Source organism: Falco peregrinus, chromosome 1, assembly GCF_023634155.1.
Source record: "Falco peregrinus isolate bFalPer1 chromosome 1, bFalPer1.pri, whole genome shotgun sequence".
Taxonomy (NCBI): Eukaryota; Metazoa; Chordata; class Aves; order Falconiformes; family Falconidae; genus Falco; species Falco peregrinus.
The window spans coordinates 57,702,075-57,774,163 of record NC_073721.1 but is presented as its reverse complement, the minus strand read 5'-3'; the positions used below and the strand labels follow the sequence as shown (position 1 = coordinate 57,774,163).

Below are 72,089 nucleotides of genomic sequence, written 5' to 3'. Positions count from 1 at the left end.
AGACTTATCTGCTGTTAGAGATGTTCGGGTTTTGGTCCAAATAGGGAAATGCTGATTGTGTGCATTCTTTTGCTTTTTTCATAGTGTTGTTCCATGTTTAGCCATTTGTTCCTTACAAAAATAATGTATGGGTGTCTATGAAGCTGGAGGTGTTTACGTTCTTGTGGCTGAATGTAGCAGTGGAGCTATCTTGCTGTATTTAAATCAAGAGCAGCATAACGTAACTTCACTTAAAATCTGGTCTTGGTAGGCAGATCCTACCCTGATAAGCATTTAAAACAAACCAAAAAAAAATTCAAATCTGTGACAAGGTATAGGTGGAGCACCTGAACTGGTGTAAGGCAGCAATTCTCTCGCTGATATCCACACATTGCAGAACTGTTGCCATCACGACCTTGAAATAGTGAGCCATTAATGTTAACTACTAGCAGCTTGTGAACCTCACAGTCAAGGTAGAAAATAATTTCCCACTGCCACCTTTTTTTAATTTTCTTTTATGTTTTAAAGTTTCTGATTTGATACTTTCTGATGTATTTGAAACCTGTGTCATATCCTATGTAGTTTGTGACAAATGTGTGGCAGATGGGACTTTTCTGCTTGGAGAGGTAGTGAGATGGAGAGTGGAGAATGGTTTTATGGCACAAGTGTAGAAGTATAAAAAGGGATTAAGAGGCTTGTGTACCTTGCTGCCAGTTCAGTGGCATGAGAATTCCTGTAATGACAAATTCCTTCTGGCTCTGAAGGAATGAACGTGCCAGCCTGCTGAGTTTCCAACCAGAGCAACACTAGCAACGGATGTTGTTCCCAAATGGTGAGGTGGTTGTAAGCTTCATCAGTAGTAGAAGCTGTGGAGAAAGTCACAAATCATCTGCTGTTCTGCAAGTCAAGTGCTTGGCTCTTTTGTCACTAGTGTTGATTTAAGGGTGCATTGCTTATAAATAGCACTTGACCTTTGTAATTCTTCATACTGCTAAGTTCTGGGTGCCATCAGAGAACCACTGTGCTGTGAAGGCCCTGTAAACATACGGCGATGTTTGTGTTTATCCATTTTGCCTTCCCTTAGAGGACGTTACTTTGTCATTTGAATCCTTAGTGGCAGGATTTGGGGCTTTATCCTGATCAGGCATCTAAGGGCCAGCTCTCGGCTGCAGCTGCAGCATAAGTATTCAGGTGGTTTGAGCACCAAATGAAACTTCCACTTGGCTGTCATTTTGGCTTTTCCCTTCCTCTTAATTTTTATATTTTAATTAAGAGTTTTAAGTATTTGGCTTCCTTACAGGAAAATACCCCAGTGCTATCCTTGTCCTGTTATGATAAGGCCCTAATCTGGAGGGCAGAAAGCTGAGACCACCAGGAAGATGTTGAGAGGAAGGGGAAGAATGTTAGAGCCATGAGTTGGGTGTTCTGAGATCTGAGGAGATGGAAAAGGTGCCTCCCAGGTAGCTAAAGGGAAGCACAGGAGAGCAGCTGGGAGCCAGAAGTGTGGTGTGGGCATATGGAAGTGCTACGCTGTGGTGTGTTAGGCAAATTATTTTTAGGAACTTTCACATTTGTTGTCATTTCCCAGGCTCCTGAGGTGCAGGAATGCTGGAGGCAAGAAGCTGCCAGCATCAACTACGTGGAAAACGAACACTTCTATCTCCATTTCACTTTCCTCACTTCTGTGTTGTGGTGGCAGGGCAGTACAGACCCGGACCCGGACCCTGACCCTGACCCTGCAAGTACGCAGGCAGCTTGTGTGGCCAGTGCCGGTGTGGTTCTGGCACAGAGGATCAAGCTCTTTATGCTTCAGAGCTGTCAGGCTGACACTCTTCAGCACTCAATGAAGCTCTAAATTACAGCTAAAGGAAGACAGAAGTTTTGCTTCAGAGCTTGATAATGTCGTTCTGATCCATCCTTTTGCTTGTTCAGTGGCTACAGAAGGGAACCACTGCCTTGGTAGGAGCATCCATTGAGTTCTTCATGTGTGATATTAGAGGATCATTGTGTCTGTTTACGCATGAGATCATTACAGTAGGTGTTTTGAAGATGTTCACGTGTGGTACATAAAACCTTTGCCAGTAAAACAGTAAATCCACACAGTGGGGTCTAAAGCGCACAGATCCAGTGCGATCCTCCAAAGAGCTTTGAAAGTGTCTCCCCAAGGGTACAGACCTGGCTGTTGGTGATTCTGTTGAACTGCCTTTTATAGCAGGTTGCTTGGAGAAGTTGCTATGTCAGAAGTCATCTTCTGGGGGCCGAATGCTGCAAATGGTAGAATGTTTAAGGAAGCAAATGAGTAACCTTCAGACTTGATTTTACTCTTTTAACAGATTGTACACAAATGGGAGGCCTGAGCAGGCTGCTTTTAGCAGGGGAACATGACCTGACTGCACAGGAGGCAAGGAACTCTCTTCTCTCGCTGACCATGAGCCCTCAGTTTCAAATGTGAAGAGGAATATTTGACCCGTGGGAAATGCAACTTCAGATACGTAACCCAGGTGGGACTGCCATGTGAGCCCTGTGATAGGAGCCGTGTATCCCAGCCGTGAACGTAGAGGTTGGGCCCAGTTTTTAGCTTGGTTCAATATGAACTCTGCTGACTGATTCTGTGATCGAGAGCAGGCAAGTCTGCCCCCTGAGAGGATGTTGTCGTGGGTGGAAGGGTTGAAATGCAGTGACTGCGTCAACAAACAGGTGGTTTGAAAAGTCTTTTGGGCAAGGATCTGGTACGCTGGTGTAATGCCTTTTCCCTTTACAAAGGTGTCCAGTAAACACAAGTGTTCCTGCATGTGTCCAGTAGCGCAGAGACCTCTGTACTTTCTTTGGACTGATTGTTGTGTAAGATCTGGGGGTTTTGGGACAGTTCTGAAAATTGTTCAAAAGGTGTCTTGGATGTTGGGTGAAATGGGTCATCACTTCCATAAACCTCTAGCCTGTAAAGAAGAGCCATGGATGTAAGGAGATTTTCTTTTTTTCTCTTTTTATTGTTACTGGGAGGAAAAGCAGTGATTAACTATTGACCTGTGATACCCCCAGGTGCAGACTGTGCAGTGCATTTGAGGTGGATCACTCCTGTACTGCCAAGACTGAGCCCAGGCTCCTCGATGCTTTGCACACTGGCACTGGAAGTCCTTGTGCAGCTGTGGGTACTGGCTTTCTGTGCTGCAGTGTGAAAAACACAAAACACTGGGGTTAAGGTTTGCAGAGAAGTGGGAAAAAGTTGATTATTTTGTGCTAGGAAGAGAATGTCCTGTAGTTTTCAAACTTTGAATGTCTCCACTTGGAATTTAAAAGCTGCTTTTAACTCTGCTGCTATGTTTCAGTGGGCGGGAAGGTGTCCGGTTGTCACAGATGATGCATCCCATCAAGAAGGATCTTTCCCTTCTGAGTTGAGCTTTCTTTGCTTGATGTGGAAAGTGCCTTAAGCTGTACAATTTCAGATGGCAATGAAGGAGTTACATCTACGTGGGGATTTAGAGACTAATCCAAAAGTATGTTGCCCTATCGTTTCAGTATATGATTTTTTAAAATCAGGATTTGCTGGGTTTTGAGCAGCAGACCCATTTTGCATGTGCCTACATAAACCCCATTTTCTCAGACAGACACATGCATTATGGTTTGTGATGCAATATTTACTTGATTCGTAAGCCATACTGTGCAATGCTCTTCTGGGCTTGTCGTAGTCCTTTGAAACACAGCCCTGTGCATCAAGGGGGCAAGCTGTGTCATCTGCTTTCCCCCACAACATAGAGCAATGTAACTGTCGTAAGTGCAGGCTGAACAAAACTAGTTGAGGGCTGCTGTTCAAATCATGGCGGGCCAGGAATCAGCCCATGCTTACTAATAAGTTTAATTGTCCTACGCCACCTGAGGGGCAGGACAGTGTCAGGCCATTTTCCCAGGGAATAAAACAGGGGACATGTCTGCTTCTCTCAGAGGGTCCCCTGTGTACAAAGCATCCTTCAGCACAATGTGGGTGCTTGGTGTTCTCAAAAGGACCCAAAGGGATGAAGTTCACTCCTCCTGCCTGCGTGACAGCAGGAATTATGTCTGCAGCTGTGCTTCTGTGCACTTCGAAACTGCCTCCGTTTCTTTGCTTAGCCAACCAGAGAAAAAAGCCAAAAACCCCTAAGATGAGTTGGCAACAGTGTCTTGCTGTCCTCTCTGAAGGAAGTAATTTACCATCATCTCGCAGCTTGTCAAACGTGCACCAAGTGTGAAGAAGAACATGACGTGCACTGTCCTAAGCTCTCAGCAGGTCAGATTTTGCTGTCCTCTGGAAACTGTCTAGCTCTTCAGTTTTTCTCCACAAAGGACACATTGTTTGGAGTAGTGATGAGGTGGCCCCCCAGATGTCCCAGCTTTGTTTCTAAGTGCTATTGAAGTATTTTGCCTCCTGAAGAGACTGTGTTCCTCATGAGGAACAGTTACTTCAAAATAAAGTGACCCCCTTTCCGTCTAAAGGGATGGAGCTTGAGACTGTGGAGGTGGAGGTGCTTGGTGAGGGAGGCAGTCAGGCAGGGCCAGTCTGGGGTGTGCAGCTGCGCAGGGCAGTGACGGCACCCGTGTGCCTGGCAAATGCTTCTCTCGCAGTGTCGCAGGGAGAAGGTGTGAGGGTGCTGGGAGAGAGCCGGCGCCCCTGGGAATGACAGCAGCTAAAGGTGAGGGCTGGCTGCGCGCCCCTGGGAATGACAGCAGCTAAAGGTGAGGGCTGGCTGCGTGGGCAGCAAAGGGTGAGCCAGCCACTCCCTTTGCAAATGCAGTGGAGAGGGAGGGAGCCCCTCCATCAGCGCAGCAATGTCTGCTGGGGCAGGGCCGGAGGCACCGGCGCCCAGGGCAGGGCTGGCAGGGGGTCTGAGAGAGCCACTCCGCCACCCCCTTGCTTACTGACCCTGTGGAGAAATCACTTTGGGGGCAGCGATTAAAAAGTGCCTGCAAAGTTTTTAGGTCCAATTGGAACACTGAGAAGGGGTTCGGGGCCTTTCTCAGAGCGCCGCACGTTGCATAGTCATGTGTCATACACAGGTTTGGTGACTGGTTTCTCGCTTCTAATGCAAACGCGTATGCATCCTCAGTAGCACTGCTGAAGTGTTTTACAGACTACACATGCTCCCCAAGTGGGATTTTGGCCTCTTTGGGGCAGAACTATTTCAGTTAGAGGTCACCATCTCCCACTGCCACAATTATCTTTGTCCTATTTTAAACTCATTTTCTGTTGATGTCAGTGGATCCCAAGACCTGATCAGCTTGTGTTCTCTTGCAGCCAGAACTTTCCTCATTGGAAGTCTTCTTTTTGCACAACTTAGATAACGGTGCTCTTTTCACTACCTGCTCTTTGTTTCTCACCCCTGCCAAGGCTGCCTCCCTTGATGAGAAGTCCCTTCATTTGTAAATACTTTAGAGAGTGGGTCAGCTCTGTGGAGGTGTCACCTCGACAGAGGGGAAGGTGGAGCGTCAGATCTTTGCATGTGGCAGGGGCTGCATTAACCCTCATCTCCCGCTGCGTGAATGACCGCAGGCAGAGGCACTGTGCAAGGAACATCAAACCTTTAATGAATTAAGAAAGACAGATCTGGTAGAGGGCCGGGGCTGCAGTGGGCAGGTGCAGGTCACACGTCAGAGGGATCTGTGCTCCACACCTTCTCTATCAATATATCAACGGCAACTGGGGCAGCGTGGAGCACCTTGTCTCCTGGTGTTCCTCAGGGTTCTGGCTCGCTTGGTGGGCACATAGTCGCTATTGGATGCCCTCTGCTTGCTGCTGCCCCCCTGCTCCTCACTACAGCCCACTGCTGTGGCATCCCTATGTGGCTTCCCCTCCCAGAGGGTTCTGGAGCTTTTTGCCACCGGGCACACCACCATCTTCTTCCTCTTCTTGGGTGGCATGCTGCCCCATGGGGACATCTCTGGCATCCCGAGGGTGTCAGCCAATGTGGGGCGCTTGGCCTGTTTACCAGCAGCCTTGCCTGATCTGGGCACCACCCGGCAGGAGGAGATGCCCGGTGGTGGTGGCAAGCGGGTCAAAATGACCCCGGGCTGCCTCTGCAGCACCTCCTCCACCAGCTGGGCCATGCGGGGCGGATGGTGCTGGGGTGCAGTCGGGGGGCTGGCCCGGGGACTGTTCAGCAGGATCTGCTGAGGACTCTCTGGGAGACCCTTGTGGGGACCCTCTGAGCATCCCTTCAAGGGGCTCTCCTCTGAAGTGTCCATAGGACCCTCCTGAGAGGGCTCCATGGGGCTCTCTGGCAGCCGGGTGGGGAAGACCGCTGCCAGACCACCCTGCTTGCCTTTGGCGTCCAGCAAGGGGGATGTTGCCACCCTCTGCCAGGAGGGGTTGGTGTCCTCCTGCATTGCGGCCACCACTTGGTCCTTGGGACAGTTGCCCTCCATCATGCACTCCAAGAAGTCAGGGATCCTGTTGAGGGTGGTGGTCAAGACAGGGACATCAGGGACACCATGGTCGGTGTCCTCGCTGTCCCCCAGCCCTGCCACCAGCGATTGCTCCTTGGAGCAGCCACCCTTTGCCACGTGCTCTGAGAACTCCGGGAACTTGTTGAGGAGGATGGTCAAGCAGGAGCCGCTGAGAACTTCAGGGAGCTCCAGGATGCTGTCGAGCCAGGCGAGCGGGTCACTGCTGTCCATGGTGGACGAATGCTCATCCTGAAACTGCAGATTGTCCTCTGCCAACTCAGGAAAGGCCTCGTTGAAGGCATCTGGCCCCAGCTCGGGCAGGTCAAGGACATTCTCTGGGCTTGGCGGGGTGGTCACCACTTCTGAAAAAGCAAACGAAGCCAAGCCACCCCCAGGGTGATGCAAGCCTTCCTTGGTGCAGGTCACCCCCTATGGGCTCTGCCACCCTGCAGACCTCACCTTGGTGCTTAGTCCTGCTTCTGCAGAGAGCATATCCAGGGCAGGCTGGCAGGGGGTGGCAGCAGGGACGCCATCCTCACTGGCCACCATGTCGTTGTTAAAGGCCTCCAGCAGCTTCTGGGCGCTGCCAGGATGGGTGCAGAGCACAGGGGAGACCTGCACGCGATGCTGAGCCGCAGGGTGTTGCGGTGGCAGGGGCCCAGCATGGTCAGGGACGTTCAGCACAGTGCAGCCTGTAGGGTAGAGGGGCTGCCCCTGGCCCATGTCCCATGGGCCCAGCCCCACTGGCTGGTGGGGCACAAGTGTCCCCATCACCACTTGCTGTCCCCGGCCATAGGCAGGGGGACAAGGAGCAGGCAGAGGGGGCAGCTGCACACTGCTGGGGAGCTGCAGCACGTGTGGCAGCTGCATGACCTGCCCCGAGTGCCCCAGGGGCCCCTGCACCCCCTGCCAGGTTGCCAGGGCGGGCTGGTGGGTGACAGTGTGGAGCTGGAAAGGCCGAACGGTGATCAGCAGCCCCGGGACAGAGGGCAGCACACCAGCAGTGACCGGTGGCGGCATGGTCAGGGTGCTGAAGCTCATGCCGGGCACCTCTGGTCCTGTCGGCAGCTGGAGGGGGAACCTCTCTGTGGGCAGAAGCGAAGGGGGGTGATGGGGTGAGATGCTGGCCGGCACAGCTGGTTGGGGGTTACCCGAAGGGCAGGAGCACCACGAGGAGCGTGCTGCTCTGTGCCGCGGCAGTTGGCCAGTGTGGCATTTGTTGGGGCAAACAGTGTTCTAGGGTTCCATCTCCATGGTGATCATTATGCCAGCACCTGCGTCAGCCGGCATTGTGACAGTTTGACTTTTAATGACAGAACAACTTCCCAACTCAATGGTTTCCCATCCTGCTGATGCTTTCCTGCCCTCAGTGCTGATTTCCCACCCCCACCATAGTTTCCCATCACAACTGGTTTTTGGTTTGGGAGTTGAGTTTCATGTCAAAGGGGAGTTTTCACCTAAATTTCTGTTGATGTCAGTGTATCCCAAGACCTGGTCAGCTTGCATTCTCTTGCAGCCAGAACTTTCCTCATTTGAAGGCTTCTTTCTGCCTTCTTTCAGCCAGGGCAGGGCTGGGAGGGAGTCTGAGAGAGCCACTCCTCTACTGCCTTGCTTAGGGACCCTGTGGGGAAATTGCTTTGGGGTGGGGGCAATTCGAGAAAAGTGGGACCTCAGAGAAGCATAGTATTACAGGAAACTTTTTAGGGTAAGAGACAGCTATCGCTTTCAGGATGGCTGGCATTCACCATCCTAAATGTGTGTTGCCACGGCTCCCTAAGCAGCGCAGCCTGCAACCTCAGCACGTGCTGACAGGAGTAACGGGGGCTGGAGCGGAGTGGAGAGCCGGCGGCCAGGCTCTGTTATGCTCCTTCAGGAAGGGGAACTTGACGGTACCGCAGAGCTGATGAGATGTCCACTGCCATGATTTTCCCTTTTATAACAAATTCTACCAGGGACGAGCAATGACAGAAAAGGCAGGAATATGGTTACGCCAGTACTTCACAGTCCCTTGAACTTGTAGTTCCAGCGTACTGGATGGGTTGTGCCCAGATTCTTTCTTTTCCAGTGTGTCTGGTGGAAGAGGGACAGCTCCTGCAACCCTCCAGACTCCTTGGAATTTAACTTCTCATGCTGGCCCTTGGCACTTTGACTCTGGGACTTCCAGTCCCAACTTGATTAGTGTTGCCCAAATGGTTTTCATTGCATCTGTAATGCTTTCTGGCCCTTCTACCCCGCTGAGGATGCCATCAATGTATCGATACACTGTGAGGCCAGGTGGAATGGTGCTAAGGCTGTGGCCAGAGCATTGTGAGCGATAGTGGGGCAGTGTTTGTATCCTTGCGAAAAACTGTTTGAAAACATACTGAGTCCCGCTCCAGGCAAAGGCAAGCTGGGCTTTTTCTTGTGCGTGGAGCAGAATCACGAGGAATACATCTCTAACATGTAAAGCATCTAAAGCTAACCTAACATCTATGCTAACCCTAATGTCCCACAAAAATCACTGGGTTACTGACAATGAAAGGAGAGAAAACAGCACTGTGAGAACGAAAATATCCCACTAAGTCAATTTTTTTGTCTACCTATACAGCAGAAGTGTTCTTTCGTGTTAAAGTCAGAGTATGTTCTGATTTGCACTGCCCCACTAAATGGTTTTATGCTGGAAAGGTTTACTAAGAAATAATTGTTAGTGTTCTTCCTGGTTATGCACCCACATCTTATAATGAAAAAATTAGATGATAACGTCTTTGCTGTGCTACACTGTTCTATAACTGAGAGTTAGGTTGTGTTTCATTTTAAGCATTCTTAAAAAAATACGGATAGTTACATCTTTTACTAACAGCACTGCGGCAAATGTGAATTCACAGGTGGGCTTTTAAGCCTCACCTCAGCATGTTTGGTGTAGGAACAAACATTACAAGTACTCTAGTATTTTTGCCAATGCTTTCCTGCACAAATTGTATTAAAAGCATAGATTCTTCTGGTCTTCCATGCAGAAAGTATGGTGAGAATGAATCTGATATTAAAATGACTTCTTCAGATGTCAAAGGTTTATTTAGAAATGTCCACTACCTGTATTTTTTCTTATTTCCTTGCAGCGGGTCGTAACAACCTGCAGAGAAGATATGCGAAGTATGTTATCTCTATTATTGCCATTCCTGGGTTATGATAGAATTTGGCACAGAATTTTAGATCAGTTGCAAAAAGTAGTGCTGGGCCACGCATATTCAGATTGATCCATGATCCCAGGTAGCTGTATGGGATTTGGTAATTTTCTTTAATAAGTAAAGGAAAACTGCGTGTATTATAGAAATGAGAATTTAGTGAGACAAAGGGCAGGTCCAGTTCCTTTTCGACTACTACACAGAGATATTCTAACACATCAAATGAAAAGAATTTCTAAAGAAGTAGACCTTTCTGAGCTGGAGAAGGGGTAGATGAAATAGAAAAGATAGAACTAAAATCTGCAGCAAAATATTGCCTCTAAAGGAAGATGTGTTGGGGTTTTTTTCTTTCACGGAAACAAACGAACAATTACTCTGCGATTCTCCAGACTGGAAATTTGCAAAAAGCTGTGTAGTGTGGTTTTCAGCAGTATAAAAAGCAAAAGCTCTTCAGGGTTTCAAGTACATCTTTGCAACAGCTGTTAAAAAAGTGCAAGCATGCAGATTGTTCCATTGTATGAAAACACCTTCATTTACTACTTATTTGTCATACAGGGAATAAACTAGCAGTGACGACTGTTGGAAAGTTTTAGGTGAATAAAAAAATCCTCCAAACCAGGAAAAATACTGTGCTATCAGGTAGCTGCAGCTTTGTTGTGTGAGCTTAATATTCACGTAGAGACTTTTTCTAAATGTGTCACTTAAGGCAGGGATGGCTTCTCATTCTAAAAAGCCATTTGCCTAGAGCAGTCGCTCATGTGCCACATACAGGATTTTTATGCTAACACTATTAAAAAATTTCCCTAGAAAATTTTCCACCTCCTTTGAGTAAATACAACCGATGTCCCTAACTGTCTCAGTTTCATATTCCACCATAGGTTGCTGTATTTCAAAGACAAAGTTAACCAACGGCTGGTTACTAACCGAGGGCTCAAACCAATTTTTGCAGCAGTCAGGTAGAGAGTGGCCATTTAGTCTGGACCCACTGAAGTGCCAATGTAAATATAAACAAAATAAGGTCTATCAAACTTTAGATTCTCTAGCAAAACAACGGAAAGAATATGAAGAACTACGTCTTGTCTACTGTCTGTTTCCCATATGTGTTGTGATCGGCTCCCTGGAAAACAAGAGGCTGGACTGGTCCTGGCTGTGCCCATGAACTTGCCAGCTGAGTGCTAGGTGGTAGCAAGGAGAGCACTAGAGAAAAGCACAGACCCATTGACCCAGCACCACCGTTCTCATGTTCTTCATGCATGTGAGGCCTGTTAGCCATTGTACTTGTATTTATTCTAACACGGGACATCAGTCAACAGTCACAACACCGGTGGATTACCAGCACTTCCGTCATATGCTTCACATATAGTGTTAAAGGAGAAATTTACACAGACGTGGGTACCACTAGGTTTGCTTTAATCGCCCCTCAGAGCTGGGCCACCGCCCCAGCGAGTGGCAGAGAGCAAAGGGATACAGCACGGCTTATATACACTTATCAAATCATTAGTCAACGTCCGAAGTTTTTAGAAGTTTCCTTTGGTCTTGTCCATTCTGCAAATCCATCACCTGACCCTGTCCCTGTTGATTCATCTATTTGCTTCCAGTCTCTGCCTCGGTTCCAAGCTCCTCCTCAGATCGTGATCTTCTTTCTGCCTGCTTTAACTCACACACTCCTTCAAGCACACTTACAATTCCTATTCACATATACTGATTTTTGTTTCTTGAAACACCTGCGTTTCTGCGAGCACCTGTGTGCACAAGTTGATCATCTGTTGTTTCTCTGTTCTCCCAGTGATTAACTGGACTGGGTGTTAAACCAGCCTTGGATTAGGGCTACACTAGGGACAAGGCCTGGTTCTGCCACTTAGCTGCTTTAGCACTTTAAATTTCTGAATTCAAATTTTCTTTAACAAGCAATACCAGAACAATGGAGAACAATTAACAATGGTTTGGTCACTGCTGTGACAAAATAATGACAATTATTATTTCTGGTGTAGGTTGCTGTATGTCATATTTATGAAACTAGGATTTTCTGGAAGAAAAATGTTCTATTTCACACCCACAGATGAGCTCACTGAGATGAGTATCCACGTTTTAACAAGCCTTTACATCAAAGGCTGTAAACGAGTGTCAGTCTGCACAACCAGCTGGGAATCTTGTGTTGTTCCAGGCACATATTTTTGTCCCGTTCAATACCTTGTCTGTGTTTGCCTTTTGTCTGTCCTGTGCTTTCCTGCTAAAGATTTATAGGCTTCAGTCTTCTGATACTGCTCCAGCTCCTGCATCTAATGCTCCTTATCTCTATCTGCTCCATCAAGGTGTTGCTGAAACAAAGAAGTCCAAGAGTACCAGGGAGTTGCCTCCCCTTCAGGAGGAAAGGAAGCAAAACAACTTGCCAGATGAAGTGCTGGTCCATTTCACCTATGCAAACAGGAAAGGAGTGAAGAAACAATGAGATTGTATGTGAGATGCAAAGACGCAGGATTTCTGGATAATATTACTGTATTCTGGTGTGTGTCGTGTCCGTGTCTCCCCACCCCCCCTCCTTTCCCTTTTTTTTTTTTAATTCAAATCACTATTCTGTTAACTCTTTTTTTTTTAGGTCAAGCTTTAACGTTCAGATCTGTAACAGCAGGGTTCCAATACGCCCTTGTTTTTTTGCCCCACAGAAAAAAATGCACTACCATTCTACAACCACACACTTTTCCCATCTGAGAGGCGAACAAAACATCATGGCTATTGGAAAAGAGTAGCATAAAGATAAAAGAGCCTAGGTGATATCAATTTAAGCTATCTACGTTTAGGTTAAAAGAAAACTTCAGGCGAGGAAGAAAAAAAATATTTCACACGTGCATAATAGAATGAGCTTAACTGGAGAACTCTTTAGGGGGACCAATGAACTGAAAACCATTTAAGGAGTGGTCACAACACTTGCTAAAGGGATCTTTTCCAGAAAAAAAAAAAAAAGTTGTTAAGCAAGTTTTTCATCCAATGAGTTTAAAATTCAATGGAAATAAGTATTCAATCTGAGCGAACATAAGTCACTGGGCATGCCTTTTTATTTTCATTACATCATCACAAGAATACATGCAATAGTTATAAATTTCGTGCATTTGCAAACCTGTTTTGATGCTGCTGAGGACACAGTTAACATTCTAGATTGGGGTGCAAATTTAGTGATGCTGGGTTTGCATTTCTTTTGGACACTGTATTCTGCCAGAAGACATTAGTTCTTCTCTTCTGTCTCCAGCAATGTGCTGCTGACAGCGTACAGTAACCGACTCAAAAACAGCAGAAGTTTTTCCTCAGCTTGTGTCTTGGATGGATTGTTTTGAATCAGTAAGGAGGAGTTCTACTCTACTACCTGTAAGTAGATGTCCTAGGTTTTCTAGCACAGATCTATACAGTTCTTTAAATATTTCTTTATATATATATATTTCTTATAAAACTTAAACAAGAAGAATGATTTTTAGGGTGTTTGCTGTATAACTATAGTAATGGTCTTTTTCTAGGGGAGACTCGCTATTTGGTCAGCTCAACCAGTCCTTATTTCAGTCAATTCCGGTCAGCTCAGCGGTCCTTATGCTCACCAAACACAACAAGAAGTAGCAGGACTGCAAGGCTGGAACAGGGGAAGCGCGAGACTTTCCCTTCAACTGTTGTATCGGACAACTAGTTTGCTGTTGCTGCAGCTCAGACACTTTTCCGCTGGGTTGTGGGACACTCACCCACACACAGTAGTATACTATGACTCCACCACTTGCTTCGAGAACGACTTCATAGTCGTTAGCTAACCAAAACCAGGCTTACGCAGCATTTTGGCTGCCGACAAGTGCAAAAGGCAGCAGTTCCGCATCTCGCCCCAGAAAGTGGGCAGCACAGCTCTTGTGGTGCGCTCCACATGGCTACCAGGGCAAAGTGAGAAGCACCACCACGAGAAGAAGCACCAGCTGCCCGTTCAGAGCTGCGGCGGACGGGGGCTGGGCTTCCGTTCCACGCCGGGCCAGGGCTCGGTGCCGCCGCAGGCTCCCCTCAGCCTGCCGGCCCCGGGGCTCTGCGGGGGCTGCCCGCGGGGTGCGGGCTGTGCCCACAACGGCTGCGTGGGGGGGGCTCGGTCCCGAGGCGAAGCTGCTGGCCGAGAGCAGCTGCCGCTCGGTGTCACAGCCCCCCGGCCCGCCGCTGACTCTGCCCTGCAAAGCACTGCACTTGCTTACAGACGCCCTGCCGAGAGCAACCGAGCTGCCCCTCCGACCGGCTGGCCCAGCGGAAAGCAAATCCTCGCCGGAGGGTACCCGCTGCCGGGGGGCGGGGGGCGGGGGGCGGGGGGGGGGGAGGAAGGGAGGCAGGCAGTAGAAAGACCCCACTCCCTTGTCCCACCTTTCAGCTCTGCCGCGTACCCTGCACCCCTTCACTCTGGTAACGGCTCACTTTCCCGTCACAGGGAGCGGCTATGAACTCAAGAGCTCGTAATGGCTTAGTGGTGCAAGGGGAAACCTAGCGTGAGCTTCTCCTAAGCCACATATTTACACCGCTCGTTTTTCCCTACTCAAAAAGGGCAGTCTTGCAAAGTCTCTTCTCTTTTGTAAAAAAATAATTTAAAGGTGCTGTTACTAACAGCTGCTTCCAAATGCAAACAGAGCAAAAGCACCCCTATTTCCCACAGCAAAACGGAATGCATCATACGCAAAGGATTTAACAATTTGAGCCACGTGGGTGCTTTTGCATACAGAGGCAATAAGTATGAGTGCCCGGGCTGCGAGTGGGCAAAGGGCAGAGCGCAGGGAACCCCGCAGCCGCAGCGAGCACTCCCGGGGCCCGGTGGTGTAAACTGGGCTGAGACCCCGCCCAGTGCTCGCCCGGCCAGTGCTCAGCACAGGGCTGGTGGGGACCTCCTGCCACCTGGCGACCAAGAGTAGGTACTGCACGCGCCCGGGACCTAGACCCCTGGGACCAGGACCCCCCGCGGCTCGGGACCGCGACCGGGACCCCCGTGGTTCGGAACCGGGACCGGGACCCCGGGGATTGGAACCCCCGAGGTTCGGGACCGCGAACGGGACCCCTGGGACCGGGACACCCTGCGGCTCAGGACCGGGACCCCCACGGCTGGGGACCGGGACCTCCGCGGCTCGCGACCGGGACCGGGACCCCGAGGACTGGAACTCCCGAGGCTCCGGACCGCGAACGTGACCCCGGGGACCGTGACAGCCTGCGGCTCGGGACGGGGCCGGGACCCCCACGGCTCGGGATGGGGAACCCCGCGGCTCGGGACCGGGACCGGGATTCTCGCAGCTCAGGACTGGGACCTGGACCGCTGGGACCCGTGACCCCCGTGGCTTGGGACCGAACCGGGACCCTGGGGACTGGGACCCCCGTGGCTCGAACCCGGACCGGGACCCCGGGGACCGGGACCCCCGCGGATCGGAACCGGGATCCCAGGACCAGGACCCCCCGCGGCTCAGAACCGGGACCTCCACGGCTTGGGACCGCGAACGGGACCCCGTGCACTGGGACACCCTGCGGCTCGGAACCGGGACCAGGACCCCCGCGGCTCGGGACCGGGAACCCCGCGGCTGGGACCGGGACTGGGACCACCGCGGCTCGGACTGGGTCTGGGGCCAAGAACCCGGGACCGTACCCCTGGCCTCAGACCAGGAACCGGGACCGGGATCCCCGCGGCTGGGGACCAAGACCGGGACCGGGATTCTCGCAGCTCAGGACTGGGACCTGGACCGCTGGGACCCGTGAATCCCCCAGCTCTGGATCGGGACCCGCGCGGCTCGGGACTGCGACCGGGGCCCCGAGGACCGGGACCCTCGCTTCTCGGGACCATGACTGGGATCCTCGGAACTGAGACCCCTGCAGCTCGGACCAGGGACCGGGACCGGGACTCCCAATACCGGGACCCCCGCGGCTCGATACCGGGACTGGAACCCCCGCGGTTCAGACCGAGACCGGGACCGGGACCGGGATTCTCGCAGCTCAGGACTGGGACCTGGACCACCGGGACCCATGAACCCTTTGGCTCGGGACCACGACCGGGACCCCTGTGACCGGGACCCCCGCAGCTCGGACACGGACCGGGACGCCGGGGACCAGGACCCCAGCGGCTCGTGACCGCGACCGGGACCCCTGTGACCAGGACCCGGCTGGCTCGGGACCGCGACCAGGATCCTCGTTACAGAGACTCCCGCGGCTCGGAGCAGGAACTGGGACCCGGACCCCCGGGACTGGGACCCCCATGGCTCAGGACCGAAGCGGGACCCTGGGGACCGGGACCCCCGTGGCTCGGGACCTGGACCCCCTCGGCTCGGGTCTGGGACCTCCGCACCGCGGGGACCAGGACCCCCACGGCTCGGGACCGCAACCGGGATCCTCGGAACCGAGACCCCTGCGGCTCGTACCAGGGACCTCCGGACCCGGACCCCCGGGACCCGGACCCCCACGGCTCGGACTGAGACCGGGACTGGGACCGGGATTCTCGCAGCTCAGGACTAGGACTCGGACAGCTGTAGCCTGGGACCCCCGCGGCTCGGGACCGGGAACCGGGACCCCCGTGGCTTGGACCGCGTCTAGGGCCATAACCCCGTGACCGGACCCCTGCGCCTTGTACCAGGAATCGGGACCGGGACAACCCGCGGCTCGGGTCCGGGACCTGGACGCCCACGACTCGGGACCTGGACCCCTGCGGCTCGGGACCGCGACCGGGATCCTCGGAACCGAGACCCCTGCGGCTCGACCCAGGGACCGGGACCCAGACCCCCGGTTCTGGGACCCTCGAGGCTCGGACCGGGACCGGGACTGGGACCGGGATTCTCGCAGCTCAGGACTGGGACCTGGACCACTGGGACCCGTGACACCTGCGGCTCGGGACCGGGACCCCGCCGGCTCGGGACCGAGACCGGGCCTGGGACCAGGATTCTCGCAACGCAGGACTGAGACCCAGACAACTGTGGCCCGTGACCCCTGCGGCTCGGGACTGGGAACTGGGACCCCCGCGGCTCAGACCAGGTCTGGGGCCAAGACCACGGGACCGGACCCCTGCGCCTTGGACCAGGAACCGGGACCGGGACCCCCGCAGATCGGGACCGAGACCGGGACCCGGAACCCCGGGACTGGGACCCCGCGGCTCGGACCGAGACCGGGCCTGGGACCGGGATTCTCGCAGCTCAGGACTGGGACTGGGACCACCGGGACCCGTGACCCCCGGGGCTCGAGACCGAACCGGGACCCCCGCAGCTCGGACCGCCCTGCGGCTCGGACCCGGACGGGGACCCCAGGGACCGGGACCCCCGTGGCACGGGACGGGGACCTCCGCACCCCGGGGACCGGGACCCCCGCGACTCGGAACCGGGATCCCGGGACCAGGACACCCTGAGGTTCGGGACAGGGACCCACGTGGCTCAGGACCAGGACGCCGGGGACCGGGATCCCCGCGGCTCGTGACTGGGACCGGGACCCCGAGGACTGGAACCCCCGAGGCTCCGGACCGCGAACGGGACCCCTGTGACCGGGACCCCCGCGTCTCAGGACCGAGACCTCCGGTCCCCGGCGACAGGGACCACGCGGCTTGGGACCGGGACCTGCACGGCTCAGGACCGCGACCGGGATCATCGGAACCGAGACCCCCTGCGGCTCGTACCAGGGACCTCCGGACCCGGACCCCTGGGACCTGGACCCCTGCGGCTCGGACCGAGACCGAGACCGCGACCAGGATCCTCGGAACCGAGACCCCTGCGGCTCGTACCAGGGACCCGGACCGGGACCCCCGGGACTGGGACCCCCGCGGCTCGGACCGGGACCGGGATTCTTGCAGCTCAGGACTGGGACCCGGACAACTGTAGCCCGGGACCCCTGCAGCTCGGTACCGGGAACCGGGACCCCTGCGGCTCGGACCACGTCTAAGGCCATAACCCCGGGACCGGACCCCTGCGCCTTGGACCAGGAACCAGGACCGGGACCCCCGCAACTGGGGACCGAGACCGGGACCCGGACCCCCGGGACTTGGATCCCCGTGGCTCGGACCGAGACTGGGACCGGGACTGGGATTCTCGCAGCTCAGGACTGGGACCTGGACCACCGCGAGCCGGGACCCCCGCAGCTCCAGACCGAACTGGGACCCCGGGGACAGGGACCCCCGCTGCTCGGGACCTGGACCAGGACCCCCGCGACTGGGACCCCCGCAGCGCGGGACCGCGAACGAGACCCCTGTGACCATTACGCCCGCGTCTCGGGACCGGGACCTCCGGACCCCGGCGACATGGACCCTGCGACTCGGGACCGGGACCTGCACGGCTCGGGACTGGGACCGGGACCCCAAGGACTGGAACCCCCAAGGCTCTGGACCGCGAATGGGACCCCAGGGACTGGGACACCCTGTGGCTGTGGACGGAGCCGGGAGCCCCGCGGCTCGGGACGGGGAACCCCGTGGCTCGGGACCAAGACTGGGACCCCCGCGGCTCGGGACGGGGAACCCCGTGGCTCGGGACCAAGACTGGGACCCCCACGGCTCGGGACGGGACTGGGGCCAAGACCACGGGACCGGACCCCCGCGGCTCAGACTAGGGACCGGGACCGGGACCCCCGCGGCTGGGGACCGAGACCAGGACCCGGACCGCCGGCACCGGGACCCCCGCAGCTCGGGACCGAAGCGGGACCCCGGGGACCGGGACAACCCGTGGCTCGGGTCTGGGACCTGGACCCCTGCTGCTCGGGACTGGGACCCCTGCGGCTCGGGACCGCGACCGGGATCCTCGGAACTGAGACCCTTGCGGCTCGAACCAGCGACGGGGACACAGACCCCCGGTACTGGGACCCTCGAGGCTCGGACTGGGACCGGGACTGGGATTCTCGCAGCTCAGGACTGGGACCTGGACCACCGGGACCCGTGACCCCCGGGGCTCGAGACTGAACCGGGATCCTGGGGACTGGGACCCCTGCGGCTTGGACCCAGACGGGGACCCCAGGGACCGGGACCCCCGCGGCGCGGGACGGGGACCTCTGCACCCCGGGGACCGGGACCCCCGCGACTCAGAACCGGGATCCCGGGACCAGGACCCCCTGCGGTTCGGGACAGGGACCCACGTGGCTCGGGACCAGGACGCCGGGGACCGGGACCCCTGCGGCTCCGGACCTGGACCCCTGCGGCTCGGGACCGCGACCAGGATCCTCGGAACCGAGACCCCTGTGGCTCAAACCAGGGACCAGGACCCCGACCCCCGGTACTGGGACCCTCGAGGCTCGGACCGGGACCAGGATTCTCGCAGCTCAGGACTGGGACCCGGACAACTGTGGCCCGTGACCCCTGCGGCTCGGGATGGGAACTGGGACCTCCACGGCTCGGGACAGGGACCCCCACGGCTCGGACCAGGTCTGGGGCCAAGACCACGGGACCAGACCCCTGCGCCTTGGACCAGGAACCAGGACCGGGACCCCCGCGGCTCGGGACCGAGATTGGGACCCGGAACCCCGGGACTGGGACCCCGCGGCTCGGAACCGGGAACTGGGACCTCCACAGCTCGGAACCGGGACCCCCGCGGCTCGGGACCGAACCGGGACCTTGGGGACTGGGACCCCCGCGGTTTGGGACCGGGACCCCCGCGGCTCGGGACCGAACCGGGACCCCGGGGCGGGGACACCCCGCGGCTCGGGACCGGGACCCCAGGGCTCAGGACTGGGACTCTCACGGCTCGGGACCGGGACCCCCGTGGCTCGGGACAGGGAAGCGGGACCCCGGGGACCGGGACACCCCTTGGCTCGGGACCGGGACTGGGACCCCAGCGGCTCGGGACCGGGACCCCCGAAGCTTGGGACCGCGACCGGGATCCTCGGCACCAAGACCCCCGCGGCTCAGACCAGGACTGGGGACAAGACCATGGGACCGGGACCCCCGCAGCTGGGGATCGAGACCGGGACCCGGACCGCCGGGACCGGGACCCCCGTGGCTCGGGACCAAAGCGAGACCCTGGAGACCGGGACAACCCGTGGCTCGGGTCCGGGACCTGGACCCCCGCGGCTCAGGACCTGGACCCCTGCGGCTCGGGACCGCGACTGGGATCCTCGGAACCGAGACCCCTGCGGCTCGAACCAGGGACCGGGACCCAGACCCCCGGGACCGGGATCCCCGCCGCTCGGACCGGGACCGGGACTGGGACCGGGATTCTCGCAGCTCAGGACTGGGACCTGGACCACCGGGACCCGTAACCCCCGGGGCTCAAGACCGAACTGGGACCCTGGGGACTGGGACCCCTGCGGCTCAGACCTGGACGGGGACACCAGGGACCGGGACCCCCGCGGCGCGGGACGGGGACCTCCGCACCCTGGGGACCGGGACCCCCGTGACTCGGAACCGGGATCCCGGGACCAGGACACCCTGTGGTTCGGGACAGGGACCCACGTGGCTCGGGACTGGGACGCCGGGGACCGGGACCCCCACGGCTCGTGACCAGGACCGGGACCCCGAGGACTGGAACCCCCAAGGCTCCGTACCGCGAACGGGACCCCGGGGACCGGGACACCCTGCGGCTGGGGACGGGACCTGGACCCCCGCTGACCGGGAACTGGGACCTCCGCGGCTCGGGACCGGGACCCCAGGGTCGGGGACCCCCGCGGCTCGGGATTTGGACCCCCGCGGCTCGGACCAGGTCTGGGGCCAAGACCACGGGACCGGACCCCTGCGCCTTGGACCAGGACCCGGGGCCGGGACCCCCGCGGCTCGGGACCGCGACTGGGACCCGGACCCCCGGGACTGGGACCCCGCAGCTTGGGACCGAACCGGGACCCCGGGGCGGGGACACCCCTCGGCTCGGGATCAGGACCGGGGCCCCCGCGGCTCAGGACCAGGACTCTCGTGGCTCGGGACCCGGACCCCCACGGCTCGGGACCAAAGCGGGACCCCGGGGACCGGGACACCCCTCGGCTCAGGACCGGGACCGGGACCCCCGTGGCTCGGACCGAGACCGGGCCTGGGACCGGGATTTTCGCAACTCAGGACTGGGACCTGGACCACTGGGACCCGTTTCACCTGCGGCTCGGGAACGGGACCCCGGGGGCTCAGGACTGAACGGGGAGCCCAGGGACCGGGACACCTGTGGCTCGGACCGAGACCGGGCCTGGGACCGGGATTCTCGCAGTTCAGGACTGGGACCTGGACCACTGGGACCCGTGACCCCCACGGCTCGGGACTGGGAACTGGGACCTCCGCGGCTCGGATCCGGGACCCCCGCGGCTCAGGACCGAACCGGGACCTTGGGGACTGGGACCCCCGCGGTTCGGGACCGGGACTCCGGTGACCGGGACCCCCGCGGCTCGGGACCGGGACCCCCGCGGCTTGGGACGGGACTGGGACCGGGACCCCCGTGGCTCGGGACCGCGACTGGGATCCTTGGCACCGAGACCCCCGTGGCTCGGGACGGGACTGGGGACAAGACCCTGGGACTGGGACCCCCGTGGCTGGGGATCGAGACCGGGACCCAGACCACCGGGACCGGGACCCCCGCGGATCGGGACCGAAGCGGGACCCCGGGGACCGGGACAACCCGTGGCTCGGGTCCGGGACCTGGACCCCCGCTGCTTGGGACCTGGACCCCTGCGGCTCGGGACCGCAACCGGGATCCTCGGAACCGAGACCGCCGCGGCTCGAACCAGGGACCGGGACCCAGACCCCCGGGACCGGGATCCCCGCCGCTCGGACCGGGACTGGGATCAGGATTCTCACAGCTCAGGACTGGGACCTGGACCACCGGGACCCGTGACCCCCGGGGCTCGAGACCGAACCGGGACCCTGGGGACTGGGACCCCTGCGGCTCGGACCCAGACGGGGACCCCAGGGACTGGGACCCCCGCGGCATGGGACGGGGACCTCCGCACCCCGGGGACCGGGACCCCCGCGACTTGGAACCGGGATCCCGGGACCAGGACCCCCTGCGGTTCGGGACAGGGACCCACGTGGCTCAGGACCGGGACGCCGGGGACCGGGATCCCCGCAGCTCGGGACTGCGACGAGGACCCCGAGGATTGGAACCCCCGCGGCTCCGGACCGCGAACGGGACCCCTGTGACAGGGACCCCCGCGTCTCAGGACCGGGACCTCCGGACCCCGGTGACAGGGACCACGTGGCTCGGGACCGGGACCTGCGCGGCTCGGGACTGCGACCGGGATCATCGGAACCGAGACCCCTGCGGCTCGTACCAGGGACCTCCGGACCCGGACGCCCGGGACTTGGACCCCCGCGGCTCGGACCGAGACCGGGACCGCGACCGGGATCCTCGGAACCGAGACCCCTGCGGCTCATACCAGGGACCTGGACCGGGACCCCCGGGACTGGGACCCCCGCGGCTCGGACCGGGACCAGGATTCTCGCAGCTCAGGACTGGGACCCGGACAACTGTAGACTGGGACCCCCGCGGCTCGGGACCAGGAACTGGGACCTCCGCGGCTCGGGACCGGGACCCCGGGGACCGGGACCCCTGCAGCTCAGGACTTGGACCCCCGCGGCTTGGACCGGGACTGGGGCCAAGACCACAGGACCGGACCCCTGCGCCTTGGACTGGGAACCGGGACCGGGACCCCCGCGGCTGGGGTCCAAGACCGGGACCTGGACCCCCGGGACCGGGACCCCCGCGGCTCGGACAGAGACCGGGACTGGGACCGGGATTCTCGCAGCTCAGGACTGGGACCTGGACCACTGGGACCCGTGACCCCCGCGGCTCGGGAGCGAACCGGGTCCCAGACCCCCACAGCTCGGACCGGGACCCCGGGGACACGGACCCTTGCGGTTCGAGACTGGGACCGGCACCCCCGGGACCGGGACCCCCGCGGCTAGAGACCGGCACCGGGACCCTTGGCATCGGGACCCCCGCAGCTCGGGCCGGGACCAGGTCTAAGACCTCCGGGGCCGGGACCCCCGCAGCTTGGGACCGGGACCGGGATCCCTGGGCCGGGACCCCCGTGGCTTGGATCAGGGACCGAGACTGGGACCCCCGTGGCTCGAACGGGGACCAGGACTGGGACGGCCGGATCCGGGACCCCCGCAGCTTGGATCAGGGACCAGGACTGGGATCCCCTGTGGCTCAGGACCCTCTGCGTCTCGCAGCGAGACCAAGAGCTGGAGCCCTGGGACCGTGACCCCTGCGGCTGACGGCTTGAATCGGGACCGAAACCCCTGTGGCCGGGACCCCTGCGGCTTGTGACCTGGACCGGGACCCCCGGAACCATGACCCACGCGGCTCGGGACCGGGTCTGGGACCGGCATTCCCGCGGCTCAGGCTGGTTCTGAAACCAGGACCACCGGGACCACCGCGGCTTGGGACAGGGACTGGGACCCCCGCGGCTCGGATCGGGACGGGGACCGGGACAGCCGGGTCTGGCGCCCCCGCGGCTCGGGACCTGGACCGAGATGTCTGGGCCCGGGACCCCTGCGGCTCGGACTGGGACGGGGACCGGGACAGCCGGAACAGGCGCCCCTGTAGCTCAGGCCGGGCCTGAAACCAGGACCACCGGGACTGGGATGACTGGGACCAGGACCCCTGCGGCTGGGGACCGGGACCCCTGCAGCTCGGACAGGGACAGGGACCGGGACCCCCAGGACCAGCGCCCCCACAGCTCGGGACCGCAACCGGGATGAGGATCTCTGAGGTCGGGACCAGGACCGGGACCCCCGCAGCTCAGGACTGGAACTGGGACCGGGACACCCATGGCTCGGGATTTGGACGACCGGGACCGGGACCCCCGCGGCTCGGACCAGGAACCGGGACCGGGACCCCCGTGGCTGGGGACCGAGACCGGGACCCGGACCCCTGGGACTTGGACCCCTGTGCTCGGACCGGGACTCACCGGACTAGGGCTCGAGACCTAGACTGGGACCGGGAACCCCGGGATAGTGACCCTTGCGGCTCGGACCGGGCCGGGCCCGGGAACCACGGGGCTCGGACCGGGACCGGGACCCCGGGACTGGGACCCCCGCGGCTTTGATAAATGAATTGTAAAGGCAAACCAGCTCATTTTGGCATGACTTGTGGAAATGCATCCGTATCCTGTGCTGACGTGCTATTTTGTTTTGCTGCAAACCACACAAGTCTGCATCTAGAGAGGACAACGTATTAGTCATCACCAGTGTCCTTACACAGCCTCTTTACAGCCTCACTGCCTGGCCTGCAGGCGTGCTCTTGCCTTTTCCAGGCATCTGAGTGATGAGTTTTGCCTCAATATTGCCTCCACAATATTTTATTTTTCCTCAGTATTTTCAGATGACTCCTAATACAGTTTCACATATGAAGCACTTTACTCACTTGCGTAGATCATTCAAAACAAAAAAACCCACCCACCCACCATGAATAGTGTATCTACGTATTTTGCCACAATGCAGGTATGGTTTTTAATTATAATTTCCAATTCAGTACCAGGGTTAGTTTAAATAATTTAATTCTTCTTCTAAATGCTTTACCAAAACACGTAACAAATTCTCCCTCTATGAATGCTCTGCCAGTGCATGCTATAAGCTTGGCAACTTGATCGCTTGCTCAAAGTGATGATATATTGAGCTGCTTTTGCTTCACAAAAGTATTTTGCTGAGTTGTCAACCCATGTTTCAGTCTTAATATTTTAACTTTTCTCACTTGTCCGACCAAAGAATCATATTTATCTTTATGTTGAGTTTTGTAGTGTTGACGCAAATTGTATTCCTTGAACGCAGACACTGAATTCTGGTATATCAGACAAACAGCTCTTTCTTTGTACTCCATGAAAAAATAATCAGAAGTCCACTTTTCTTGGAATACCCCGCACTCAGAGTCAATTTTTCTTTTTTTTGACGTGATTGACATGATGGTGTGCGCGCTTCCCACTGGTGCTGGCTTGCTTGTCCTGCCCGGGAGCTGGAGGGAGGGAGGGAGGGAGAGACGGGGGAGCCGCCCCCCTCCTCAGCCCGGCCGCTCAGTCCGGACAGGGTGGCCAGAAGGGACTGAAGGCACTTTGCCGCGCCGGGGCTCTGGCGACTCGCCCGAGTTGGCTGGACCTCGCAGTGCAGAGGCTGCCGGCTGAGCTTGCCCGGCAGAGGAGATGCCCACGCCTCTCACCCACTGCGCACCGCAGAGGAGGAGGAGGAGGAAGGGGAGGAGGGGGGGGAAAGGAAAAAGCTCCTTTCTTGAAAGTGGAATGGCAGAAGGTGCCATCGTGTTTTAACATATGTGGACGAAATTATTCTTTAGAGAGCCTCAGTTTACTTTTAACGACTCAAGAACCCAAAGCCAGAGTATGCGGTGCATTTGTAGTTTATCAGTTGAGTTTTTACTCCCAGATTCGTTTGGAGCACAAGGCTAAAGTGCATCTGATACCATCAGTACATGCCATTTAGCCCATAGCAGTCATCCAGAAAGCATCAAGTAACCTCTCTGTTATTTTCTGGCCGTAAAAGTGCTCATCCACAATGCAAAGCCAAACAGCTTAGCTTGAAACAAGAAAAAGCCGAGAGAGGGTTTACACAGCTGTCACCTAAAGGTTCCCAGCTGAGAGGCACGTCTACAAGTGCTTTCATTTCTCAAGTCTCAACTAAACTCCTGGCTCACTCTGGCATGATCTGAAGAGCCCGAGACTGAGCGCTCAGCCATGGTGCTGGAGCAACGCCCACTGGTTTCCCGCTGCTGCCCCGACAGCCACTGCAGCATGAGCAAGGCAAGGTGATGCTGAGTGTCTGTGAGGAGCTCTCTCGCTAACATAGTCCCAAGGTCTTCTCAAGGTGGCTGTGCAGACAGAGAGTAATAACTCTCGGCTGGCATACAATGCCCGTCTGCCTCTGCAGTCAGCTAAATAGTTAATTGCATCCTTGGCGTTGTTTTACACAATTCACTATTGTGCCTGGAGGCTCCTGCATCTCTGCTGTACATCTCCACTGAGGACCCAGAGATGGAGACCTGAACTTCTGCTTTGCCTAACAGCTAAATTATACTTTGTATAGAAAACTGATCACGTGGTACCTTTGGTGTCAAGTTGTATAGATCTGTGACCCAATGAATTCAGAGTTGCTCTCCAAAAGCTCTGAAGTCTACCAGTCTTACGGTTACGGAGTCCCTACAGGGATGCACACGCTCCAGCTGGGTTCTCCGCTCTCTCCTGAACTATGAGCAAGGAGGAGGAGGAACTGAGCGTAGGGCTTTTCATTTCTTCCCCTTTCATGCAGCACAAGGCACTCCAGAAGCAGCCAGGGCCTCACGGAGCCTCCTGGCCAAAAGACTTCGATCTTGAGGGCAAAGGCTGAAGAGTGCATGAAAGTGAGAGAGACACAGGGGCAAGCACTTGTCCCAGCTTGCAACATCACTTGTTGGCATCTTCTCAGCTGATCCCAGGCTGCAAAGGGTTGCAGCTCCACTTGTAAATTACTGTACCCTTACAGCGGTATTATCAAGTAAGGAACAATGTTAGAGTAGCAAAAAGGCATGGCCCTGCCCTCGGCTGGGGAGGCACACTGGGACAGCCTCCAGCGCCAGACCATTTTTAGCAAAAGCAATCACAAATACAATTAACTTCTTAGCTGACTTGTCTACAAAGAGGGAAAGGCTCCATACGATAAGCAGCACTCATTATTACTCCGCTGCAGAATTTAGTTCTTCCAGAAGTAATACACTCTGTTTCGCCAGCACCTAACAGCAAACCATATAACGTGAAGATGCAGAGTTAAGGTACCTGTAAATGCACTGGTTTTGTTTCCCGGCTTCTGTGCTTCCCAGGGCTGTCCTTTGCTGTGCAGCTCTGATATTTTCCATTTTTTTTTATATTTGGATATAGTAATTGCTAACACAGAGTCTAAGGCTAGCAATCATAACATCTATTTACAACACGCACACTGGCTGTGTGCACCTATTCCACCAGCCTCCCATTTGCTTCAAACATGTCAGTCTCCCTGAGGACACGTTCAATGAGAAACCACCCCCCTATCCTGCAAAGCCCTGCTTTACTTGCTGCCAAGCCTCCTGCATCCCCCTGGACAGATTACTTTTGGAAGGCTGACCAGCTATTGAATCAACAAAGTTCAGCCACATGCCAACATTTCATGCTGTTACCTAAACGGTGTCAGAACTCTCAGAACTCCATCAAAACAGAACTGGTTTGCACTTTGGTATTAAAAGTTATGTCCAGGCCTGAACACCTCGTTGAGAGCTGGGCCACGCAGCAGGCTCCTCTGGGCAAAGATTTCTTTCCTAAGCAGCCATTACGCAAGTACCAATCTGTGAAAAAAATCTGAAACTCAAAGAGAGAGAACCTTGATTTGACATAGTGCTCTTGCTGCATGTTCCGTAGAAGGGAAGTCACCCACATCTTTAGATCTAACGGAAGGTAGGAAAGAAGCACCAAGTGCAAGGTTCTGCATGTGGGCTGGGGCAATACCAAGCACAAGCACAGGCTGGGCAGAGAATGGATGGAGAGCAGCCCTGAGGAGAAGGACTGTGGGGTGTTGGTGGATGAGAAGCTCAACTTGGCCCAGCAACGTGTGCTTGCAGCCCGGGAAGCCCAGGGCCGGGGCGGGTGGAAACTGGGCTGTAAATCCTGGGCCAAAGTTATTTCCTGCAGCTTAAGAAAACTGCGTGGGTCTGGTGATGTCTGGTTGCTGTCTTTAACTCCCCCCCTCCCCCCCCCCCAGTGGGCATTTCTAATAACAAAGGGTTAAAAGCCAGCAGGCAGTCCCCGCGGCGTGCAGGCAGCAGGCAGGCAGGTGCGAGCGGAGCCCAGAGCCCCCAGCAGCATCAAGGGCAGCACCGCCGCAGGCAGCGCGGCGGAGCCGAGCGGAGCGAAGTGTCTGCAGCAGCGCGAGCCCCGCGCACCGCCCCCCCGCGGGGCGCCCCCCCTCGCTGCCGCGGGCGCAAACCCTGCAAAGCCTCCGCAGCTGCGCAGAAAGCGCGCACGGGCCGGCGCAGCGCTGGGAGCCGCCGCCGCGGCTCCCGGAGAAGGGCCAGGGGCCGGGGCGGCTCGTTGCCGCGCAGCCAGGCTCGCCCCTGCAGCCGCCCCGCAGGAACTGGGACATGGCACAAAGGAAGAGCGGGCCGCCGGCTTGGGAACTGCTCCACCGGGCAGCGGCCGCTGGGTGATACACGTGTCAGCGAGAACCGCTGGAACAGGAAGCAGCTGTTTCTTCCAGCTGTGACACGCTCACCCTTGGTCATCGAGAACACGGAGAGAACACCGATGCGACACCCGTTGCTGTGCCAAAGCTCCATTTATTGCAACACCGCTACACGTCTGAAAAGGGAATCCAGCTGGCAGCTGCTGCACATCTGTCACTGCCAGAAAGCACCCCTGCTTCCAAGGCGTGTCCACCACCAGCAGACGGAGATCTAGGAAGAAAAGGCAACACTGAGTACACAGGAGGGCTCGGGTATGTTTCCCTCGGCAGCATACAGAGCCACCGCATTTCTATCGGGCACTACAAAATACGCTTCCAACGGCAGACTAGAACCTGATCACCTGAGGCCGACCCTGCCTGGGCAGGGGTACAACAGGGCACACACGGGAAACCACATCCCACCCTGCTCCCGGTAACAAGACTATCGGTAAAAACATCTTTATTACAGAAGGTGCTACTTATTTAAAATACCTTATTACAAAACATCTTTATTACAAAAGTTACTACTTTTTTAAAAATATCTTGTTACAAACCACCGTATTACAGAAGTTACTACTGGTTAAGAAAGATCTTATTACAGAAGCTGTAAGGAAAGGTTTCGCCTCAGTTCATCTTACTGCCCGGTGCTCCCTTAGCACATCCCGGCCACAGCTGGGAGCTACACAAGCCGAGGTGGTCCTGACAGCTTCTCTGCTCCCTTCTCGTGCGTTTTGCTCAGGGCTGGCTCGTATGAACACGCATGAAGCCATTACATGGATGGTTTAGGTGCTCTTCCACATGGATCTCCTGACCACCACAAGTAGAGGATGTGCCCCCTCTATCCTTCAAACAGTATTTTAACATGAACACAAATGTATAGCTATTAAAAACTTAAGATCTGCTATCAACATAAGTACAATCTTCCTCTAAAAGTTTAAAAAATATTTTCAAGACATAATTAGAACAGAGTACTAGAATAATAAATAACTTATCATTACAGATACCATTAGCATCAAAAGGAAATTATTAAACCAGAAGAATTCCCCAGGAACGTAAAAGATCAGCAGCTGTGACATACATACACTACATACCCTTGCTGGTGAAACAGAGAGCTGGTTCAGGAAGGAAGAAGGTTTCCTGGTTAATCACTTAGAAAATTAGCTCATCTTTCCTTTAGCTGCTCTCCTGAAATCTCTGACCCATTCAGACCCAGAATCTGGCGACTTTCCAATGCTTTTGTTTCATGCACGATCCCCAGTAAAGGGCCACGGTATGACTGCAAACAAAGGCAGCAAGAGCACCAACCACCACCTATGCTGAGCATACTGTAGCTCCCAACAACGTTAAATAGATAAATAAATAAGTGAAACAGATTCCTAACAGAGCACTAAAACCCATTTGCTTTCCAGTAAGGATGTCTCCAGAAAGTGTTTAAGGGTTCCTGTAAAGTTCAGGCTTTCCAAATCTAAAGAATACAAACAGCTAAGGAATTACTTCATATTAATTACTCTGACCACTAGGTGCTTTATAACTTGACAGGTAGAAAATGTAATGAAAGAGGCCTACTAAACAATACCCTACCAAGTTAAAAAGAAAGCAAAAAATAAGAGTGGTGTGGGGCTGGTTTTTTTGTTGGTTTTTTGCTGTTTTGTTTTGGGCTTTTTTGTGTGTGGTCTTTGGTGTTTTGTTGGGGGTTTTTTGGTTCGATTTTTTTTTTGAACACAGCTGAAATGATCCAAAGTGACTGTTGTGGGCAAAGCTCCACTGCTGCTGGAGTCTGACAGGGGAATCCAGCTGGCAGCTGCTGCACATTCGTCACCCACTTCTCACTCTCTTATTTCGTCCTCCAGAAAGCACCCCCGCTTCGGAGGTACATCCACCGGCAGATGGAGATCTAGGAAGAAAAGGGAATACTGAGTACGTATCAGTGCTTGGATATGTTTCCCTTGGCAGCATACAGAGCAATTGCATTTCTATCAGGTACTATAAAATATGCTTTCAATGTCAGACTATAACCTGATCACCTGAGGCCTACTGTTTAAAGAAATAGGAATTCTTCCAATTTTTCAAAAATTTAAATATAAAAACCCAAAGCAGATTATAAGAAAAGTGCTCCCATTCTTCAGTATGTATTATTTAGAAATGCCTTTGCCACCATGGATACCAAAAGCCAAACATGAATTACTATAAGCCCCTGGCAGTATCTAGAGAAAGGCCTGACCCGCTTGTGCCATATCCCTTTGTTTACCCAGAAAAGGCACAATTGCCTCAAAGCACACCACAGCCAGCGCCAGGATCCCAGAAAAAAATTGTGGCGTCACAGAGAGGACAGACAAGAGGCTCCTTTTTTGACAGTTACCTCGATCCACAGCAAAACAGAGATACTTCCCACGTATGGCCAGATCTTGCAGGTCAAGAAAGCGAACAAGTACCCCAATAAAGTCACAACAGCGCTACCACTGCAAACATCACCCACAAGAAATTTAACCTCTAAACAAACACATTCACATCTTCCAGCCTCTGTTCGTTCTCTGTACTGCCCAATAGGCACCACTTTTGCACTTTCTGACATCTGCCTCCTGCCAAAGCAGACTCTGTTGGGAACACATCTTGAAAACGCATAGGGATGGAGAAATGAGGGGGCTTGTAACAATGCACCTCTAAATTATGGCAAGTTAAGACACAGGGTATGACACCCACTCATCCCAAAGAGCAGACTGCCAGGACAGGCAATTTGAAATGCCTTCAATGAATATATAATGACGTCAAGGTAATGGCAACTGAGCTGGAGCAAGCAGCTGCCGCTCGGACTCCCGAGAGCAACTTCGCTTTGGGCTTCACACAGATGTTCGAGAGTTCAGGGCCAGGCCTGTCCGCACATTAACTCTTAACCCCTTTGTAGGAAGAGATCTCACTGTGACCGGATAGGAAAACTAAATGAACATTAACAATATGTTTGGCTGGAAGGTGCAGGAAACAGTTCAAGGGAACAGATGATAGCATGGGAGACCTTGCCTGAGTGAAGATTTGCCCTTAGCAATTGCACCTAGAAATCTATTTACCTTGGAGGGAATGAGAGAGAACACACAGTGACACAACTGCAGTGGCATGGGAGTGGGTGGTAAATGTCTAGGGCACCTTGCAGCATAAAAAAGAAAAAAAGTCAGAGACAGTCATCAGATTATTTGCAGGACTAGACGACTCACAGAAAAGATATGGTCAGCCATCGAGAAAGAAAGTTTTTTTCCTTAATGTCTCAGCATCAGCTTAAATGCTTCAATCCAGAAGTAACAAATTCCCCCTGCTCCATTCTGAGATGCCTATTTCCAGAAAGACGGGCTGCAAACAAAAATTCCTCCCATCAGAATGTGGTCCTTCTCCCGTGCTCTTTTAGAAGAGGAAGCACAAGCCACAGATATTAGGTCCAGTACAGCTGTGCTCACTAGCTGAGTGTACCTGTGGAGCACAATGCAGAGGAGATGGGGAAGGAGACTCAAAGTATTTACAGAGTTCCTCTCAATCCTTTGTGAAGTCCAAAAGGACTCCTGTTGCAAGTGTGTGTGCTGCCAACAAAAGCGGACAGATTTATTTCAAAACTCCCATTTTAACAGACAAGCTCAGCTAGAAAGTAGTGGGAAAAGCAGATGCATCATCAGCACCTTCAAATCTATGTCCTAAGAGCGAGCTTGGGGCTGAAAAAAAGCAGTCCCTGAAAGGTGAACTATTCCTTGCACCTCTGTGTGATAAACACGGCAGGAGCTAGAGCACCATACCCATCGCCTCTCAAGAAAAAGAGTGGGAAGTGAACAGACGACACAGCCCGTAATCATTTGCAATGATGTATCTTAGCGCCGAGTTAAGTTCTGCACCCTTTGTAGCAGACTCTGGCTCCCGGGAGGACTCAGAAGTAGTTGAAGAGGAGGCTTCTTCACCCACTGTGTAGTTAATCTGCATTAATGACATTAACTTACAAAAACCACAGTGGATGCTAAATGTTTGCACAGCTTCAAAAAGGGACTCTAAAAATCAATTGAAGGTTACTGAGGCCTTTTCTGCTTAATGGTACAGAAATGCCGAAGACACTGTTGGAGACAGGACAATGAACTAGAGACACCTTTCATCTTGATTCTGCTGGGCAGAATCTTCTTAAAACTGGTAAACTAGAATTTAGCTGAGAAGGCTGGTTAAATACATTGGTTTTCCATTTGAAGGAAGCAGATAACCTATCTCAGTGATTTACGGTGCTGCAGAGATGGGCTGGCAGCTATGGAGGGAAACCCTGGGGACGGTGTTTTAGTGAAAGGACGCTCGTCTTTTCTTGCTACAGAACAGCTGTGAAATGCAAAGAAGTCCAGTCCAGCTCTTTGGAGGGAAGCAATGCCTTCTCCACAAAGGAGGGGGTTTGATTCTTGGTGCGTTTTTACAGATTAACACCTTGGGTTGGGCTCAGAGCTGCTCCCAGTCACTGAAATGTACCACATTATATTGGCTCTCGCTGTGTGGTATCTAGAACTTGGTGTCACCGCGTAACAAAGAAAAGTGATGTTAAAGAAAAGTGACAGTAACAAAGAAAGTTAACATAGAAAAAAACAGCCTACTGAAATAGATGGAAGAAGAGCCTTTTTCACAGCAGGGTGTATGTATCAAAGTGCAGGCTCAGAAAACTTGCAAAGGAGTGCCCAAAGGAAAACAGAGAGGACTCCATCACACTCAGAGGGTAAGTTGCCAAGAAACACCTGGAAATCATCGTGATGCATTTCAGCACAGAGAGATTAAAAAAGAAGTTGTTTCCAAAGTCTCACAGAGGACAGGAGGTACTGACAGACAAAGGTGTAGTCAGAGCAGCAGAAGTCAGCTTGCACTTGAGTCTGCCTGCTTCAGGCTTACAGCTGACGTGCAGCTGACAGGCTATGCCAGCTTTGAGGCTTCTATCATGCACCCAACTGATTTTGGGCTAGCTTGAGCCTGATCACATTTGGCTCAGGTGTGCTGTCTATCTCTACCCTTAACACGCACACCAAGCCTCAAAGGTACAACAGTGGAAATGCAGACCTGGATGACCGTCACATTTCCCAGAGAGTAGACTATGCCAATTGTTGCTAATTAGCGTTAGCATAACAGTGTTTCATCCCTGTGGAACAATCCCATGGGAATGCTTTCCAACACGTTCCTGTACATAACTTTACAACTGGCATGTTAAGCAGATGTTTTGCTTCAGATATGAAAGATGAGAAGTTTGCTAGTTATCTGTGATACCAGGAAGTAATTGAACAAGAACTCTCGATCATGTGTTTTAAACAAAAGCTTGTCTTTTTTCAAGGTGGCTTCCCACCTTTTTTCTCAGCTTCCTGAGAGAAAGACTTTATTCCTTACTTAAATGTTTGAAACTGATGGGCATTATGAGCTGAACTATTAACTAGCATCATGATCTGGAATCTAGAAACTACCCTTTGAAGTGAGCAACAGCTCTTCAAGCTCTACCATCGGCTCTTTGATGAACAGCTGTGAGGGAAACAGCTTCTTAGAGACTTGCAGGCTGAACCAAATTCCCCTCTAGAATGGATCCCAAGTACTTTTTGTGTCCTCTTATGTCTCTCTAATCTGTGGACATTTAGGTTTTCCCTTCAGTTACTAGATTTGTGAAGTTTTTAGCCTCAGATACTCTGCGGCTTGTTTTTCTCATGTGCTTCAGGACACTATCAGACTGGTACAATGTATTCAGTGATCTGAGACAAAGAGTTCAGACTTCTACACTAGCTTCATCAGTTTGGTGGTTTTTGCCCCTGGAACTTCCATAGTTACCTCATTACTCAGTGTTTCCTTCACAGCACTGTCGCTCTCCAGCGAACACATCTATGGACTTAATCTCAATATTGTGACATCCAGGTTTCTGGCACAACTCCCAGAACTTCAAGTTTTATTTACTTACATAATTTATACCCTTGCCCACATCAGAGTAATTAGCATAAGTGTCTCTGTTGAAGCGTGTTGGTAAGTACACTAAGAGGTTGTACAAGTTTAATATTTTAGCGAAGGAACAATGAGGTACTTACACGGCAGACAACAAGTAAATTCTTCTACTCTCCCCTTTCTGTAATAGTTAGTTTCAGAGTAGCTGTCACCGTAATCTCTGAGAAAACAAAGAATCTTTCTTACCGAGAGAGTTGCCTGTGTCTGAACTGCGTCTTTTCCGGGAGAAAGATTTTACAGATGAATCTGTCTGTTCTACAGATTCGTTCACAGGCTCAGCTCCTGAAGTGAATTGTCTCTCTTCTGTCTCCGATGTCCTGGATTCACTTTTAACACTAGTATTCTCCTTAAAAAAACACAACACAACAACAAAAGAAATAAAACCAAAGATCACTCAATGTTATCTTATAATAAAACTAATATAAAACCAACAAAACAAAATAAAAGCTATTCTTCTCCACTCCAAAAGGGCATCTAACAGGTGGTGAACACTGCCTAGACAGTTGACATAGTAAGTGTTTTTAACTCAGAATTAAGGTTGCTAAATTGAAACAACCTCTTACAAAACATCATATCAAGCAAAATATGAGATCAGAAAACTAGAATACACAAAGATAGGGTACATGTCCCCACAGTCTGAACTTTTCCCTCAGTTATTAAACTAGCTAGAAGAAATAAGCCAGAAGAAATACAGGTGCACTCATTCTTACCAGCACGTGTAATAATAACGACAGATCTAGCTCAAACAACTTGACAGAGCTGTGTGATGCAGAACCACACGTGAACCACACATTTCTGGTTGGGAATCTCACCCCACCCCATCCAGTCGTTAAGACATTAAGTTATAATGTGTTGCTTGCTTTTTAGAGCCCTCTGCTGCTGCTCTACATGTATTTTGCTCTACATGTATTTTGCAGGCAACCATTTGGCAAACTGGTACATTTCCATGATCATGTGGCAAAAACCTGTAGCTTAAAAAAAAAAAAAAAAAAAAAGGCCCAAACAACCAAGTTCTGTTTCTATTTCACTGAGGCAGTACAGGCCCAAAGTTAAGCACCTGGAACCTACCTTTAGACAGAAAAATTTTCACAGTATCACCTGTTCTAGAATAGTCATCTCTTCTGCAAATATCTTATCCATCAATAACCTAAAGATGAATGACTGCTCAGAGCCTGCAATGTTTCCTTCTATTAAAGGGAAAAAAAGCTTTAGAAAAGCATTATGTGTGAGTTTACAGAAGACAAGAGGTCACACTTGGTAATAAGATAGCCTTTCCAAAAATCATGTTCACCACCTTGAGTCTGTCATTACTCCATGTTGAGTATATAACAGGCTATGTGTATACGTATCAATAGAAACACACATACATTGCTTGACAAAGTTGTATAATAACATTCAAAAAGGCCTGTGCAAATACAGTAATGGAGTACTCCAGGGAGAACTAGCTCCCTCCCACACACCTCCTGCACTTGCTGGATACCCATTTGACTCGTTTTTTCCTCTTTGAAATGTGCTGTCTGGATGTATTGCTTTAGTACTGTTAACAAGGCCACGTGAAAAACACGTGGCTAGCAGTGCCTTTTGTCTAATGTCTGAACCACAGCTCCTTCCCAGGCACAAAAACAAAGAAGGAAGGCAGGCTGTAGGTCACTACCTTCACCAGCTAGAATCCAAGTCTCACGAGTGATGATGACTTCTCTATTCCTGGTGGCATTTACATAATAGCAAGTTCTAGAAAAATTAGTGATCAGCCTTCATCAAGTAGTGAGAGAAGGGAAGATTTCTCAGGTAAGCATTCTAAACTGGGTATTCCACCGGACAACTGCTCTAGAAACTTCATTATTTAAAAAGAAGAGAATAATGAAAAGCAATACCAGGCAGGGGTTGTAGAAACCAAATTGCAGTGTTTGATAAAGAAAAAACAAATAACATGCATATTGGGATCACCATTATTAAGAAACTGTTACTAGCCTACATGGTGAAAGTAGTCTAGATACTCTAACTAGCAGTTCTGCAAAGGACGTGGGGATGCTGCAGTGCCCAGTAAGGCTAACGACACCTTGGGCTACACCGGTGACGTGCGGAATTAGACTCTCTAACTCGAAAGTTATAAAGTAGGTATGTTTATTGCGCGCAGATGCACGGGGGATCGCTCCTCCATAAGCGTGGGTGCCCGAAGTGACGAACCAACTCACATTTATACAATGAAACAAATTAACACCTATACATATTCGTTACCTAAACCCTGCTTTGTATGTTAATTAGCTTACCAGTCCGTTTTCTGGAATGTGGTGGTCTTGCAGGTTTGTAGGTGATTCATGTTCTTGTGACCATCCAATCTTCTTCAGGTGATTCATGTCCTTGTGACCATCCAATCTTCTCCAGCAAGGAGACTTAGCACTCCCTCCCTCTAGATAGCATTTGAATGTCTCTCATCTTTTTCTCATTCTCTTTTAAATAGCCCCTTTGTTAGAGAAAGAAGGGCAGGCGTCTCCCCGTCTCCCCTTTGTTAGAGGAAGAGGGGCAGGCGTCTCCTCAAAACTGTAGTTGTCTCCTCAGAGCTGTGTGCCTATGTGACCAGACACCGCACCCATGACTAGTCACCATACCCACATTCCTCGAGCAGACACATACAATCACAATCGATGTCCATTGTCCCCATTTCACACTATTTCTCCATATCAATCCCCCCTTTTCTATTAAATTAAGTAAATTCTTTTACTTAAGCAGTCTTCCCGAATGATATAAAGCATCATACATAAGTGTTACCCTTTTAAACATTCTCCAAACCCACAAATATAACATAATGGTTAATATTAAGGAAATTCCTAAACTGATCAATAAGATCACAATGGGGTGTACCATAGTGTTAAGAATTCCTGTTGCAGAAGGTGACCAGCCAAAGAGAGTATTCCACCAATTATGGTTTCCATCCTGTTCTACCTTTTTAAAACTTTCTTGATCCCCTCTACATCATGATGGGTCATAAGAAGAGTTTCGTGTCCCTTTTCTTTGGTTTCTTCCAGTATACGTTGTAAATCTGCATGTTTTAATAGTTCTTTTATACTATTTATATTTAGTCCTATGGGGGTAGGAATTATCATCTGTGATAGGGTAAAGTTGGATTTTAAGAATTGATGAGACACTACTGGGGCTGAGTAACTAAAATCGCATCCTGTGATAGTAGTAAAATTACAAATACAGTAATTTGAATATTGTGCAGTCTCTTTTACCTCCCCATCTATGGTTATTGTGTTACACTTAGTTCTCAAACATGCACATCCCTTCCCTGCATATATAATTACTGTTTTCAAGTTTGCATTTGGTCGGGCCTCGAAATGACATATTTTCTGATCTGTATCTAAACAAGTATCCTGAGCCATTGTAGTATTGCTTTCACAGAGGAAGGCCTGCTGTTCTCGTATAATACAAGATTCTAAATCTACTGTTTGCCACTTGTCGCCTATCTTTCTGGCCCATGTTCTATGTTCAAAAGGATATAGGAGCACCCCATTATGGTTAATTCCAAGGGCTACAATGGGGTGTATGGTAATTATTACTGCATTATGTATGGTTAACACAAAAGCTGTGATGGTGTGTGTGTTGGGGTCATAGGTAAAGTTCACCATATTCCACCATGACTGGAGTTTTCTTTCTACCTCCGTAGCATTGTCCCAAACCATCTTTCGAATTTCCGTAGGAAATATGCCTTCCTCTCCTTCTCTTATTATGGATGCAGCTATTGATTGCATCCACGTTTGGGCTTGGATACAACTTAGAGCCAGGGCGACGTCGTCCTGTAAACCACCTAATGCCTTAGTGATGAGTTGATGATCTTCCATGTTTATTTGTTCCCACCTGGGGAGTACCTTCGATATCAACCATTGGTGCGCCCCTAATGCCAATAATGAAGATTTTAGTGGTTGTTGTAGTTTTGATAGATCGGCCGTGGTGGCGGCTAGTTTATTCATTATTACCTCTGAGTCTATGGAATTTAATACTCCGAGTCCTGTTCCCAACATTCCAGTTACATCTCTCATTATTCTGTTTCGATAAATATTTCCCCTTTTTCTTAACCAAGTTGTCCATCCCTCATAAGAGGTTCGTAAGAAGGGGGAACAGGATGGCTTAGCATCAGAAACATTGACTTGTATTTTTAACTCTATTCTTTTAAGAGACCATTCTGGGTTAAACAACATTTGTTGCTGACCTGTATTTCTGATTACATATGGTCCAATTGTATAAATTTTTGGATTTGGTTTAGTTAATTTAAGATCAAGCGTTAATGGGGTTGTTGTAACTGTGGTGGTGGTAGGAACAGTGGTTAGCATGATTGTTATTTTGATCTTATAAGTCAGAGCTGTTCTTGGGGATTCCTTTCCTAGGCATATTATAAAATTGTGCCAACATTCCCGTGAATTAAAGCACATGGTTGTATTTAGAAGGGTAAATTCCTTATCTACCTTTCTGACATTAATCAGGGTGTCTCCTGAAATCTTGGTGTTATCCTTTTCATTATATGTTTGACACCCTACTTCGGTCGACTTTGTGTACATCCTCCCGATCCCATTGATTCCTTTGGTACACCTCATTTTCAGAAAAAAACACCATAGCTAGTTTCGTCTTTGAGTCCACCTTTCCCATTATTCCAGTGTGTTTTTTCTGGGCATGATTCCAAGGCCAGTTATCAGGCTCTTGGTTGTAGGCAAGAGAGAGGGTACAAAAAAACACAAATGGTTTAAACCCACTCTTGATCATTTTAAGAATCTAAATGTTCCTCATATATACATATAAAATCTGTTTTGATCAAAAATATCTTTGTTTGAGTTGGGGCTTACTGATAACAAGTTGGGCAAGACTGGCCACTGGCTCAGTCCCAGACTTTTTGTTCTATATTGTTTGTTGTGGTGCCCTTCCCATACGGTGGATCTACAACCGCTCAGGTTCACTTACTTGCCACCCACATTGTTCCCATTTTTCCGAGTAAATTTGAGTTTCAGTTCTTTTTTTATCTGGGGTTACTTTCCACGAAGTTGCAGGGGCTTTCTTAATCCGGGTATGGTGAATCCAAGAATTCTGTCCCTCAACCTTGACTGCAGTGTAGGTGGTGAGTAGGACTTGGAAAGGTCCGGTCCACTGTGGTTCCAGGGTTTTATCTGCAAAACACTTAACGTATACATAGTCCCCTGGTCGTATATCGTGAACAGGTCCATCCAGACCCCTACTGCGTGTTCCCATCACATGCTTCTCAATTCTTATTAATTGTTTGTTTAGTGCCACCATATAGGAAGTCATTGTTTCTTCACCAATTTGTGAAGACATCCCCTCCTGTACCCCATAGGGTCGTCCATATAAAATTTCAAATGGGCTAAGCCCCTCTTTTGCTCTTGGTCTAGTTCGAATTCGTGTAAGAGCTAATGGCAAAGACTGGGGCCAAGTTAGATTTGTTTCTTGACCTAACTTGACAATCTGTTGTTTGATTAGATGATTCATCTTTTCCACCTGGCCACTCGATTGTGGTCAGTATGGGGTATGTAATTGCCAATCTGTTCCTAGATGGTGGCTGATCTGTTGTACTATTCTGGACACAAAATGTGGTCCTCTATCCGAGGACATTACTGCTGGGACTCCAAACCTAGGTATTATCTCTTGGAGTAGTATTTTGGTCACTTCCCGGGCTTTAGCAGTTCTGCACGGGAAGGCTTCCGGCCAACCTGAAAAGGTATCTGTTAGTACCAATATCGATACCCCCCTTTTCTAGGAAGTTCTGAGAAATCGATCTGCCAATGTTGCCCTGGAACATTTCCTCTATTAATGTTCCCTAGTTTTATTTTATTTGCTGTATTGGGATTATTGCGTAAACACATTTCACATTGCTGAGTCACCTGTTTTATTACAGTATACAAGTTTCACCCTATCAATTTCTGATTTAGACTTTTATATAAAGTATCAGCTCCCCAATGCATCTTATTAATAATAGGGCTGTGGTCCATATTAAATTGGATGGTACCACTATACAACCATCCCTTAAATAAATCCACTTATTTATTTTTATTTTATCATTCATGTCCTGAATTACCTTTAAGTTTTCTTTAGAATAGTTTGGCTCTTGATCTGTACTTTCAGTTTGGATTTTATCATCTGGTATTAAGGATAATTCCTCCTTTCCTACCTCCTCTGTTACTCGTCTGGCCTCATGGTCGGCCAGGCAGTTTTCAATTTCCAAATCAGTGCCTCAGAGTGGGCCATGCCTCACATCAAGGTCGGGCATGGCATATGTTCCCACCGCTCAACGCCTACTGGGTTGCAGCCAACAGCGGAGCTCAAGATTCTGCTTGGTGGCAAACACAGAGGCCAACCCAGTCTTGCCCTTGACTATGGTAGGAGGCACCTGACCAACCTTATTCCTTGTACTTCGTTGTCAATGCAGTTTCATCTGCACATCCCATAACAAGTCACTGTCATGGCAAAACACACAGATTTACATTAGTAGAACTACTACAGAGTGTATTTTATTTCACTTTTTCTGCCAATATCCCCACAGCCTTGCTGACCAAGGGATATTGTTTTTATCTGAACTGAGCAAGCCTCCCCCTTATCATTTTACTGTAACAGGTAAAGCGTTTTTCACCTTTCCTGGAATTTATTTTCAGATACACCTGGTTAAAAATTTCTCTTACTTCAGGGAGGTCCTCTTTTCCTCTTTTCTGCTGAATTAAAGATAAGCTCAATATTTCAATTACTTGATCATATTTAACTTTTAATTTCATTTCCCCTTCTTTAAATGTCTAGATGTTCTAATAAATCTCCTCCCAACAAAGATTTTGGTGAATTTGGCATTCTTATTTGGTTTTTTAGTTTGTACTTTAAAGGTTTCAGGATGTTTTCCTGGTGGCCAGCAGCTCCCACAACTGTAACAATTTTTTTTAATTTTTTTTTTTTTTTTTTTTTTACTGAAGTTTAACAAGTAAGTTGGTTTTGTATTCACTAAAATTCCACCTCATACCCATTCCCTGCCCTAAAAGGGGCCGTTACCGGTCCTGTTGTACTGCAAATGCTGCAGCAATTGGGGTGACATTGTCAGGTCCTTCTGCTCAATTGTCAGCAATAGCAACCACTCCTCCTTACCAGCAGAAGGGTTCGGGGCAGGAGATGCTGTTCCTGCTCTGCAGGTTACACAAGCCTGCCTCTGCAGCAGCACTTCTGTTTTAACTCTTTCTTACCCTGAGTGCAAATCTGCTACTTGTTGCTTTAAGTCTGTTATTACATATCATGCTTTTGCAGGCAAACAGAAAACATCCTGCCATGCATCCCAGCATGATTCAGTCGCACCTTCGAGGGGGTACAGGGGTTTGTACAAACTCACCCCAACACTTTCACAAGGTCTTTGATTCTCCACACACACACACACGCCTCAGGTTTTACATACATCAGTACAAGTTTTTATATCTTACAACGTGTTTCATTCTGGTTGCTCCACAGAAGGAACCGCAACCTGAGCTTTTAAACACAAAAATTTCAACAAGAACATCTTTCTAGTTTAGGTCTCAGTTTTTCCTATCCTTTTCTAGAGCCACAATCAAAGATCAGGTGATGTTAATCCCGCACACTTTCTAGTGCTAGTACCATAGGATCCCGAGGGGGTACTAATCCACAGTCCTTTTGCCACTCAGGTTTGTCCTGGAGGACGAAGAACATGTCTGCATACGATACTTCGTCCCATTTTCCTTCTCTTCTCAGACACAACATTAATTGCAGGAGAGTGTTATAATCTATTGTTCCTCCCTCCTGAGGCCATTTCGCATCACTCTCCAATTTATACAAAGGCCACCACTGATTACAATATTTAACCAATTTCCTTCTATTTTCGGTACCACCATGTCCTACGATATCGCTCCAATGTTTTAATATACAACCCAAGGGCGATTTTTCACAGGGCTTACTCCTTCCATTTCCCATTTTGCAATTTTATTTACTTTGTTTTTCTCCGGCCGCCGTAGCCACCCAAGGTCGGAAACACGGATAGAGCTTCTTACTCGTATTGCACTCAAACGTGTGTCTCAAGCACTCTTGCACTCACACTCAGTCAAAATAATTAAGCTATACACGGAAAATCAAAATGCGCATCTCAATCACACCATTCACACTCTCCGGGCAGCCCTCAGTCACACAAGCAGTGTGTTATACGGTACCGTGCACTTACGTACAACTTTTAGGAACACTAACAGTTCACAAAGTATGCATTTCAATGAACAATTGCCAATAAACAAACAACAAACAAAAACCAATTTTTCCTGGTCTTAAGCAGAGTGTTAAGTTTTCCGCTATTTGCCACGAATTACCAGAATATCATTATTTTTCAACATACATTTCATAACTCCGATTTTTGAACATATAACAAGACAACACATAGAACAAACAAGACACAGAGCGCTATTTCAGTTGTTACATTCTAGGAATTCCCCAATTCTTAAGACAACCTAAAGGAAGTTTTTAGCTTCCTCTTTTTCCTACGCAAAAGTTTCCCTTTTACTTTTGCTGTGAGGTCCCTCTTGTTCCTGTGAGATTCCGCCTTATTCCGTCCCGCCCCCCGCTTTCTGTCACGAGGCCTCCGGGCTTTTAGGAATGGCAGTAACCTCGGGTTTGCTCGATCTGCCCTCAAGATCGCTAGCGGCCACCCCTTGGTCAGCAAACCCCCTCCCAAGGTACCTTTCCTCCTGGGGACTACGCTGCGCGCCGGAAGTCTCCGTGCGTCTCACCAGCCGCCCCGTTACTAAACATACCGCTTTATCCGTGGATCCAGGGGTTTCTCTTCTGCTCCCGGGTGAACAGCTGAGAAGAGGAGGCTCCTCCGAGGAAATCTCCCGGGGCGCGCCTAGGAGCGTCTGCTCCGCAGCTGGTCCCTCAGCCGAGCAGAAATCCTCCTGCCTGGCTCGCCAAAACTGACGTGCGGAATTAGACTCTATAACTCGAAAGTTATAAAGTAGGTATGTTTATTGCGCGCAGATGCACGGGGGATTGCTCCTCCATAAGCGTGCGTGCCCGAAGTGACGAACCATCTCACATTTATACAATGAAACAAATGAATAGTCAATTAACACCTATACATATTCGTTACCTAAACCCCGCTTCGTATGTTAATTAGCTTACCAGTCCGTTTTCTGGAATGTGGTGGTCTTGCAGGTTTGTAGGTGATTCATGTTCTTGTGACCATCCAATCTTCTTCAGGTGATTCATGTCCTTGTGACCATCCAATCTTCTCCAGCAAGGAGACTTAGCACTCCCTCCCTCTAGATAGCATTTGAATGTCTCTCATCTTTTTCTCATTCTCTTTTAAATAGCCCCTTTGTTAGAGAAAGAAGGGCAGGCGTCTCCCCTTTGTTAGAGGAAGAGGGGCAGGTGTCTCCTCAAAACTGTAGTTGTCTCCTCAGAGCTGTGTGCCTATGTGACCAGACACCACACCCATGACTAGTCACCATACCCACATTCCTCGAGCAGACACATACAATCACAATCGATGTCCATTGTCCCCATTTCACACTATTTCTCCATATCACCAGGACAAGCGTGGCCAGCAAACTGAGGAAATTTCATTCCCCCTCACTGGTGAACCTGTACTTCCAATGCTGTGTCCAATTTTAACCCTTACAGCTGCGTGTGTGGAAACTGAAGAGCAGTCATACTGCACAGCACCCCTTTCAGATTTCTTTTTATCACTGTGTGCAGGAGTGGGCTGGAAACTAGGACCATGCATGGCAATCAGTTAGCTGAGGGGAATGTGCTCGGGCTTGTCTGGACAACAATTAACATGATGAGGCACGTTTGCAGAGCACAGGGGAGTGGGAGACGGATGGCGCCAAGGATGGCGCCAAGGAAAGGTAACACCTTGCTGTTAATTGCTGGTAGTTAACCACCAATCAGGGATTGCCTAGTATGCAAGGCTTAGCTTCAAGAACCAATTAGTTTAAAACGCGCAGCTTTTGAAAGTGTATATAAAGTCGTGCTCCTGTACAATAAACCGACATTTGCTTGCATCAAGCTGCGTCCCGTCTCTTCATTTGCCGCAAATTGGTGACCCTGACGTGATCCGTTTAAGGATCTAACGTGAAGGGCTTTTGAATCGCCTATCTGAGCGACTTGCAGCGAATCCCACAGAACTTTGAATGATCTGCTGAAAGGAAGCAGGAGCCGGCCAGAAATCCCTCCGGAGGTGAGAGGTGAGCTGTGGGAAATCCGTAATGGGGAATCAGGCTTCGTCCCCAGAAGGAGACGTTTATGAGCTTATGAAAGGTCTTCTTAATAAACATAAGAAAAATATCTCTGGACAAGACCTTAAAGCAATGCTCAAGTGGGTGCAAGTAAATATGCCCGCAGTGACTGCATCTACAATTTTTACGCGGGAACTTTGGGACGACACGGGGGTGAAATTATGGGATTCTGCGACAAAAGGCAATATTGAGTCCCACCGTCTGCTTTCTTCATGGAGAGTTATTTTTGAGACTATGAAAGCAGAGGAAGGAGAGGAGGAGGAATCGCAAGCTCCTATAGCTCTTTCCTCATCAGCCTCTAAGTCACAGTGCTCTAGACCCCTGGGTGTCAATGCAGTGGGGTATCCGCCAGAAGAAGATCCTTTTGACCCAGGACCGATAGACCGTGAAAAAGAACTTGATTTATACCCTCCTGATCTACGTGATGTGTGGACAAAAATAAAGAAACAAGCCTTAAAGGAGGGGGATTTGGACATGGCTAAAACTATTGTTGCTCCGGTCTTGTATTCTCAGGGTCGAGCAGGGGGAGCACGATGGGAGGCTCTTTCTTTTTCGGTTGTTAAAGAACTGCGCCGCACAGTTACAGAACATGGTATTTCTTCTCCCTATTTTATAAGCCTGTTATCTTCTGTGTTTGATACTTATATCATGACTCCTCATGATTTGAAATCTTTAGCACAATTGTTACTAACCCCGACTCAGTACACGTTGTGGGAGTCGCATTGGAGAGGAGGACTGCAAGCACTCCTGCTCACGTATGTTAATCACGATGAACCTGTATTAGCTGCACTGACAATAGAGCATCTTACGGGCACCGGGGCACATGCTGATCCGGTAACACAGGCTCAACACTGCCCCCGTGCGGCTCTCGAGGCAATTAGAGGAGAGGCAAAAAAGGCTTTTTTCCAGGTTCCTGATGTACAAAAGCCACAAAAAGCTTTTACTAACATCACTCAGGAGTCTCGAGAACCTTATATGCAGTTTATTGATAGACTAAAACAGGCTTTGGAACGTCAAGTAGGTAATGCGGAAGCTCGGGATATATTGCTAACAAAACTAGCTGTTGAAAATGCTAATGCTGATTGTAAAAGGCTATTGAAGTCTCTTCCCAACCCAAACCCCACTCTGGTGGAAATGGTGGAAGCATGTAACCGAATCGGTACGGTTGACCATAAGTTTGAAGCTATGGCTGCTGCTTTTGCAACAATGCATGGTGTGGGGAATTGCTATGGTTGTGGTAAGCCTGGTCATCTAAAGAGAAATTGTCTTGCGTGGGCTGCGGGGAATAAACAACAACCTCCTGGTCCTGGAGTTTGTCCGACATGTCGGAAAGGGCGTCATTATGCTAATCAATGTCGATCTAAGTATGATTTCCAGGGACAACCGATACAGGGAAACCGACCGCGGAGCGCGCGGCAGCGACGCGCGCAGACACAAATGCCACAGCTGGCATTTCAACAAGCTCGGAGAGAAGTACCGACACCTCAAGTCTCTGTCCAGCAACCTCAGGCAGCACAGGATTGGACCTGGCAACCTCACACACAGTAACGTTGCTCGATTCCTCGGTTCATTTATTATCAACAAATGTCAAAGGACCATTACCCCCTGATACACAGGCTCTATTAATTGGTAGATCTTCCACAACATTGTCTGGTCTATTTGTTTTACCAGGTGTTATTGACTCTGACAGTGTGGACGAAATCAAAATTATGGCATGGACTCCATTTCCACCTTGTACGATACCTCAAGGTAGTAGAATAGCGCAATTGATTTTGATCCCGGCAGGGGGAGGCTCTCTTACCTCTGATCACCCTCCGCAGAGGAGAGGAGGTTTTGGATCTACAGGGTTACCTCACATTTTGTGGGTACAATCTATTTCTCCACAGCGACCTATGTATCAGTGTACCCTTATTCATAATGACCAACAAATAGCACTAAATGGGATCATTGACACTGGAGCTGATGTCACAGTAATTTCTCAAGCCCAATGGCCTCCGCAATGGCCACTGACTAATGTCTCTCAGACACTGGCTGGGATAGGGGGGACCGGTAACAGTCGTCAGAGTTTGGAACTAATTCAAATTCAAGGACCAGAGGGACATGTGGCTTCTGTTAAACCTTTTGTGCTACCTGTCCCTATGGTTTTGTGGGGACGTGATGTATTGTCACAATGGGGAATGTCTATCCGCACACATTTTTAGACGGGGCCATTGAAGTGCGTGACACCCTAAAAATAACCTGGAAGACTGATGTTCCTATTTGGGTGGATCAATGGCCCCTTCCTATGGAAAAACTTCGCGCACTTCAAAACTTAGTCTCAGAACAACTGTCCAAAGGACACATTGTGCCCTCTACCAGCCCATGGAATTCACCAGTTTTTGTTATTAAAAAACAAACTGGCAAGTGGCGCTTGCTCCATGATCTCAGAAAAATTAATGATGCTATGGAAGATATGGGAGCCCTCCAACCCGGGCTCCCGTCTCCAACTATGATCCCTCGACACTGGCATCTAACTGTCATAGATCTTAAAGATTGTTTTTTCAGTATCCCATTGCATCTAGATGATACCCCAAAATTTGCCTTTTCCATTCCAAGCATCAACATGCAAGCTCCGTTGCAGAGATATCAGTGGGTTGTACTGCCACAAGATATGAAAAATAGCCCTACAATGTGTCAATGCTATGTTGCGAAAATACTCAGTCCTGTCCGAAATGCTATGCCTACTGTGTTATTGTATCATTATATGGATGACCTTTTAGTGGCAGCACAACATCACGAAGTCATGGAGAAAGCTGTAGCCCTTGTCATAGATGCCGTGAATTCGGCAGGCCTCTCTATAGCACCAGAAAAGGTCCAAAAGTTTCCCCCTTGGAAGTATCTGGGCTGGCGAATAAGAGCACAAACTATTATTCCTCAACCATTGCAGATCAATACCAATGTAAGAAACCTGCATGATGCACAAAAATTACTGAGAACAATAAATTGGGTTCGACCATTATTGGGAATTTCTAATACAGACTTGGGTCCTTTGTTTGACCTACTAAAAGGGGACACTAATCTTTGTTCTCCACGTAATCTTAACCCTGAAGCAGATACATCTTTACAAAAGGTTGCCTCAGCTATCGCTTCTCGACAGGCCCACCGATGGGCCCTTGAACTACCTTTTTACTTGATTATTTTAAACCCTGTACGACAGCCTCATGCCCTGATATTTCAATGGGACCTTCAGAACTCAGACCCCCTGTTAATTATTGAATGGATCTTTTTACCTAACCAGCCTACAAAAACTATTTTGACACAACGTGAAATGTTTGCCTCTCTGATTGTTAAAGCTCGATCACACCTGTTAACCTTATCAGGGAAGGATTTTGTCTGTATTTGTCTACCAATAACAACAGTATACTTAAAATGGCTTTATCAGCAATCAGACACCTTTGTTATGGCACTTGCCGACTATACAGGCCAAATAACTTCTCATCCACCTTCACACAAACTGTTTAACATTGATTTTCATCTGATGTTAAAACCCAGAAGAAGCGAACAACCCTTACAGGCGCTTACTGTCTTTACAGATGGATCAGGCAAATCACATAAATCTGTTCTTCTATGGTGGGATGATCAACGGAGACAATGGGATTCGGATATAGAGACAGTCTCCGGTTCACCTCAAATAGTAGAACTGAATGCAGTTGTTCGTGTTTTCCGAAAATGGAATGTACCACTCAACCTTGTTACTGATTCTGCTTATGTTGCAGGTATTGTTACACGAGCTGAAGCTTCTGTGCTGCGGAATGTTTCACATTCACAACTTTTTACCCTGTTACAGGAACTTATTTTCCTTTTGGACTCTGGATCTGCACCTTATTTTGTTATGCATATTAGGTCTCATACCTCACTACCTGGTTTTCTTGCAGAAGGCAATCGACGAGCTGACCTATTGACGTTACCAGTTCAAGTACTGCCAGACCGTATTGCACAAGCTAAACTAAGTCACTCTTTTTTCCATCAAAATGCTGGAGCTCTTAAGCGACAGTTTGACCTTACTTCTCAACAAGCATCAAATATTATTGCTGTCTGTCCTGATTGTCAAAAACATTCTTTCCCATCAATTGCTACAGGAGTTAATCCTAGAGGATTACAAAGCCTACAATTATGGCAAACAGATGTCACACATTATTCTGAATTTGGTAACCTTAAATATATCCACTCTTCCATTGATACATTTTCAGGTGCCTTGTTTGCCTCTTGTCACACAGAAGAAAAGGCACGAGATATTCGTAGACATTTAATGCGTGCTTTTGCTACATTGGGTATTCCTATTAAAGATAAAGACAGATAATGGTCCAGCTTATGTTTCAACAACTATGAAAAACTTTTTTGCCCTGTGGGGTATAACTCATATTACTGGCATTCCTCATTCCCCCACCAGTCAATCTCTCATTGAACGGTCTCATCAGTCTCTAAAGCGTTTATTACAACAACAAAAAGGGGGAATGGGAATGGCTATTCCGGAGGAACGGTTACAGAAAGCATTGTATGTTTTTAATTTTTTGAATTGTTCTTTAATAGATAACAACCCACCGATAGTTCGACATTTCACTGCAAATGCCTCCTTCGAGGCACGGGTTAAAGCCCCAGTATTGGTCCGAGATCCAGAAACAGGTAAAATTATGGGACCATATCCTCTTGTTACATGGGGAAAAGGTTATGCTTGTGTCTCTACAGAAAAAGGACCTAGATGGATCCCAGCGAAGAATGTAAGACCTTTCTGTGAACCTTTACTGCAGACAACTGATACCGACACCGACCCTACAGAATGAAATAAAAACTGTGTGAGGATTACTGTTTTGCATTAATGTTAGATACCCAAAATCAGGACATAGAATATAGATTTCACCTTTTACAGCGCCTAGAACGAACACTATCACCCTGGATCAAACCACTTAACAAAGGTAATACGTTTGGACCAAGCACGGGACAGGACAACTCGGACAATGATTCCATTGACACTGATAAGGGGAATGAAGGATTCATAATGAGAGAGTAACTAGGTATTGTGAAGGAGAATAGGAAAGTTAAACATGGTTATTTAGTGTTTAATAGGTGTCTGCACGCTTGTAGAGATATATAGTTATGTAACTACATGAATGGTTTCTGCCCTGAGCCTGGTGGCGCATACAGCTGCGGTTTGTGTCCGGGCTCAGAGATGTAAATAGGGGCTTCTCTGTAAAGTGTCTCTCTTTGCATGAAAAAGAGGGAATGAAGGGAATGACCCCAGAGGTATGTTCAGAGAAGGCATGCTATGTTTCGAACTTTTTGACTGGTGCAGTTCTTGGTTGGTGTGCCCTTCCACCTATGTATAATGTTAATCCAAAAGAAGCTGATATTGTTTACACTTTGAATGTCGGTAATTGTCTTTCTGTAGATACTAATGTAGTAGGAGGCTATGATGGGAACGTGTCGCAGCGGTTCTTCTCTTATCCAGAGTAACAGCAGGGAAAGCATTAAAGAGTTAAATCACCTTGTTTGATAAGCAGTTAAGAATGTGAGTCAAAATTGCCACTGCTTTTGTTGTTGGTTCAGGGACATGGCTGTGAGGATTTTGATGGTATGTGCTGCGTGGATTTTAGGCGCCCCATTGCAGCAACATGTTATCAAAATCTGAGAAAATTTCAGCCTTTTTGGCATTCATTCACTCAATTGGCAGTATTGTTTGTTTGCTATTACCTTGGTTGCAGTCATGTTTGCAAGGGCCCTGCAGAACATGGCAAGCCTGGTACTAGCTGTTCAAAAACAAAAAGGGGAAATTGTAAAATTGTACGGAACAAAGACATTGGGTTATTTTGACATTGATAATATGTCTTAGTTGGTTTTTTATTTGTTCTATTACTTGTGCCTTGTTTTTGCTCGGTTTCAGGGGTTCTTTTTGTGCAACAGGAAGGGGGAGATGCAGGAGCGGGCTGGAAACTAGGACCATGCATGGCAATCAGTTAGCTGAGGGGAATGTGCTCGGGCTTGTCTGGACAACAATTAACATGATGAGGCATGTTTGCAGAGCACAGGGGAGTGGGAGACGGATGGCGCCAAGGATGGCGCCAAGGAAAGGTAACACCTTGCTGTTAATTGCTGGTAGTTAACCACCAATCAGGGATTGCCTAGTATGCAAGGCTTAGCTTCAAGAACCAATTAGTTTAAAACGCGCAGCTTTTGAAAGTGTATATAAAGTCGTGCTCCTGTACAGTAAACCGACATTTGCTTGCATCAAGCTGCATCCCGTCTCTTCATTCGCCGCAACTGTGTTTATAGAATCTTACACACCAACTCTTCAGTAATCTAACGTAATAGGTAATAATACCATTTTCATCCTAACAGCATCAGCCTAGCCCACACAAGTCTGGTTCCCAAGCTATCCCTTTTTTTTATTGTTTGGTCTTTTAAGCGAACATGTTTCTGACCATGGATTCACCGCACCTGTGGACAGACCCTCCACTCAGGTCTAATACTTCTGCAACTTCAGAGTCCGAAACATTGTTTGGCAGAGAATCAAGCAAAGCTACCAAAGCTGACAGACGTAAAAGTTTTGCCTTTTCACTTCAGTTACTGAAAAACGCCAAAACTGCTGCATCTCACTACTTACACGACTTACGAGACACTGACTGGACTATACCTATACCCAGCTGGAACCATGATGGACTAAAATTAGCAACTCGCATGAATGGGGTTTGCTGGATTAACCTTCCCCAAAGAAAGCAAGCGTTTCAGCCTTCACATAGGTATGCTGCCAAGGAGACTGAACGAAATCGGAGGCAAATTCCTCTTGATCAAGCATTACAGAAATGTTCTATTTCCACTTTAAGAATAAAACAAAACATTTCTTAGGAGTAGGAGTGGAATAAGAGATGCCCATTGAAGGCCAAAGCCTGTAAAAGTCTAGGACAGAAATTCACTGAGGCTAAGAGGACAATGCTGGATCTGAACTGTTGAATGTACTAACTCTTTTCATGTAAAGAGCTGCTCTTTAATTTGCTGTCTTTTAGGAAATCCGGAAAGCAGAATAAAGCAGGTTTCTACTAAACTGTTACTTCTATGAGGGAGACAGTTCAAGGCTCAGTGCTGGTCACAGGAGTAATTAAATGCTGGGAAATACTGTGAACGAAACAGAAAACAAAACAGTACCAGCTTGGTCAAAAGGTCCCGTATGCTAAAACCGACAGTTTCAAGGGCTGACTTCAGTCCACAGAGCAGAAACCCAAGATGAAGTACACGCTATCATCGCAAGTCTTCGGGCTGAAAGTAGCTGGAATGTGTAAGCAGGAATGCCTTGCTCTGTTTGCGCTCCTTGTTCTTGCTCTTCCCTACACATCAGGTTACAGCTGCTGTTTTGAGACTTGACGCTGGGCAAGACAAACCTTTGATCTGACCCAGCAGAGCTGTTCTGATGCTCTTGTATGAACAGTGGGGGAATTTGCTCCCCCTCTGCTTGTATAGAGAGGAACAGAGCGGTCTTCTGTGCACGTCCACTATTCTGTCATAAGCTTGCTCTAAAACACATGGTACCAACAGCCACTGAAAGCCTGAGTGCTTCCAGATTCAGGGATGAGGAAGAAAACTGTGCTGGAGCCTGATGTGAGGAGTACAGGCACAGAAGCCTCCTCTGGAGAGTTCTGCACCTGCCATGACCCCAGGCTCTGGACAAGTAGGGTGTTAAGTTAACCTTCCCTCTCCCGAGTTTGGGAGGAGGAGACTAGTTGAAGAGTGGTTCTAACAGGAAGAGGGAATCTGTCAAACAAAATGCTGAACAGTCCCTGAATTGCTTTTCAATTGCTCAAAAATTGAGGCCAGTTATTTAACCAGTTACAGTCCAGGACCAACATCAGGATTCTCACAAATATACAAAACCTCCCTCCCAAACAACTACGTGGTTCGTGTGCTTAATTCCCCCAGTTCTTGACAAGGAAGTTCGGGTCACGGACTCCAAAGGCCTTCAACAAGGGACAACCTATCATTCTAAAAATGCAGTTCAAAAATTCTCAAAACTGACAACATTTAAAGTGCGGTCAACACTTAATATAATGAGTGGGCACCAATTAAGGAGTACTGCCAACTCCATGCACTAGCACAGGGATGTGCTCTTCCCTACACGGTACTGAGCAGAACAGTCTAGTCTAGGCTTGAGCTATGCAGAGGCTTGATCAGAATACACATCCCTTTCTAGAAAGATACCCAAGAGGAAGATGACTAATCTTTATAACACTGAAAGCAACAATGGGAGGTTTGCACCAGCTGATGATTTCCGATCTAGAAACTTCAGTGAAGGCGTCAAGCTACCGATAGAACAATAAAACAGTAGCTTCAATGCATACACAAAAATGAGATTAAGTGCCTACATGCAAGGTAGGTCTCATGCAGCAGAAACAGATGCAGTCAATCTCCTGAGCTTACCTTGTTTTCAAACCAAAACAAAAAAAAAAAGCAGAGCACGCATTTGCTGCCTTAACAGAGTAACATCTAGAATGCCCCTCACCCCTCATGAGACTTACAATTTTACATACCGGGAAGACCAGGTACAGGTAGACCAAAGTACAATTACAACTTGTTGTACACCACAAAGTATAAACCAATGAAGATGCTTTATACCAGTCAAATGTCAATAAACTATACTTTCCACAGAAAACAGAACTTAACAACTATTTATCAGAAACAATCTAACCGTTTATCTAAATTTAAGCAAAAATCTGCCTCCAGCGGCAATTCTCAAAATACTCTTCTTTGTTGGAGATTAAAGATGGTATGTTACAACCTAAAAAAGCATCCACTTCATCACCACGAATACACCTGCACTACGCATGTCTCCCATGCAAATGAGCACCCTAACTCGGCCAACAGGCTGACACATGTCGTGCTCATTAACATGGGAAACATGGGATACTTTTTCATTCCGTCTTCTTTTTTATATCTTGCTTTACCAAGCAAATCCTTCACTGTCCACTAAAAGCTTAATTAAAGAAGCCTTCAGTTCTTAAGCTGGCAAGAATATTGAAAAGCTATCGGTCCAGACCCTAGCATTACTATCAAATATAGTTAGCTCAAGAAAGATGTTGGTTTACCTCCCCTTACCTGCTCTGGACTGAACAATTCTTCCTGAAAAAACATGAGGGAGAACTCAGCTGGGCGGTGATCTGGTTCTGTGCTCCATTTTTCATCTGCTTCCTGTGTGGTCAGAAGTTCTTGTAGTATTTTAGCAGCAGCAGCAGTTTCTATAGACAGAGTGGTATCGGCAGCACAAAGAATGTCAGAAGACAAATTCAGTGCTCCATCTGCTTCCACCAGAAATTATGTGTCTGAAGTTACAGGAGTGAGACATTCCAGCTGGCTTTCCTCAGTTGAAGAAGGTGCGTAACTATTAACAGGCAGTGCCCGATTTCCATTAAACTCCAGGATCGAACACTGGCTCTCTACAGGTGCCACTCCCACCTTTTCAGCTTTGCATGATGAACGCACCTCAGCGGCAACCTGAAACATGGCTTCAAGACTGACTTCTGCCTTGTTGTTTTCTTCAGATATATTACATAGCCAGTCAGACGGCATCAGTTCAGCTTCATAAGATGACTGCATTGGAGGATTCTGGAAAAAACAAAATACAGTGAACTTTTGTATCAAAAAATTACCATGACAGGATGTGTATTGATTCTGTTTATCCATTTATCCAAAAGCTTGAAAGATTGTCCGTTATTCTCAGTTAAAATAGCAAGTTTAACCAGAAGAAAAAAGAAAAAAGCTACTGCTTTGTCTTGGTTTTCATTAACCACCTTACTCTTGGCACGCTTCCTTTCTTCTATTCATGGTCTATCCTGGAGGGAAGGTTACTTACTAGGAGCTGGTGTATGCCTGCAGATGCATTGTCTGCACACCCTTTGCACCGCAGGTGTTAAATATACCCAAGCATTCAAATCAGAGACTTCTGGTCTTAGTAGGACCTGTGGGGGTACACTAGAACCACCCTCTTCACGTGCCACATACGTAATAGAAAATGAGAGAGAAAACCCACCTGCCTTCAGTTCCTTCTAAAACTCAAGCATTCCTGTTGTTGTTGTATAATAAAATCAGTATAAACCACAACATTTTTAAGCAAAAGAAAAAGGTCCATATGCTGTAAATGTGCATATGGACAGCACAACTTGAGGAACTCACCGCTTCTTAACCAATACCATTTTCCCCCTCAAGTGATTGTCCATAGGCACACCTACACAAGGGGTGCCCCCCAGGGACGCCCCAGTCCCAGGATGAGTGGGAGTTCAAATACCGATGAAAGCAGATACTGTAAAACTGCCCTGCCTGTCACAGCCTCACATCTGGACTCTCCGGTCATGACAGCGTCCCACAAAGGCACAACTCAAAGTCTGCATCGATCTGCATAAAAAGCCGACAGAATTTCAGGTCAGAAACACTTCTTGTAGAACCTACAGAGACTCTGCCTTTGCCATCACAGATCAGGTCTGAACACTACTAAAATTTTTCACTGTAATGACATCACAGGACGACAGGACACAATCAGCAATCCAGTGATGATTTTTTTAGTAGCATTCATATATATCGAATAACCTTTAAAACAGAATGAAGACAATGAAAGAGTTTTTCCAAAGCAGCAAGTCCTACCCAAGTGAAATGATAGAAGACATTTTAACAGCCAGTGTCTGTACTGCTACTTCTTCTGGAGGTGACTCAGTCAAAGGACACTAAAAGGGTCATTTCTTCTGACAAATACAAGTCATACAATGATGTTGAACAGAAACTCAGGTCTATTTAAAATACAGCCTTCTTTTGGAAGAGATCCGGTATGAAGGAGTAGTCCTTAGTGCCTGACTATCCTTAGACCTTTTAGCTGAGGTCATGGTTAATGAAAAGCTACTTCCAGAGACGAGTAAATTAGAGAACAGGAAGCTACAGGATCACCTACTAGGAAAGCCGTATCAGATCAAATGCCAGCGAAGGACTTGGTCTCTCCCTGATGGAGATACCACAAAGAGATGAGATCCTGTCTTCTGGGTGTGTGAAGTCAAGTCCTAGCGTGGATTCGTGTAGATGTGCCAGTTTGCAGATAGCCACAAACTGTGGAGGGTGGGGGGAAACGGAGGGGGAAATAAAACCTGGAATTTGAGAAATTTAGGTTAAGTTAAGCAAAATCTTTTCATTAAAGGCTAAGCCACCTTTATGTTTTTTATGAGATAGGTTCAAACATTATTCCTCTCATTTGATTTTTTTTTTCAGTTCTATTTTTTTAAAATGTTAATAAGGTGTTTCATTTCTGTTGCATTGCTTGTTTACTGTCATAAGTAGTCAGGATTTTAAGTAAGATCTGGATTACCAAACCATCCAGGAATAAGAACATCCCTGCCAAAAACCAATGAACCAACCCACCCATACTGAATCTTTTTCTGCCTCTTCTTAGGGGACCTCAGCTTGAAGCTGTTATAGCACATATTGTCCTCTTGGATGCACTACAGGATCTCGTATGTATTTCCAACAGGAGAAAGGGGCCACGCAAAGGTACAATTTAAATCCTTTTAGTTCACCTGGAGAAGGATGGGGGGAGGCAGCAACGAAACAAGGAAAACCGATAAAAGATTGAGAAGTCAGGGCCTGAAAGACTAATAGCTTGCTGGTCATTCAAGCTCAAGAGGAAAAATGGTCTAACTTAGCAGAAGTGGTGAAAGAGAAGATGGGCATTTCACTTATAAGATTAGCATAGCGTGTGCAGGAATTAAAGCACAACCACACCTTTTCAGGGACTGCTAGGACTACACAAATCTGGCTTGAGTGCTTGGGCAACCGGAATTAGTTCAGACTTGATTTCTTTTTGAAATAACATGGCTGATTATCATTCCTTATTACAAATAAAAGCAAACTACTTAGGACTGCTTTTAAGGTCAGAAAGTTCTTCTTTTTTCTTGCACGTTTATTTCTTCCATTTCCTGTTACCTCTTGCTTCAGTTCCACAAGGAAATACCGACAGCTTAATAACCATGGTAATAGCAATAATCAAACAGCAGGGCTGCTGTTAAAAAAAAAACAAAACAAAATGAGGTGGGGGCAGGAAAAAAAAATTTTAAAAATCGCTGAAATCCAATATGTAGCCTCAGTTCACATCTATGATAAAGCAGCGGGGAAGTATTGAGCTAATGGTTGTGAGCTGCCAGCACTGCTGTTGCAGAAGATAGCACGAGGTCTCTCAAAAGACTCATTCCTACCCAAGGATACTGATTCATCACACTAATCCAAACGCCACTTAAGAGAACCCAAATGAAGAATGGGTAAGAAGTTGTACCTGAGCTCCCTGTTTTGTAACCAAACGTGATGAGAGTGTAATACAAACCTCTGAAACCCCGACTTCAGAAACCTGGTGAGATACACCATCATCAGCCACCATGTCTGGGTATAACCACCTATGTCCCCTTGCCATTCCACGCAGTAATTCTCTCCAGCTTTTCCTGGAGAGCAAACTGCAGCCAACCAAACAGTTAGTTACCGGCCTGGTCTGCCCATGTTCCAGCCAGGGTCACCTAACACTTTCAGCAGCTCAGGTGTGTACTGTACAAGCTCAGCAGCTGGCCTCCAAGACCCAGAAACTCCACCTGTCTTAAATCTCTCCTAAACTTAAAAGTGATGCTCTCTGCAAGACCCAGTAAGGAACAGCACAAGGTTTAGGCTTCCTTGTCCAAGAGTGCCCGCTTTTCCTTCTGAGACCACAAAGCACCGTCTGGATCCAACAGAAACGGGGCTGGTAACCAGCTTGCTGACTACGAGCGTGCCGATACGGTTCACTGTCTTCGGGACTGGTCCAGCAGTTTCGTATAGGCTTTGCCACTCCTACCTAGCAGCACACAGCGTGACCAAACAGCCTAAAACGCCCCGCAAACCACGCTTCAACAGCATTGCACTGAATTCCTGCAACTGGTAGAAGGTATTGAGTGGAACAATAGGAAATATACCATGCAATAGTTCTATTTTTTGTGAAGAACAATAAAAATGCTTAGTCAGCCAGGGCTGATGAATTTTACCGCTTTTGAGGATTTGTGCAAGTGGTTACTGATGGATGATCAATACACCAGCCAGGCAGGATGCTCAATACTGCAGCTTGCCACATCCCCCAGAAGTTTGGGGAAGTATATGCCCCAGAACACACAAAAGGCAAACTGATTATTCCCCACAGCTCAGCAAGAACCGCAGGCAAACTGCTGTCTTCTGTACCACCTGCACAGCCTGTCACCACGTTCCAGGAGAAATGACCTAGGCTATGCTAAGACTCAGAAATCTCAAGAAGTCCCGTTGATCCACGCGGTACGATAGTTGTGTTACCCTGCTCAGAGACAGCCGGTTACTGACCTGGTGGAACTGATACAGGGCACTGCTTGCCTTTGGCCTTCTCACGCAGAGGATCGCCTTCCCGCAGTCTGCCCAGATGCTCGGCAGCTTTTTGCTGGGGGTTTCCAGGAAACAAAGCAACCACTAGCAAGTGGCCTAAAGGTCTTCTGACTCCACACACTGCCCATGGACTTGCTTCTCCAAACAACTGATTTTTACTAGACCCTTTGGACACTGTATATTATCCTTCAATCTAGCCACACCACCACCTTTGACCACTCCTTTGGAATGATTTACTATCCCATGGATCTCGGCCTTCCGAGATAAGCTATTTAATTGTGACTGCCCATCGCTCAGACGGATCCTCATGTCCTGGATGAAAAAAGCAGCTCACAATGAAAGTGAGAGGACAAAGATCCACTGTGCGAAAAATAAATACTACAATATCGACGGCATGACTGGCTGTTGGCTATCTATAGCCTTACACTAACGTGTTATCCTGGCCATAACCTGCCCATCTTGGATAAGCTTATTTTTTAAAAGAAGTCACGAATAAAAGACAAAGGTTGATATTTGCAAGACAGGAAACTCGATGATCAAGCTTGGGTAGGTCAACCCTTTTTCAACACACATAAGCATAACTTGCTTTGCTTGTCCTCTGTGAGGGGGAAAAAAGTATATGTGTTATGCTGTAATAAAAAAGGAAGCTCTTGCATTTTTACTTCAGATCTTCTGATATCTGATAAGCCAGGCCCTCCAAATAAGGTGCAGTTTCCACTAAAATTACATAAAGCATTTACAGGAAGTACTGGAGTTATCTTTAATAAGAGATCTCCGAGGTGGGGCCCATTCCAAAAAGTCACCTTAGTTTTTCTCGTTCATCAAATCAAACTCAGGACTGCAGGAAGCTGTCCGGGACAAAGAAGGGGAGCTGCTTCTCAGTATTTTCATAATATTAAAGAATCTCTTTTTGTCCAGGCAAGAACATTCTTCAAATACAAATGCAGGCTCATTAACTAAAAGTGATTCTGGTGAAGTCAAGCAAAAACACTCCACTGATGAGGACATCCACTATGCTGCTACCCTGAAACCTAACCTGAATTACAAAACTACCCGTTTAACATTCGGTGGTTCTTTGAAATAGGTATTTGTAAACCACATCACTTTCACTTTATCAAGCAGATCAATTTTCAAATTTCAAATTATCCTTAATTTCACAAGTGTATAAACCTGCAGCTCATTCATACAGTCTCCTTCGCTTTCACCTCCTTTCAGTAGGCTACGCTCACCTGGACAAAGCTGTCGTGGGTGTACGCTGAAGCAGTAGGACCAGCACAGCCAGCCAGAGGATCTGTGTGGGCTGCTGCTGAACAGCTCTGTGGTGTGGCTGCAAGAATTCAAACACAGCTATCAGACTGCTGGAACTTGTGTCTGGTGTGCAGAGTTCTATTGCTTACTTTGATTAAACATTTCAATAATCACACATTCCAGAACATTTATTGAATGTAAACGACATTCCAGAAATTTATTGTTACCTCCCAAGTCATTTTAAGACCAATTTCTTAATCTTAAAAATATTTAAGATATGTATAGATATATTAAAAATATATATTGTAAAATTGGTAACACGCACACATACATGCAGAAACTTCATAATCAGAGTCTTTTGTGTCTTAGTATCACCTCTCTGATTTGGCTGCTTGAGTTTCTTGTCACAATACACCACAGAAAGCGTATTCACATAGCTGAGCCTAGGTGTTCATACACACTTGTGACCATGTGAATTTTAAGACTTACAAAGAAAATGAATTATCTTAACCAAGAGTGTATCATTCTGAAGAATATCATGACTACTCCTAAACTACCACTCACCAGAAAGGTCTTCATATGTAAATGAACCCTACAGGCACAGATGCATTCAAAAGGCGCGACTGGCCTTGCACTGTCAGGTGGCACCAATAACTAATATTTCTCACATGGTCTCCATGACTGATTTTTCATTATTACACGCTCTCGGATAATAAAGCTTCAATGCATTTCTTTGACGCGATTCTACTGCTGTCAAAGGTTTTGCAGATAGTTGAATGTAAACAGAACTAAATCCTTAAACTAATTATGGTCTAAGGCTAGTGGGGAAAAAAAAGACTTAGATGAGCATATTTTATGTTACTGACTTTTCAGTAAGAATCATAATGAAAAACCAGGGAAATCTTTTTGTCACGGAAGTTAACAAACAAGTTTGAATACACACAAAAAGAAATCTTTTGACAAAGTTCTACTTTGATTTCATTTAATGGGACTTCAAAAGTGAAATGAATATAGAGTCAAGAATTAAGATTGAACATACATTCTTTAGTTCTCTCACTTACTAAATAAGTATCTTAAGGTTAACTATCACTTCCCAAGCAAACTAATCTTGCTGCTGTGCTCTCATGATGAAGGAAACCAGACTTTTTCATGTGGACATTTGAAGAAACACGCTTTCAGCATTCTGTATGTTATAATATATAGAAGAAAGGATAGCGGAGAGATTAAGAGATACACAGGCACAGAAGTAAAACCGCTGAGACAGTCCTAGAGTGACAGTGAAAATTAAAAGATTTATCATACTCCAGTGAAATGTCACTTACACTCTCAGAAACGCTAATTAATTCACTGGAGGTTTCAAACACCTCAGATTCCCCAAGTTTCTGCATTTTAGTTTTGATTACACCTTGCAAAATTTGGTATGTTTTCACTGCGTTCTCACACCCACCTCCCACCCCAGAAGATTCTACCTGAGCAACATAGCCAAGTTATCCTTTAAACTTAAAGCAACGAGCGTCATCCAGTGAGAGAGAGCTACATGTTCATGTCTAAATCTACGCTGGTCTCCCTCAGCTCCCCTGCAGGCAGTACTTCAAAACAGGCACTTCCAGGACACCAGTGATCTTACCCCAAGACAAACTCTAAACCGAGCTACGTGAAATCGCACCCGAGACGCCCCTTTCCTTCCCTTGACTACGGGAGAGGGCTGGGGCCTTAGCTGAGACAGTGACAACTACAATTCATCATGATGAGTTTCAGCCTATGCTCTGTAACCAATAGAAACGCAAAGCGGGGACCACCTCCCACCTTAATTAAGCAAGTATTCTGGATGAGGCTTGGAGCTACCTGGTCTAATACCCACGGCAGGGGGGTGGGAACTTGCTGATCTTTAAGGTCCCTTCCAACCCAAACCATTCTATGATTCTCAGGACACCTGCTCCTGGGAGAAGACTTAATAGTTAGCAGCTGGTAAGGCAGGCTCCACACTCTGGCCACCACAGTAATCTTTGCATAAGGAGCACGTGGCAGGAGTTGCCTGTCTCTTAAACATTTAAGTGTGTCTACAAGAAATGCCCAGCTCCTCAGAACCCTTCCTTGACAAAAATGACATTACGGAAACTGTTGATTATTATCTGAAATGTTCTCAGCAGAGGTCTCAGAAGAGATGCACAAAAGATGTAACGATTTCACTGTGTAGGATTTCTAAACAGGGATAGATAGCTGTCTTTGTGAAGGTGCGGCTGCCAAAGGAGGAGCAGGCAGAAGGAAAGAATAATAACGGAGCTTTAGTTTGTTCAAGGCAAGAGTCACTGTTCTGAATTTCAGAAGTTTTAGGGAAATTAAAAAAAAACACCACAAACCCACAACAAATACACCACCACTCCCCAGAAAATAACCTATCATGTGATTTTTCCCATTCAAGGTAAGGGCAAGGAAAAGAACAGTAATTTGCTTCAACTCCTCTTCTGAAGAATAAAAACACTTAAGTGAGACTGATTTATTTTGTAATTGAGTGATTAAGTGAGACTGACAATTGTGGCAGAAATAATTTAGAAAAAAGAAAGGAGCCAAGACTTTTGTACTTTCTAGTCTTCAGTGCATAAAAAAATACAACATAAAGAAGCTAAGCAAGAAAAAAAAATCAGGTACAAAAATAGCATGAGCAGAATGAAATATTCTGCACCAGGAGTCCTCAAACTACGGCCCACGGGCCGGATATGGCCCCCCAGGTCCTCAGTCCAGCTCCCCGTATTTACAGAACCCCCACACCACCCCCACCCCTGCCGGGGGTTGGAGGGGGAAACCAAGCAGACGCAGATGACTTCCTGCCATCTAATCCGCGCGCCGGCCCCCTGTTTAAAAGGTTTGAGGACCCCTGTTCTGCACAATACTTTTGACTGATCTTTGAGTTTAAAACCTTAACCTGGAAAAACATGAGACCAAGGCCTAGGATACTACTTCTTAACAAGGTCTCAGTGCTTTAATATCATTGTCCAAGTTTTGCTTAATTAAAAAAACAAAAATGAAAGTTAGCCTCACACCGACTAGTTTTGGAGAAATGCTCTTCTCCTCGCCCTTTCACCTCAACAGAAAGGCTATCCAGAAAATCACCAGGGGACACACAAAATCTGGAGGAAGGACACGAATACCAAACAGAAACTCCTTTTGCTTTAGGTCCATCTTCCTTTTAGACTTGACACTTTCTAATTCTCACTTGAGATATACACATGGCAGAGTATTGTAGAAAAATATTTGAAAGTCTCACTTTAAAATCTATTTTTGAAAAGCAAATGCAGAAAATTTTTTTCATACCTGTTGGATAGCAGGCTTGTGAGTACGGCACTGAAGATGCAGAGCTGCTGCAATTTGCAATGGATGTGGCAACGCTTTGAGTCCCTTGCTGAAGTGGCGGAAGAGAAGCCGCAGGCTGGAGTGTGTACGTGGCTCCTGTTGGAAGTGTCTGGAGTACAGGAAAGGCAGCCCCTTTATCTGGAAAAGCTGGGGAAGCCCCTTGCCCTGACAGCAACCCAAGTGGTCCCTGCTGGATCCAAGTGGAAGGGACTGGAGTCGGATCTAATCTTTGTGCTGGTAAAGTGCTGGGGGCTTGGCACGAGGTTGCCATGTAGGAGTAAGGAGCGAAAACACCTTGACCGTAAAGTTGATGAAACTGTCCTACAGTCAGCAGTCCTGCAGTGGGTACAAAATAAAGCGAAGCAAGTGTTAAGGAAAGGAGTTTTCACAGGCAAAGAAAGGCAATATGAGGAGCCAAGGCTCTACAACGTTATTTGGGAAGACTACCTTTGCTCCAGCGTACTTAATCCAGAAAGGAGACTGTACTCTTAGACCCGAGCATGCAGTAACTGCTGTGTGGCACACGAGTGAAGCGCCAACACAGAGGTGTCTGCGTAGCATTCAATCTCCTTAAACTGGCAGTAACGAGTTACCCATATTTAGAAATGTGCTATAAATCAAAATGTGTAGTAACTTACTAAACCAAACAAAAGCAATTTTGAAAGTACGGTGTGTTAAATCAGACAATACATTTTAAAAAAGGGACATCATAAAGCAAGATTTGACCAAACTCCACTACTGACAGCTCACAAACAGCTAAGGGAAGGGCAATGTCAAAATCCTCCAAAGGACTTTGCAAGTACTTTATGACAAGTCATTTATTTGGTCAAGAAAAAAATTTCAAAGCCAATTTTTTCTCAGTCAGCTCAACTAGTTCAGTGCAGACTAAAATATCCCAGACTTTGCCATTTTGTTATTTCCTAGAGAGTCCTTTTATTCTTCTCTATTATTTTATAGTTTCCTCTCTCAGACAGTTACTGTTTCATGAAATGGTATTTGCTTTTATAGCATGACAGCTCAATTTCTGTTTCAGTGACTTTGTGGAAACACTGACAGTAACACCGCAAACGCCTGTGCTCATTGATTTCTGCAAGAACTACTGCATTTGTGACTCCCCTGCAGGACTGCACTTAGCCATGAGAATTACGAGTTTCGGGATGGTTCACGTCAATAGGGTTTATCTAGAAGCCAGGCTTTCTCAGACCTGTAGTTTCCAATTCTCACTCAAAAGGACTTTTTTTAAAAATAGCCTCACATTTACCTCTTGCACTCCTCTGATGAAAACTAATTCAAGAAATCAGTAACATACAGTCATTATTCTGCAAGTTCACATTTAACCATTAAGAATCACTAAATAAATACCAGCTGACCCTGAAGATTTGCTGAGACTTAATGTATAGGACCGTTTATTTCCTGTTCAGAACTTTCACCATTTATAAACAGAGAAGGAACAGGGGTATGAAAATTCTTTTGTTTATATTTTACCTTTGGATAGGGACATGAAGATTATCTAGTTCTAACACGTAAACAAGACACCACGGGATGCCAAGTTACCAACCTCCAGTTGCTGTACAGGAATTGTTCCTGAATGTTTAACAGAGCGTTACACCCTGCAAGACACTGGGAACAGACGTGCCCCTAAACAGTCAGTACAGAGCGCACAGTGCATTGTCAGCCTGTCAGAACTTGACTGCATAGAAACGCCAATGTTTTCCTTGTTCTGTCTTTCTAGAAAATGAGACTCCTAGAGCAAAAACTCTGAAACTGCAGCCATAAAAAACAGAGGACAAAAAATGAAAGAGTCATCTCTTTCTCATAATTTCCTTTACCAATGGTCTGCATTACATCAGACAAACCACATGTCACTGAAGTCTGCAATGACTCATCTTAGCCTTAACAAGGTTAACATCAAATCATTAATTTAAATGCTTCCTAGCCTCCCTACTGAAATAAGTTCCATCCCTTCTCAGATGCTTCATTTTGTCTTCTTGGTATTGCACGTGCAGTTCCACACACATCACGGAAAACACCACTTGAATTAGATGACAGTTCCTACCCTGACACAGTAACCAAGAGTATGGTGATACCCTACTCCGCTCTAAATGCCAGCCGGCGCTGCAGAGAGCAGTACCGTCAACTGCTTCTCCCCTTCTCCTGGTCGCACAGTCCTGCCGCTTCTCCTACACCGCACCTTACAGCTCTGCACCCATGGGGTGCATCACTCAGGCCCAAGAGCCAGTCACAAAAAGGCTATTAAAGTCTTCTCCGATCATTGCGCTGAACCAACATGTTGCTGTATCAGCTGCAAGGAAGATGACAGTTAACATGCCACCAAGGGAATGGGAAGCCGGAGTGCTCTTCTGGCAGCAGCCCAAGAGCACTGCAAAGCAAGATATTCACATCTTCCTTACACAGCGCCAACTACAAAGCTTTAGGGCCGATACAAAATTTGTGGAATAATCCTGAGGGCTCACACTTGTCTTGGGAAAACTCAGATCCTCTCAAAGAGGGTTAGAAAGAAAGAAAACACGTTCTAGGGCTTTTCAGCAGTATTATTTTCTAATTAGCTCTCACCTACTCATTCAACCTGTTTTAAAAACTACGTAGCTTGTGAATTCTTTTTCAGGAGACAACTGACAAAAATCTTACTACCAGGTCTTGTCTCCTTTGCACAAAACTAACAGGATGCTCTAGTTATCACTTCACATGACTCACTGTTTCACACACATTTAATGACAGCTTGTTAAGCATCCCTACTGATGGGCATCCTTACTGACGGGCAAGAAGCAGCAACGTTCATCTGGTAGAGCTGTGCCAGCTCCACAGAGATCGAGCAAGGGTGTTCTTAGTGTAGTATGCAACGGAGACTGTACTGTAGTCTACAGGCAGCCCGAAATACATGTGAACCATGCTACTCATGCTTACTGGCAGCAGATCTACCTGCATAAACAACAACAGCTTCCCTACACCAGGTGAACTGAGATGCCACCGGCAAGGACAGGTAACCCTTCTCCCTCAGGAGAGCGTTGATTTTCAAATCCCATGCCACCCAGCACTTCTCAAAAACCCACCAAGGCCCCACATGGCCCACTCCGACTCACCAGGCCTGTTGGCATTGCTGAGCGTCGAGGGCGGAGGCAGCGGCTGCCCGTTCAGCGGCATGCCGAGCAAGCACTGTGCGACGAGCGAAGGGAAGCAAGCAGCCGACTCAGTGTGAGTGATAAAGCAAGCTCCGATTTATTACGGCGCAATTGTGGCATTTATACAATTCCAGTTAATTATGTCTACTAGTCATATGTTGATTGGCTAAGCCCTAACGGTTACGTCTTCGTACGGCCTCCTACTTGCGGTTTCTGCGGTTAACTAGTCACGTAGCTCAGCTCCGTGCTCTACGTGACTTCCTCAAAGTTAGTTGCAACATCTTCTGCAAGCTCAGCATTGACCTTTTCCTTATCTTCCTTGTCCATTGTTCATTCTGCAAGCTCAGTAAATTTTTCTCTGCGGCCTAGTCTGGTTCACTCCAAACTCATGTCAAGTGCTGTGTCACACAGTCCTTCCATGGATCCATGGCCGTTTTCTCTCATCCATTCTGCAACAATTCCCCCTTTTTCTTTTTGGACAAGGAAAGATTGAGTAACACGTTCAAACAATTTTCGGATACAAGAAAGAATACAAGGTAACAAAAGCAACAGTAAAACAATAAACAGCAATACAGATAAACCCTGTTTTAACAAGTCTCTTAACCATCCATTTATGCCCAAAGAAGCAAACCATGAATCTATGCTTGAGGAACCTTCTTTAACTTGATGTATACGATCTCTTAACTCCTCCAGCTGTCGATGAATACTTTGTGAATGATCAGAAAGATTAAAACAACACATACCTTCAAAGTCCTGACATCCATGTCCATTTGCCAAAAGCAAAAAATCTATAGCAGCTCTATCCTGTAAAATTGCATGGCGTAAGCTGTCAACATCAGTGGCAAGTCCTGATAGAATGTCCGCAGTAGAATTAAATTGTTTCACTGCCCAACAAGCTAGAGTCTTTATTTTAGCCCAATTCGCAGCCGCTGCGCCACCGGGAAGAAAAAATGAAAGAGCTACAGTTCCAGCCACTGTGCCAAGATTTACATTATCATTACAATCTGGCTTTAAGTCATGAAGACTGCGTTTTGCTCTACTCTCATTCACCTGTCTTACCAAGTCACGCATGGCGGGTGCAAACATGGTTAGCTTGCCAATATAACAGGGTCCTCCCACGGGACGGAATGGTATGGCAGGCCATGCCTTGTCTCCACATATTAAAAAATATCCTTCTGGTAATAATTTCGCTGTAATATTTTCCACATCAAATTCACCGGCATATTTTGAGGTGTTCCAATGGCTAGAATTCCCTGATACATTCTGATATCCTAAGTAAAATTGTGTTACATTGTCATGGTGCATGACGCGTTTCCATATATTCCCAAACATGACAGCACCTGAGCCATTGATAGGTCGAAATAGTGGGCGAACTCTGGTACAATTAAGTTTTTGACTAACGTTTACTAAAGGCCCAGCGGCTGGGAAAGAGCCCCATAGGTCTAATTCTTGCTGAGGTAAATGGATTGATTCATTTAGATGGTAAATCAACTGTTGTAAAAAATACGTATTTTTAATAAGTGTACTATTCCACCAGGTACAGTTATCACCAAAGCCATGATTCGTGTTATTATACTGCCGATCTAACCAACCCCAGTATGATTGATTTATAGCCGTATAGTTTACTCCCAAAGGTTCAAAATCAGGCCAGTGTATATAAGGGTAACCAATTAGACACGTTCGGAAAGGATCACTTGCTTTCTGCAGGGAAAGACAAAAATCTGTAACTCCTGATTGATTTGCCCACGTAACCCACATATTCTGTCTAGGCTCTATACTATGTGAAGCAAAAACAAAGACAATATTCACTAGGCTAATTCCCAGAGACAATGCCATCATCCACGTTTACAATGACGTTGTATAATATGAGACTCAAAACTTTTCTTAATGATACGAACCCAAAAGATAAGCTCGTTACGATGTTCTGCTAAAAATATCTGTTCAAAAGTTTCATACCGTTGTAATGCTTCATCTATGACTACAAAATTAGGGGTACGTGTTTCAGTTAATAGGGAAAAACCTCCAAAACCAAAATGTAAAATATTATACCTGCAAGGTGGACACAACCAAGAACATAAGCTTTTCCACTTACAACTCCTAACCCTTTTACAATATCCACAATACAGTGTAATTTTTGAATTACAAACAGTTTTACATATAGGACAAAATTTTTCTAATTATATTGGTCCTTGCCCAAAGAGGTCTTGCAAAGTATGCAAAATACGGGTAAAACGTAGTAAAGACAATCTATCAGAGGGTAATTGATATTGTATCTCCCGAGGCAGTTGCCATAAGATGGGAAGAATAATATATGTTAACTTTTCTACAAGTCGTTTTTCTTCATCTGGTCATGGCAGCCGAAATAATCTGTCTCGATGCTGTGTCCATTTGACAATTTTTGCACCATAGGTGGCGCTCTCGACATTGACGACGTGTATGTCCAGGACGCCCACAACGAAAGCAAATAAAGTCTTTTCGAGGTGGTTTCTTACTTTGCCGTTCATCTAACGTCTTTAAAGGAGCGAGGGCTGCAAAAGCTTGTTGCTGAGTTTTAACTAAATTGTCTCCTACCTCTTTAAGCGTTTCGACTAACAAAGCTTGAGGTCCTACAGGCACTCGGCTCATTCTTTCTAACATAGTTTCAACAGAAGCATCTAGAGGAAGGGTAACTAAAATGCCTTTTGTATAAGTGTTACAATTTTCTAATACACACTGCCTCAATAATGGTCCCTTCATAAAATCCGCTATATCTGCTCGATTGATCGCATCAGTGACTCTGTCTACAAAAGAGGCAAAAGACTCATCCCTGCCTTGTTTAACTGACATATATGAAGGTGTAGCAGGGGTTGTTCTTACTTTCTGCAAGGCTTCTCGCGCCAGTTTCATAGATTCTAACAGTACATCAGGACCAGTTTGCATCTGCATTTCTATTGAGGCAAAAGGTCCAGACCCCATCAATTGTTCTACGGTTACTCCTGCTAATCGGTCACGCGACGCATGTACAGATAGTTCACAAAGCCTTTGCCAATGAGCTTGCCATAGCAATTGCTGTGATTGCTTCAAAATAAGTCTCATAATGTTTTTTATATCTTCCGGACACAATATTCCACTTCCCCAAATATAGTTTAACATTTGTCGGGTAGGTTCACCATGTAAACCTGAGTCATTAACTGTACTTCGCAGTTGATTTAAAATTTTCCGATCTAAAGTATGATGTTCTCCTGTCATTACTCCTGCATTATCGATAGTGTAGATCACAGGATAAGCTTGACAATTAATTTGAGTTACAGCATCAAAATCTTTCTGCTCCATTGCCTCTCGGACTATTTTGTCCCAATTGACTCGAACTAACTGTGAGTGCGGGGGTGAGTTAGACGGTTTACTAAATGTTTTATCTTTTAACTGTCCCCTTGTTGCTTTCCCCTCAAGCTCAATGAACTCCTCCTCTAAATTATCATTTTGTGCGCCATCCAGCACCTGATCTTGAGACAGTGCCGAAGGACAAACTTCTTTCTCTGTGTGAGGAGGAGGAGGTGGTTGATTTGAGGGCTGACGAACAACAGGGACAGGAATTCCTGAAGCAGGAGGACTGAAATAATCTCCTCCTGCTGTAAAACGCCCCGCTGTTGAATCAGTTTTTTCGAGCCGATTAGTGGCAGCTGCGGCCATTTGTTTTTCAACTTTGTAACGTTTTAAACAGTTAATGACCTCTCTCCAAGATTTCATTAACTTTTTAGCAACTTTATCATCGTCAATCACTAAATCCCATAAACAGTCCCCATAATTACGCCATTCTTCTACTTCAAACATACTTTCAGGATCTTTAAAGTAACCTTGTGCCTTGCCTAACGTAATTAGCCCAGCTAAATCTTTCAAAGGGCTTACCCCCCGCTTTTCTAAAAAGTGTTGTAAAAGAGCGAGTGCTACCTCTTTTTCCATAGCGCGCTTTAAAGAATTCTTTCCTTGATTAAGAGAATTCTTTTCCTTGATTAAGATGCAGCCTTTTCTCTGGGTAGACTCTGACGGACGGCGAACCTTTCCCTTGATTAACGTGGTTCAAGCACGGATCGAGATATGATGCCAGCATCAGTCGATCTTTGCTCCCTGGTCGCTGCTACCAGTGCTTCTCCGTCCTCGCTGTCCGGTGAAGAACAGGGATTGGGGGTCCCTGTTCGGGCGCCACTTGCGACGAGCGAGGGGAAGCAAGCAGCTGACTCAGTGTGAGTGATAAAGCAAGCTCCGATTTATTACGGCGCAATTGTGGCATTTATACAATTCCAGTTAATTATGTCTACTAGTCATATGTTGATTGGCTAAGCCCTAACGGTTACGTCTTCGTACGGCCTCCTACTTGCGGTTTCTGCGGTTAACTAGTCACGTAGCTCAGCTCCGTGCTCTACGTGACTTCCTCAAAGTTAGTTGCAACATCTTCTGCAAGCTCAGCATTGACCTTTTCCTTATCTTCCTTGTCCATTGTCCATTAACTCAGTAATTTTTTCTCTGCGGCCTAGTCTGGTTCACTCCAAACTCATGTCAAGTGCTGTGTCACACAGTCCTTCCATGGATCCATGGCCGTTTTCTCTCATCCATTCTGCAACAGCGCTGGAAGCGGTTGGGTGGGCGGCTGGTCACATCCAGGCCCGCTGCCATCTTCGCCCTGTTGCCTTTCGTCAGGCGCTTCAGGTGGATGAGGAGGTCGGGGTGGTTGCGGCGAAAGTGGGGGCAGCGGAAGTGATGCAGGGGCCCGGTGCAGTTGCCACCGTTGCCTTGTCCACCCTCTGGGCCCGGCCCAGGCCCGGGCCCCACCACACTGCTCCCCGGCAACATCCCCACCTTGCGGAAGCCATAGAGATTGAGCTGCCGGATGAAGCTGCTGAAGTTCTTGGTCTTGAAGAAACCGGCGGCTGCCGCTGCCCCGGCGCCACCTGGCTGCGCAGCGCCGGCTGGCCCGGCGCCCAGCAGCTCGCACTCAAAGAGCGGCTGGTTGATGACCAGCCCCTGGCCGGAGGCATCCCAGCGAACTGAGCGGCAGCGCGGGCTGTTGACCAGCTGCCACAGTCTGGCGGGGAAGTTGTTGGCACTGACGGGGACGGGCTGCTGCGACGTGTCCATGTTGGTAGGTGGCACCAACCGCCGCGCGCTCAACCGCCGCCCGCGCGGCCTCCGCTTCCCCCGCCACGCGCCGAACGGCACATGCCCCGCCTGTGAGGCGCTGCCCGCCGTGCGCCCCGGTCCCTCGGCACGGCACGACCGCAGCCCGGCCCCCCCTCAGCTCCCCCTCAGCCCCGCCATCCCCCTCAGCTCCCCCCGTCCATTCAGCTCCCCAAGTCCCCTCAGCCGGGCCATGTCCCTCAGCCCCCCCATCCCCCTCCGCCCCGCCGGTCCCCTCGGCCACCCCCTCCGCCCCGCCGGTCCCCTCACCCCGCCGGCCCCTCAGCTTCGCTGCCACCAGCATCTCCCGTAGCTTCTGTGAGCGACCGGGCGGCTGAGGCCCGGGGCCGAAAGCTGCCGCTCGGGGAGGCCCTGCTGCCAGCCCAGAGCCGTCCCGGGGGCAGCCTGGAGGTCCTTGAACCACGGCGCGGGTGGGCGCCGGGCCGTGGAAAGCGGCTGCAGAGGGGGGAACACACGCTCCGTGGCCCCGCACCCCGCCATGGCTGCCCGGCGCCCCGGAACGGCACGCGGGAAAGGGGGCGGGGCCGCAGCGCCATGTGACACAACATCGAATCCCAGGGAGGGGCGATCTCGGGAAGGGCGGGGCGGGGGGCGGGTTCTGCTGAGCAGCCGGACCTGCCCGGGCCGCCGCGGCTGCCGCGGGGTGTGGGCGGCGGGGACGGGGGGGACAGAGAGGGGCACGGGCGGCGGGGGCTGGGGAGCTGCTCCATGTGCCGGGGGCACCCCGTGCTGGTGCATACCCCGCCGGGAGGAATGCAGCCGGCAGAGCAGGTGTTGCAAAGTGTCGGCTTAAAAACCTCTGGCAGTTCACAAAAGGAAAAGCAAATTTATAAAGAGTGCAGAGGAACACGGAACAAATCGGGAATTGTGTCACATTTGCCCTAAACCCACCCCAGACCTGTGCAGTTCTGATCTCCACGCCAGAACAGATCAGGTGGAGTTAAAATGGGGCAGAGAAAATCAGCAGCCAGGATAAGAACTAGCTTCAGCGGAAGGAAATACTGAAGAAGGAATCTTCAGAGGGGCAGTTATTGTATAAAAAGATAGGTAGTAAAGTTGTAGTTAGTGTAAAGGAGGCAAGCACGACTAATGGAGGATTTCAAATAGGAGAAATCAAATCATGTACTTAATCACAGAGAAACCGGGGAACTGATTGCCACAGGATGTTTTGAGTACCATAATGTGTTACTTGGCTAAGGGAGGGTGTTGGGGGGGTGCGTGTGTGTGAAGAAAAGAGAGAGGAAAAAAGAACAAGATTAGCTACATTCACAAAGACTAGAACTCTTAAAGCGGCACCTTTGTCACTGCGAGTGCTTGCACTGTGCGCTGGCACAGCTCTGAGGCGGTGCCTGAGCTGCACTGGTGCAGATCTGCCCTCTCCTCAGCCTTGTGCTGTCAGCTGTGACTGCAGGAACCAGCAGAACCATCCTTAACGCTGCAGAACAGGAATCTGCTATGAACCAACAGGCAGAGAAGAGCAGGGAGCCAGGGAAGGGAGAGTGCGGTGATCTCTCTCTGCTTGCATCTTGCCTACAGGTCACCAGCAGTGGCAGAAGAAAATGACATTCCTCTGTCTTGGCTGCCCTCAAAGCAAGACAGTAGTGAGAAGACTGAGCACCTGTGTGTTTTGTGAGCTCAAATATATTAACTTGACCTCAAATATATTATCTTGGAGTTGTCGTAAGATTTCTTAGCAAGAAGGTACAAAACCAAACCTCTTCTTTAACTAAAGTCATCCTTATTGCTTTGGTTTACAGCACAGCCCCTAACCACCAAGGCAAGTAAGTTCCAGAAAGGGGGCAAAATTGAATAAACTGATGGGAAACTGTTCCTATTTTTAAACTGAAAGTAATATCCCTCTGCTCTTCTGCATAGCTGAAGT

At 48.8% G+C, this 72,089-nt stretch overlaps 1 protein-coding gene and 1 long non-coding RNA gene across 2 annotated transcripts in view; one reads left to right on the top strand and one right to left on the bottom strand.

Moving 5' to 3' along the window:
* The window catches only part of LOC129783828 (uncharacterized), a 13,876-nt gene extending 475 nt beyond the window's left edge, over nucleotides 1–13,401 (top strand). Inside the window, exons 2-4 of the long non-coding RNA XR_008745807.1 lie at nucleotides 2,313–2,480; nucleotides 11,867–12,058; nucleotides 12,151–13,401. This is a non-coding gene — a long non-coding RNA (uncharacterized LOC129783828). The remainder of the gene's footprint in view (nucleotides 1–2,312; nucleotides 2,481–11,866; nucleotides 12,059–12,150) is intronic.
* A 14,386-nt stretch (nucleotides 13,402–27,787) lies between these two features.
* Nucleotides 27,788–70,255, bottom strand: LOC129783655 (heat shock factor protein 5-like). Its single transcript, XM_055793645.1, is given in 8 exon segments — nucleotides 27,788–29,530; nucleotides 30,699–30,774; nucleotides 33,793–33,952; nucleotides 52,992–53,498; nucleotides 58,526–58,623; nucleotides 61,857–62,231; nucleotides 64,997–65,069; nucleotides 69,587–70,255. Coding segments are annotated over 8 exon segments (1,929 nt in total). The 5' UTR covers nucleotides 70,148–70,255; the 3' UTR covers nucleotides 27,788–29,451.
* Nucleotides 70,256–72,089: the final 1,834 nt, after the last annotated feature.